Source organism: Aquarana catesbeiana, linkage group LG12 (assembly GCF_042186555.1).
Source record: "Aquarana catesbeiana isolate 2022-GZ linkage group LG12, ASM4218655v1, whole genome shotgun sequence".
In the NCBI taxonomy this organism is placed as follows: Eukaryota; Metazoa; Chordata; class Amphibia; order Anura; family Ranidae; genus Aquarana; species Aquarana catesbeiana.
The window spans coordinates 26,776,180-26,848,225 of NC_133335.1; the positions used below are offsets into that span (position 1 = coordinate 26,776,180).

At 44.3% G+C, this 72,046-nt stretch overlaps 1 protein-coding gene across 1 annotated transcript; it reads right to left on the reverse strand.

Annotated features, from left to right (window-relative positions):
• Positions 1-23,847: 23,847 nt before the first annotated feature.
• On the reverse strand, positions 23,848-60,472 carry SLC17A9 (solute carrier family 17 member 9). The gene is made up of 13 exons (XM_073607472.1): positions 60,157-60,472; positions 48,406-48,603; positions 45,558-45,697; positions 43,468-43,567; positions 41,078-41,199; positions 39,741-39,834; positions 34,507-34,603; positions 33,756-33,843; positions 31,094-31,128; positions 30,893-31,008; positions 28,753-28,808; positions 28,258-28,287; positions 23,848-27,762 (listed from the first exon to the last, which is right to left on the reverse strand). The coding sequence occupies exons 1-13, from the start codon at positions 60,285-60,287 to the stop codon at positions 27,593-27,595; spliced, it is 1,377 nt and encodes a 458-aa protein (XP_073463573.1). The 5' UTR covers positions 60,288-60,472; the 3' UTR covers positions 23,848-27,592.
• Positions 60,473-72,046: the final 11,574 nt, after the last annotated feature.

A 72,046-nucleotide genomic window follows, 5' to 3' on the forward strand; every position in this document is an offset into this window, starting at 1 on the left:
TCGGGTCATTAGAGCCATTCATTAACGCGTTCGGAATGCAAACTAGCAGATAGCGAAAAATGACCAGCGGGGGAAACGATTTAAAGGAAACGCCGTGCCTTAAAAAGGTAGGAAATTCACGCCATGCGGACGCATTCTTATACACCTGTAGGCGAAGCGTCACTCTGTTATCTGCAAAACCCACGGATCAATACTGCCCAACGGCCGCACATGAAGCCTTATGCCGATTCCGGGGCTTTGGTATGTAAGTCAGAGGTAGTCACTTTTCAGAGGGAGATGCATGTAGGATCTAAGCTGTAGTTAACCACTTCCATACCGGGTCAATTCTGGTATTCTTTTCCTACATGTAAAAATCATCATTTTTTTGCTAGAAAATTACTCAGAACCCCAAACATTATCTATATATATATATATATATATATATATATATAGTCAGGTCCATAAATATTGGGACATCGACACAATTCTATTCTTTTTGGCTCTATACATCACCACAATGGATTTGAAATGAAACGAACAAGATGTGCTTTAACTGCAGACTTTCAGCTTTAATTTGAGGGTATTTACATCCAAATCAGGTGAACGGTGTAGGAATTACAACAGTTTGTATATGTGCCTCCCACTTTTTAAGGGACCAAAAGTAATGGGACAGTTGGCTGCTCAGCTGTTCCATGGCCAGGTGTGTGGTATTCCTTCATTATCCCATTTACAAGGAGCAGGTAAAAGGTCCAGAGTTCATTTCAAGTGTGCTATTTGCATTTGGAATCTGTTGCTGTCAACTCTCAATATGAGATCCAAAGAGCTGTCACTATCAGTGAAGCAAGCCATCATTAGGCTGAAAAAACAAAACAAACCCATCAGAGAGATAGCAAAAACATTAGGTGTGGCCAAATCAACTGTTTGGAACATCCTAAAAAGAAAGAAAGCACCGGTGAGCTCAGCAAAACACCAAAAGATCCGGAAGACCACGGAAAACAACTGTGGTGGATGACCAAAGAATTCTTTCCCTGGTGAAGAAAACACCCTTCACAACAGTTGGCCAGATCAAGAACACTCTCCAGGATCAAGAGAAGACTTCACCAGACTGAATACAGAGGGTTCACCACAAGATGTAAACCATTGGTGAGCCTCAAAAACAGGAAGGCCAGATTAGAGTTTGCCAAACAACATCTAAAAAAGCCTTCACAGTTCTGGAACAACATCCTGTGGACAGATGAGACCAAGATCAACTTGTACCAGAGTGATGGGAAGAGAAGAGTATGGAGAAGGAAAGGAACTGCTCATGATCCAAAGCATACCACCTCATCAGTGAAGCATGGTGGTGGTAGTGTCATGGCGTGGGCATGTATGGCTGCCAATGGAACTGGTTCTCTTGTATTTATTGATGATGTGACTGCTGACAAAAGCAGCAGAATGGATTCTGAAGTGTTTCGGACAATATTATCTGCTCATATTCAGCAAAATGCTTCAGAACTCATTGGACGGCGCTTCACAGTGCAGATGGACAATGACCCGAAGCATACTGCGAAAGGAACCAAAGAGTTTTTTAAGGGAAAGAAGTGGAATGTTATGCAATGGCCATGTCAATCACCTGACCCTTAACCTGATTGAGCATGCATTTCACTTGCTGAAGACAAAACTGAAGGGAAAATGCCCCAAGAACAAGCAGGAACTGAAGACAGTTGCAGTAGAGGCCTGGCAGAGCATCACCAGGGATGAAACCCAGCGTCTGGTGATGCCTATGCGTTCCAGACTTCAGGCTGTAATTGACTGGAAAGGATTTGCAACCAAGTATTAAAAAGTGAAAGTTTGATGGATGATTTTTAATCTGTCCCATTACTTTTGGTCCCTTAAAAAGTGGGAGGCACATATACAAACTGTTGTAATTCCTACACCATTCACCTGATTTAGATGTAAATACCCTCAAATTAAAGCTGAAAGTCTGCAGTTAAAGCACATCTTGTTTGTTTCATTTCAAATCCATTGTGGTGGTGTATAGAGCCAAAAAGATTAGAATTGTGTCGATGTCCCAATATTTATGGACTTGACTAGATAGATAGATAGATAGATAGTTTTGTTTTTAGCAGAGACCCTAGGGAATACAATGGCGGTTGTTTCAATTTTTTTATGCCACACAGTATTTGCGCAGCAATTTTTCAAACACAATTTTTTTTTGAAAAAAAAAAACACTTTCATGAATAAAAAAACATAAAACAAAAAAACACGATATTTACCACAATAATGTGAAAGATGATGTTACGCCAAGTAAATAGATACCTAACATGTCACACTTTAAAATTGCGCACGCTCGTGGAATGGTGCCAAACTCTGGTATTTAAAAATCTCCAACAGGCGACGCTTTAAATTTTTTTTACAGGTTACGTTTAGAGCTACAGAGGTCTAGTGCTAGAATTATTGCTCTTGCAGCGATACCTCACATGTGTGGTTTAAATGGTGTTAACATATGCGGGCACGACGTACGTATGCATTCAAGCACGAGGGGATGGGGGCGCTTTCAAAACATTTTTATTATTACTTTATTTTTACACTTTCCCTTTAATTTTTTGATCACTTTTATTATTATTATTAATGATGTAAACATCCCTTGTAATAGGAAAAGGGCATGACAGGTCCACTTTATGGAACGATCTGGGGTCTATAGGTCTCCACATCTCTCCTCTATGCTGGAAACCCTAAAAAAAAAATAGATCTCAGGCTTTCCAGCAAAAAAAAAAAAAAGGCACTGTTTACATCTATCCGCACCGGAAGTGACGTCATTTTCGGCCTTCGAGGGTCATAGAGATGGCTGGGGACCATGGGGATGGATGTATCCTCCCGCCGTCTGTTAACCACTTAAGGACCGAGCCTCTTTCTGAGATTTGGTGTTTGCAAGTTAAAAACATTTTTTTTGCTAGAAAATTACTTAGAACCCCCAAACATTATATATTTTTTTTTCTAACACCCTAGAAAATAAAATGGCGATCGTTGCAATACTTTCTGTCACATCACATTTGCGCAGCGGTCTTACAAGCGCACTTTTTTTGGAAAAAATACACTTTTTTTTTTTTAACTAAAAAAATAAGACAACAGTAAAGTTAGCCCAATTGTTTTATATTGTGAAAGATAATGTTACGCCGAGTAAATTGATACCCAACATGTCACGCTTCAAAACTGCGTCCGCTCTTGGAATAGCAACAAACTTTTACCCCTAAAAATCTCCATAGGCGACTTTTAAAAAATTTTACAGGTTACATGTTTTGAGTTACAGAGGAGGTCTAGGGCTAGAATTATTGCTCTCGCTCTACCGATCGCGGCGATACCTCACATGTGTGGTTTGAACACCGTTTTCATATGTGGGCGCTGCTCACGTGTGCGTTCGCTTCTGCACGTGAGCTCAGCGAGACAAGGGCGCGTTTATAAAATTTTATTTTTTTTTTAATTATTTATTTTACCTTTTATTTTTTATTTTTACACTGTTTTGAGAAAAAACAATTGTGCCACTTTTATTCCTATTACAAGGAATGTAAACATCCCTTGTAATAGAAAAAAAAGCATGACAGGATCTCTTAAATATGAGATCTGGGGTCAAAAAGACCTCAGATCTCATATTTATACTAAAATGCAATAAAAAAATTTTTAAAGATTAAATGTCATTTGAAAAAAAAAAAAAAAAAATGTCCCTTAAAGAGCTATGGGTGGAAGTGACGTTTTGACGTTGCTTCCGCCCTGCAATGGTATGTAAACGGGTGGGGGCCATCTTCCCCTCACTCGTCTCCATGCCTAACAGGGAGAAGAACCCGATCGCCTCCGCCGCTACTGGTGGCTCTGGTAAGCCGCGGAGGGCACCGAAGCGCGGTGGGGGGGGCCCTCTCCCGTCGCGATAAAAGTGATCTCGCAGCGAATCCGCCGCAGAGACCACTTTTATCAGAAAGCGGACCACCCACTGAAGAAAAGGAAACCTGGGTTATGGCAGCTATCTGCTGCCATAACAACGATATTCCTCTTCAAAGTACCGACGTATAACCAAGTGGTTAAAGCAATCAAGCGGCTAAACAGCCGCTATGAGGGCTTTCATGTTGCAGGGAATCACTAAAAACTGAACTGCTAAAAAAAAAAAAAAAAAAAAAAAAAAAAAAAAAAAAAAAGATTTCCATGCGTATACTGCCATGGATAGGCACCAGGAAAGGAAAATTACGGAAAGGTAAGTATTACATTTTCAGTTATCTGGATGTTGCGGCAGGCATCATCTCCACTTCAAGTCCCCGACATCGTATGACGTCAACCCGGGGGAAGTGGTTTAACCACTTGCTTACTGGGCACCTAAACCCCCCTCCTGTCCAGACCAATTTTCAGCTTTCAGCGCTGTTGCACTTTGAATGACATTTGCGCGGTCATACAACACGGTACCCAAATGAAATTTTTATCATTTTTTTCCCACAAATAGAGCTTTCTTTTGATGGTATTTGATCACCTCTACGGTTTTTATTTTTTGTTAAAAAAAATTGAAAAAGACAGAATTAAAAAAAAAAAATTATATTTTTTTTTATATTTTGTTATCAATTTTTGCAAACAGTTAATTTTTCTCCTTCGTTGATGTACGCTGATGAGGCGGCACTGATGGGCACCGATGGGTGGCAGTGATGGGCACTGATGGGTGGCAGTTATGGACACTGATGGGTGGCAGTGTTGGGCACTGATTGGGCACTGATTGATGGCAGCACTGCTAGGTGGCACTAATAGGTGGCACTTGTGGGCATTGATAGGTGGCACTTGTGGGCACTGGCAGATGGCACTTGGAGGCACAGATGAGGCATCTGTGCCTCCTTCCTCTTCGGGACCGATGTCCCTTTGACATAAGCCGGTGATCGGCTTTGACAGTGTGAGGAGAAAACGAAACCGATCACCGAGCTTTTGTTTACATCATGTGACCAGCTGTCATTGGCTGACAGCTGATCACATGGTAAGGGGCCGGGACCGGCCCCTTACTCGGATCTGTGATCATCCGAGTCTCCGTGACTCGGTGATCACAGCGCGCACACCGCGCGCCCTGCAGGGTGCGGGCGGTGCGCGTGCATAGGGGAGGACGTCATATGACGTCCTCCCGGAGATTGAGGTCCGCGCTGTAGCCGTCATTCGGCTATGGCCCGGACCTCAAGTGGTTAAGTAGATATAATCCCTGGTGATCCTGCCATGAAGATCCTTGTCACGGACCCCCGTCCTCAACAGGATTATGTCCGCCGTATACGCTTCCTTTGTCCGGTACCAGCACGATCCAAGATCCCTTAGCCCACCCAGTCACTTGTCGAAGCATCAGTGTAGGGAGAAAACATAAGACTCTTTATTCAAACACAGGTACAAAGAGCTATACACTAAGGAGACAATCCCCCCTTCCTTGCATAATGACACAGGGTGGGGTAAACTTTACCTCCTCCAGTAATATGGCACACAGGTATTCAAACATTTCAACAGTAGATGTCTTTGGGTGGAGCTGCTGGAGAAACCCCCCCCCCCCTCTCCCAGCTAATCCACATATACATCCCATAATAGGTTGTTCCCAAGGCAGACAGAAACAATAGAACAATGGGATACAGCCACACCTCAAACAATCTAGCAGTCTGAAAGGTGTAATTATTTATCTTCATATTTTCTTGAGGGAAATTGTTCATGAATATTACTGTCCCAGGTGAAAGAGCCCCTTCATTCTTTCAGCACAAACCACACACATAGAATCCAGGACAACAGGGGTAAAAGGAAATGCTGAGTCTGGTGTGGTTGTGCGGTGAGTCGGGTTCGGGTAGACCCAACTGGGGTTCTCGGTCACCTTGTGCCCCTATACATGTTTGCTAGTAGGTGTCCCTCATTCCCATCTCAAAATGTTGGGAGGTATGCACAAGCCCCCCCCACCCAAAGTGACTCCCGTCACAATCCTTGTCCAGGAACTTCCTGTACTAGGGGTGACAACACTTTGTCTCCGTCCCCCAGTTGTCTTCCTGTGTTGTCACCCCATCAGATGGGCTTCACAAAGTGAAGACAAGTGACCACTTCTACACACATCATCCATGGTTGTCACCATCAGGAAGCTTGCCTGGAAAAAATGCCATGCAGCCATCCCTGGAGTGTATCTAGACAGGAAGTGGCTGTGAAGAGGCTGCTGGGGATCCACAACATGAAGCAGAAGCTTTCATACGGGTAGTTGATGCTTGGAATAAACTTCCAGCAGAGGTAGTGAGACAGTCAACAGAAAATTGGCTTCAAGCATGCTTGGGACAAACATCTATAGTCAGACAAAAAGGGAGATTGTATAGCGTTTGGTCAGCTTGAGAACAATTGCACAGGAGATCTATCAACATGCACAGTCGGCTCCACCAAGCGCACATGTCTATGCTAAGAAGAGACGGGAGGGTGGAGCTACTGGGCACTGCCCCCTCCAGCCTATCAAAGAAGAAAAAGCAGAGGTTGCTCTAATGGGAACCAAAGATCGATCGGCCAACCATGTGTGGCTGTGCTCACCAAATCAGATCACAAAGCAGATGGAGAAACCAACCATTATCTCATGTGTATGGAGACCTCCCTAGCACAGACCAGATCCTAACCCGTCTCATGTACTGACCGTCCAATCACAGTGAGGCTCATCCACGTCTTCTTATCGCATCTGTACACATTTCCACCGAAACCCCCATCCTGCACCTGACACAGCCCAGGTCACATGACCTCTGCCATTGGCTCACCTGTCTGGCAGCTGACAAAACCTGGAGCGGAGGAAAAGGTGGATCATCCAACCTGATTCCTCCGTCCGACATAAACCACATCATGGATCGGATCACAGATGAACAATTTTAAAAACAAGGAAAAAAAAGTCAAAAAAGTCAAAAGTCAAAAGTAAACAAATCAAATGAAATAAGAGTAATAATAATAAAAGTAGTTGTAGTAGTAATAATAATAAAAATTATTATTATTAATATTATTGTTGTAATAATAATAATAGTAGTAATAATTTAGTAATAATAAAAGTAGTAGTAGTAGTAGTAATAATAATAATAAAAATGATTATTAATATTATTGTTGTAATAATAATAGTAGTAATAATATAGTAATAAAAAAGTAGTAGTAATAATAATAATAATAATTAAAAATATATAAATATTATTGCTGTAATGATAATAGTAATATTTATAGTAATAATAACAGTAATAATAATAATAGGTACATAGTCAGGTTAAAAAAAAAAACACAAATCCAACCAAAAAAAAAAAATCATACAATCCCATATACGCAATACTATACCCACAGTTATCCAGAGGAAGGTGAAAAACCCCAGCAACCCATGATCCAATTTGCTACAGCAGGGGAAAAAATTCCTTCCTGATCCCCGAGAGGCAATCAGATATTCCCTGGATCAAATAGTAATAGTAACATTTATAGTAATAATCATAGTAATAGCAATAATAATAATAATAATTATAGTAATAATAACAGTAATAATAATGTAGTACTACCCCCGTAGGCGTTGCAGATGTCAGGGTTCCCCACTGCTGCACAGCCAGTCACACAGCATTTCCTTATTCCATCAGACACAGAAATCAGTCTTTTGGCTTGGTTTGGTTGTTTTATTAGGGGATGATAACTTGGATGGGGTAGGGGGATTATGGGATGCCCAACTTGACAAAAATAACAGAACCAGGGACAACTTCCTCCATATATACAGCTCCCCTTGATCCTCCTGCACAAATCTTGCTTGTTCCTCTGTACGGCTCTGCTGGGTTCTCTTCATAGGAACTAACAGTAGTTTATTAGCTCAGCAACAGCCCCTTACAGGCTAGGAACTCTCAGTACCTGGAAAAAGCAGCACATGTGGAGTGGACCACTTCCTAAAACACTTTCAGCTCCCTTGTAGACACCAATCCCAGCTCTACTTCTTGCAGGAAATGCTAGCCCACCTGCCTGCAATTCTACCAGCCCACCTGGCTGCTTCTTCTTCCCAGTCTACCCAACTGACACACAGGAGACTTCAAAGGGCAAAGTTGGATGAAGACTTGGCACACCACTGTCTTCAAGAGAGACCTTCTACAGCTGGCAGTCTCTCCCCTTGTCAGTCCCTGCACCGTGCTGATCTACTCAATCTGTCTCTCTCCCTGTTGCCTCTCCAGAAAGACACCAGATTCAGCCCACTGTAAAACCCCTTTCCCGGCAGGGGTCCCTCGAAGGGCCACCGACAGATTCCCCTCAGCACTGCTTCTCCCTCTTGCACACAATTTCCCGGGCTGGCATGGTTCATTTCTATTTAAGGGCTCCTTAGTTCCCTGCCAGGCCCACTTCCTGGGATTGGCTAAGGGCCCCTAAATACAGTATGCAAGACAACCTGCCTAGCTTCCGCCCACTAACTATTAGAATGTTCTCCAATTTTCTAGAACCAGGAGGAGGCAACAGAGAGCTGCCTGGATGAGTCATCCAACCCTGGCCTCTAACGAACCCTGACCCAGATTCCATAGCTCAGGCTCAGCCCTGGGCCAGACTATGTTTTACCTATACTACCACAAGTAGAACACTAGAGGGTGCTACAATAACAATAATGGTAATATTTATCCCCTTCCCGCCGACCGTACGCAGATATGCGTACTCGGCTTTCCGGGGTTATACGGGGATGATGCCCGCAGCTGCAGGCATCATCCCGGTACCGTTATTTACAGCGGGCGATCGGCTACCCGTGTATAACAACCGATGCGGCTAAAAGCCGCTCGGCTGTTATACCGGAGGAGCGGGAGGGGACATCCCCCCCCTCCCGCCGCCTCCCGCCGCTGTTACCGGGCCTCCCGATCGAGGCCCGGTGTCCGTTCGGCTGCCTTCGGCGGCTGGGGGCGGGCTGGAACGAAGCTGCGAGCGGCTTAGTTCCAGCCTTCTTGTTGTAAACGCGGAAGCGACGTCATGACGTCACTTCCCGTTTACTCGGCTGCCAATGGCGCCGAATTTAAAAAAGTACACAGTATTCAGAATCGCCGTTTTCGGCGATCTGAATACTTTGAAGTGTAAAGGAGGGATGGGGGGTCTTTTAGACCCCCCATCCCTCCATAAAGAGTACCTGTCACCACATATTACTGTCACAAGGGATGTTTACATTGCTTGTGACAGCAATAAAAGTAAAAAAAAAAAAAATTTTAAACACAATTTATAAAGCACAAAAATAAATAAAATAAATAAAATTAAAAAAAAAAATTTAAAGTGCCCCTGTCCCCGCGAGCTCGCGCAGCGAAGAAAACGCATACGGAAGTCGCGCCCGCATATGTAAACGGTGTTCAAACTACACATGTGAGGTATCGCCGCGATCGTCAGAGCGAGAGCAATAATTCTAGCCCCAGACCTCCTCTGTAGCTCAAACCTGGTAACCGTAAAAAAATTTTAAAGCGTAGCCTATGGAAATTCAAAGGTACCGTAGTTCGTCGCCATTCCGCCATTCCACGAGTGCGTGCAATTATAAAGGGTGACATGTTTGGTATCTATTTACTCGGCGTAACATCATCTTTCACATTATACAAAAAAATTGGGGTAACTTTACTGTTTGGATTTTTTAAAATTCATGAAAGTGTCACTTTTCCAAAAATTTGCGTTTAAAACACCGCTGCACAAATACCGTGTGATAAAAAATATTGCAACAATCGCCATTTTATTCTCTAGATTCTCTGCTAAAAAAATATATATAATGTTTGGGGGTTCTAAGTAATTTTCTAGCAAAAAATATGGATTTTAACTTGTAAACACCAAATTTCAAAAATAGGCTTAGTCATGAAAGGGTTAAAGTAATAATAACAGTAATAATAGTTATATTTATAGTAATAATAACTGTAATAATAATAGTAATATTTATAGTAACAACAGTAATAATAATAGTAATAATAACCGTAATAATTATAGTAATATTTATCGTAATAATAACAGTAATAATAATAATAATAATAGTAATATTTATAGTACTAATAACAGTAATAATAATAGTAATAATAATAGTAATAATAATAGTAATATTTATAGTAATAATAACAGTGATAATAATAGTAATATTTATAGTAATAATAACCGTAATAATAATAGCAATATTTATAGTAATAACCATATTAATAATAGTAATAATTATAGTACTAATAACAGTAATAATAATAATAATAACAACCGTAATAATAATAATAGCAATATTTATAATAATAATAACAGTAAAAATAATAGTAATATTTATAGTAATAATAACCGTAATAATAATAGTAATAGTTATAGTAATAATAACAACCGTAATAATAATAGTAATATTTATAGTAACAATAACCATAATAATAGTAATATTTCTAGTAATAATAATAATTATAATAATAATAGCAACAATAAAAGTAAGAAGAAAACTTTATTGTTATTGTACAAAAACATACAACAAAATTTCCATTTGCATTCCCTGAATGGCACATTAACTCCTTCCTTCCTGTTGGACTTCCTGATCACTTGACCTCTGTGATTGGCCATCATAGTGATCACATGACCAGGAGCCTGTCCCACCAACTCCAGATCCTAACTAGATATGGTCGGTCAATTACTGAGTATGCCTCTTGTAATCCTTGCCTATGTTCCAGTTCAAGCTGGTTCTATGACCGCTATCCCAGCTTTCCTGTGTCAGGGTGGCTCCTTCCTCTTGCGGCGTCCTATGGAGTCACCCTCCCATTGCAGGGACTAGAGTTCTGCCTTCCTACACCGTGTGCATCAATAGAAACACACATCCCCAAACCCTAGGATAGAAAGGCACTCCCCTGCTCCTCTTCCCTTCCTTCTCCGTCCTAACAGACTGGTTGTGGACTGCACTGCCCATTGTTAACGCTTTCTTGATCAGACCAGAAGTTCAGGGAAGCAGCACTGAGAGCACTGAGAGAGCAGGAGCCAAGAGCATTGAAAGTTGTTGGAGTAAAAATGTTAACAAACAGTTTACTGTTGAAGGATTATTTTATGGTGCTGAAAGGCATTGAGGGTTCAATACTAAATAGTAGAGCCTGTCCCAAGGGTAGGTATTATGGCCCAGTGTTTCGGAATCTGTTGGCCTGGCTGCTGAGTGGAATTGGCGGAAACGTGAATTCATCATTCGATCTGACGCTGGGTCTGGTGGGAGGCGTCTAGTTCTGCGGCAGCATCGACTTTTCAAAAGTCAGTATTTGCATAGGAAGTCTTGTGGGCTCCAATGGTGGCTGAGTTATTCCCCGACGTGATTGACATCATGAAAACATTTTGTTTTAGCACTGGATAGAGTATGGGATGGTGAAAAGCCTGGTCAGGGTTCTTGGGATGTCTGTTGGGGAGATTTCCCTACACTTCCTGTCCCGGAGACACAACAGGAAGTGAGGGGAAATCCCCTTTTAGACAGTTGTCATCAACACAGGTTTTGTGGAGATCATCCTGAAATGAGAGTGTGGTGACCTTCTCTTCATCCATAGGCTTCTCACACAGGTGTGATATTACATGGCTGGTCCCTTTAAGGGTCCATGTATGTTCACTTTCTGTCCTTGGATGGTAAGGAATAGAAGTCACATGACCAAAGATCTTAACAGAGACACCCCCCCCCCCCCCCCCCCCCCCCATGTCCCGGGACCCCTTGGGGCCCCTCCAACAAAACCCCAATCATACGAGTTCCCCTGTAGAGAAAAAAACAGTCACATCCCTTTCAAATGCTAATGTGTTTGGATCAAAATAAAATACAAAAATATTAACCTGATTTTATCCTCGCCGTGTTCTTTTTATCTCGCGATTTAAATAATTCAGAGACGCTTCTGTTTTTCCCTCAACCCGGGGCGCACATCGCTGGGGAGTCCGCAGGAATGGGGTGAAGGAGTTCATACAGGGAGGGGGGAGGGGGGGCGATCGACGCTTTATATTATGCAAAAATGTTGGTCGGTGGATTATTGTGCTTACTGATCGCCTACACCGGCTCTGTACACCTAATAACACATTACCGGTGATTGTATGACATGTGATGTATGACCTGTGATTGTATGACTAGTTATTGTATGACCTGTGATCACATGACCGGTGATTGGATGACCTGTAATCACATGACCAGTGATTGTATGACCTGTGATCACATGACCGGTGATTGTATGACCTGTGATCACATGACCGGTGATTGTATGACCTGTGATCGCATGACCAGTGATTGTATGACCAGTGATTGTATGACCTGTGATCGCATGACCGGTGATTGTATGACCTGTGATCGCATGACCAGTGATTGTATGACCTGTGATCACATGACCAGTGATTGTATGACCTGTAATCACATGACCAGTGATTGTATGACCTGTGATCGCATGACCAGTGATTGTATGACCTGTGATCACATGACCGGTGACTGTATGACCTGTAATCACATGACCAGTGATTGTATGACCTGTAATCACATGACCAGTGATTGTATGACCTGTAATCACATGACCAGTGATTGTATGACCTGTAATCACATGACCAGTGATTGCATGACCTGTGATCGCATTACCAGTGATTGTATGACCTGTGATCACATGACCAGTGATTGTATGACCTGTGATCGCATGACTAGTGATTGTATGACCTGTGATCGCATTACCAGTGAGTGATTGTATGACCTGTGATCACATGACCAGTGATTGTATGACCTGTGATCACATGACCAGTGACTGTACAACCTGTGATCGCGACTGTATGAATGGTGATGGTATGACATCTGTTCTAGTTAGTTCTGGGGGTCCTGACAAAGAGTGGGTTAAGTGTACCATAGAGTCTCTGCACCCCAACATCAGGGGGCCTTGTGTGAATGTAACTTCAGATCTAACCAATCATCTGGCCTAGAGGTACAAAGCAGTTGCTACTTTATCTACACCCTACAATACATGTATATGTACAACTGTGCCCCTAACTATACCTTGCCATAAATTATACCCAACCATGCCTCTATATATACCCTGCCATCATAGGCATGCACAGGGGGTGTGCTAGGTGTGCTTGGGGACACCCTAATCACTCTGTGCGTTGCCTGTTATTGCCTGGGCACTTGTCCAAATCATTTGGTGGAGGGGGGATTATGGTGTGGGGTTGATTTTCAGGGGTTGAGCTTGGCCCCTTAGTTCCAGTGAAGGGAGCTCTTAAGACATCAGCATACCAAGACATTTTGGACAAATTTATGCTCCCAACCTTGTGGGAACAGTTTGGGGATGGCCCCTTCCTGTTCCAACATGACTGCACACCAGTGCACAAAGCAAGGTCCATAAAGACATGGATGAGGGAGTTTGGGGTGGAGGAACTTGACTGGCCTGCACAGAGTCCTGACCTCAAACCGATAAAACACCATTGGGATGAATTAGAGTGGAGACTGCAAGCCAGGCCTTCTTGTCCAACATCAGTGCCTGACCTCACAAATGCGCTTCTGGAAGAATGGTCAAACATTCCCATAGACATACTTCTAATCCTTGTGGACAGCCTTCCCATAAGAGTTGAAGCTGTTATAGCTACAAAGGGTGGGCCAACTCAATATTGAACCCTACGGACTAAGACTGGGATGCCATTAAAAGGCAGGTGTCCCAATACTTTTGGAAATATAATGTATGTATATCCCCAATCCTGCCTCTGTGTTAACCCCGCCATACTTATATATATATCCCTAATGTCTCTATCTACACCCCACCACTTATATATCCCCAACGAAGCCTCTGTCTAATCACCGCCATACCTCCCCAAGCATACTTCTATTTATACCCCGACATAAATATATATTAGTCTATCTATCTGATCTCAATGACTGAACTGAGAGCTGGTCCCAGGGCACTTTTTGACCTAAAGTGGTTGTAAACCCCAGACATGAAATATGAACAAAGCATATCCTTCTATAGCAGGGATCTTCAAACTACGCCCCCCCCCCAGCTGTTGCAGAACTACACGTCCCATCATGCATTATAAAACTCTGACATTCAGAGACATGACTAGGCATGATGGGGATTGTAGTTCCTGAACAACCGGAGGGCCCTAGTTTGAAGACCCCTGCTCTATAGGTACTTTTCTCAGACCAGAGCACTAAGTGTCATTTCTGTCTGCTGCTTTTGTACCCCGGCTATCAGCATGAGTCACTTCTGACCAGTTTTCCTGACACCAAGAGAAAAAAGGTGACAGAGGAGGGATCTCCAGCTGATTGACAGCCTCAGCCCTGTTCCTGTGTGCTGTGTGAAGGGGGGGGGGGGTGTCCCTTTCCTCCAATCAGCTCTGCTACTGAGCTCTGCAGAGCGTAACTTCAGCTCTCCGCCCCCTTTTTTCTGAACTGTACAAATTCAGGATGTAGAGAAGTGAAAGCTGCAGATAAACAGGTACAACTTATGCAGGAGGATTTGTTTCATCTCTGTGCCTTACAAGCCGAATGCATCTCTTACAAACATGGTTCACTTGCCCCAAATGGCAACACTAATCTCTGAAATGTCTTCTCCTTTCTGGAATCCGGTGAGCCCCCCGTCCGTTTCACCTCCCCCCCCCCCCCCCCATCCCATCATCAGAACGGCAGAGCTTTGCACCAAACTTCTCCAGGCTCCTTGGAAAGGCCACGGGCCAAAGTTGGCTTTTAATTAAAATGCATTTTCTTTAATTAAAGGCAGCGTAACACATGAAGGGCGCTCACTGAAATACGATATGTGACATAGTCATTACCCCGCTGTTAATTACTAATTAATGAAGCTATTTCAATTAATGGCCTTCCTGCTGTCATTGCGGGTCTGACAGGCCTCCTAGCTGTGAGTCAGAAAAGAATTTGCGGGATGTCAGGGCATCGCTGGAATGCCACACAATGGGCCCGCATTGAATATTCATGCTCCCAGTCTGCAGTTCTTTTCAATTAAACATAATAGAGACCATCCTTTTGTCAAACGTACAAATCAAACGCACGTCAGGAAGGGGTCCTTTGTAATGACAAGAAGAATGTAGCCCCAGGCTTTCTCTTCCAAAACTGCAAAAAGGGGGGGGGGGGGAGAAAATGAGAGGGCGAGGTGGTGCAGACTGCAAGCTCTTTGGTCAAGACAACTTTTAATTCTCCCGGGGAGGCAATGGGAAGTATTAAAGCGGAACTCTAGATTACGAGATCAAACCAGGCGCTGCTATCACCAGGCAGGACCCCCCTGATGGAGCTAAACTCATCTTTAAAGTCGTTTTTCGATATACTTGGCATCATTTCTTGTTTTTATACAATTTTCCTAATATTAAAGTTTCGTTTTGGCAGTTTTTACAGCTTGGACCAATGGAAGTATGTATGGGCCATACCTGATAAGCAGTATATTGACCAATGGAAGAAGGGCACATGTAGGGTTGCCACCTTTTCCTCAAGTCAAACCCAAACACTTTAGCCACGCACAGCAATTTTTTTTATACATATATTTTGCTAATAAATAACATTTCTAATCATATAAAGGTAAGTCCCCCTTTACATCGGGATCCACAGAGTCCCCCTTTACATCAGAGTCCACAGAGACCCCTTTTACATCTAAACCGGCAGAGTTCCCTTACACTGGAGAACTCTGGGGACTCTGACATAAGGTATGCTCTGGGAACCCTGATTTAAGGGAGAACACTGAGAACTCTGATGTATAGAGAAGACTCTGATGTAAGGGAGAACTCTGGGGACTCTGACATAAGGGATGCTGCAGGAACCCTGATTTAAGGGGGAATACTGAGAACTCTGATGTATGGAGAGGACTCTGATGTAAGGAGGAACACTGCGGCCTCTGGTGTAAAAGAGAACTCTGATGTAAGGGGTGCTCTGAGAACCCTGATTTACCTTAGTGCACTCACTCAGAGGCAGGAGAGAGAAGGGGGAGACTTCAGTCACAGACAGGGATGGATGGATGGTGAGCTCACTCACCTCATAGCAGTCAGCACCTCTCATCCAGATGTATCTGAGGCCGCTGGACTTCAAATTTCCAGCCCGCACTCTCCTTTTCTGAGGCACAGCACCAAGGATTGGAGTGTGGGCAGACACAGAGGGGTAGGGGTGGGAGAAAGAGAAGCAGATCGAGCCCTCTCTCCTCTCCCGTCTGTGTGTTTGGGGGGGGGGGGGGGGGGGTTGTTAGTGTTTGCTTTGGGCAGCATGAAAGAGAGTGTAACAGACACTCTCAGCTTAGACAACTGCAGCCAGCAACCCTGCTGGGAAGCCATAGTCCAGTCTGAATAATGTGTCCGGGGTTCAGGCAGTCTGAAACCCGGATGCATTTATCAAAATCCGAACTGTCCAGGTGAATCCTGGACAGGTGGCAACCCTAGGCACATGGCAGGCTGACAACGCTGCTGCAAATTGAAAGCTGTGGCTTAGTGTTGTCATCCTGCAACAGGAAGTGCTGTTACTGGTAGGATCTCCAGCTTGGACCAATGTAAGTATGTATGTGCCATACCTGACATGCAGTCCAGTGACCAATGGAAGAAGGACACATGGCAGGCTGACAACGCTACTGCCAATAGGAAGCTGTGGCTTAGCGTTGTCATCCTGCAACAGGAAGTGCTGTGACTGGTAGGAACACCAGCTTGGACCAATGTAAGTATATTTGTGCCATACCTGGCTTAGCGTTGTCATCCTGTGACAGATACTAGGACCAATGTAAGTACGTTCCATACCTATGGGATCCCTGTGAAAGCTGCAAATCACTGTGGTAGGCACCATTACTACATGCTTTCGGGGTCCCATGCCATTGTGAACACAAGAGGTCGCCCGTTCGGCACGGGCCCCAATCAGGGAACACTTTGCATTTTTTCAGTAAATACAAGGTGGTAAGTTTGGGGGGCTGACATCGCGATCTCCACCTTGTCCAACCAGAGAGCACTTAGTAATTATTGAGAGAATGCTAAATGTTTCCTGAATAGCACCCATGCCAAGCTGATGACTTCCTAGATTCACAATGCACTAGGGCAGCCTGCTTGGTACAGAACCCGCAAGCCAGCAGCAATGACGGTAGTAGCGGTGCCTACTATCATTTCCAGCTTTCGTGGGGATCCCACAGGACATTCATACTTTTATTGGTCCAATCTGAAGATCCTGCCACTTCCTGTTGCAGGCTGACAACGCTAAGACACCGCCTCCCAATTTGTAGCAGTGTTGTCAGCCAGCCATGTGCATTCCTACTGATGGCCATTGGACTGCTCATCAGGTACATCAGACTCCTCGGTAGCCTTTTATCGGGGAACATGAGGCTGATATTGCCGTTCCCGCTTTCTAAAAATGCTAGGCATCTGGCTGCCATGCTGATCCTCTGACTAGTTATTCAAGACTAGCTTTAGGCAAATTTAGTTTTGGATTGAGTAGGTAAGGTTTTTTTTTTGTGCCTTTTACACGTCAAAAGATTTAGGCAATTAATTCACTCTTGTGACTACAAGCCCGCCTCTGCAGGGGTAAAAGTCTATAAAGCATGAGAGAAAGGAGGGGACACAATGGCAAATCTACTCTACTCTATCTCTTCCTCCTTTCAGCTTGTTTGGACTTCTTGTCCTAATACAAGCAGTGCAAGTACCTGAATGTGACCTGCTATCAGCCTCTCGTAAGGCTAGAATGTGAGAGGAAAAAATCAGCACAAGAAGCCAATCAGTTCATGTGCTGACAAGAAGCATGCTGATAGGAGGAGAGAGAAGAGCGATAGAGAGAGGACCTTATCACTGTGATGTTTCTCATTTCAGTGTTGGGGGCTCGTCCGGGATGTCCCCAGCTGAATGATGCTAGCCATCAGACTGAGGACATCTAGTGGCAGAAAAAAATGACTGCAGGAGAAATCTAGGAATTGAAGGTGAATATTGCAGCAAAAGTTTATTTTATTTTATTTTTTTATCTTATAATGGACTATTCTTCATTTTCAGCTTATTATTTTTGGTTTGGGTTTTGCTTTAAAGTTGACGTGACACTCAAAACTCTCCTGGTCTGTTTCCGACGAAAAGTATTCTCATTTGAAAGCGGTCTCTACAGGATTTTATTTTTTGCAACGTGGTACAATAAATTAGAAATCTTTCCTCCCCTTTCACAGCTTTTTAATTGCTGTCTGCGTCCCTGTTGCAGATTTTCCTTTACTTCCTGTCTGGTATCACCAAGGCAGGAAGTGAGAAGAAATTATTCTAACAGAGCCCCGGCTGGAGAAAAAAAAATGTTAACAGCATTTGGATGCAAAACCACCTAAATATGTTACATGTAAATATATATATGTGATGGTTTGGGTAAACTTTGCTCCTGCCTCATTTATAGAAAACAAATTTCAAATCCGGAGAACGGCACGTGCGTAGACGCCCGAAGCTGAAAGAGACGGGAGCAGATGATGGCAGCTTCAAGGTCACTCGGCAGAATTTCCCCTGCAGAAGAGTAGCAGGAGTCAGGCTGAGCCCATGAATTGCACCACGTTGCAGGTGGAGGGTAAACAGCGGCCGCGATCCCCTGTAGAAACACAAGGCTTTCAGAGCCAGGCGGCTGCCGCTCAACATCTGTTCAACGCGCCATTCCTCCTCACTCACTCCGCAAACCACCGTCCGCATTCATTGCCCAACCACCAGCCGGTCTTCTCTTCCCGGTCAGTGCCAAGCCGTATACGGGACGGAGGAGAGGACCCTACAGACGGTTCAGGGTCCAAGTGACAGGACAAGAGGGAGAGTGAAATACTTAACACCATCTGTCCACTTGGCACAGACCAGAGGCCTTTGGGAGGGAGCCATAGGCTTACTTTAGCTCATCCTCTGAGCCACTGTCTCTTCCATACGGCAGGCAAGAGCCCAGCCATATGGAGTCAGATCTTAGTGGTGACTGGAGGGCAGAGATGCACCTCCGTCTGTAATCTGCAAGTAGCGGGGTATAGAGAAGCACAAAACATAAATCTGTGTCACATCATAGACCTCCCCTGGAGGAGAAGATACAGGAATAGGATGACCGCAGTCTAGAGTCTTACTAGGAGCCAGCCCGTATACCCCAGTCCATAGAGTTTTACGAAGAGCCCGTATACCCCAGTCTATAGAGTCTTACTAAGAGCCCATATACCCCAGTCCATAGAGTCTTACTAAGAGCCCGTATACCCCAGTCTATAGAGTCTTACTAAGAGCCCGTATACCCCAGTCCATAGAGTCTTACTAAGAGCCCGTATACCACAGTCCATAGAGTCTTACTAAGAGTCCGTATACCCCAGTCCATAGAGTCTTACTAAGAGCCCGTATACCACAGTCCATAGAGTCTTACTAAGAGTCCATATACCACAGTCCATAGAGTCTTACTAAGAGCCCGTATACCCCAGTCCATAGAGTCTTACTAAGAGCCCGTATACCCCAGTCCATAGAGTCTTACTAAGAGCCCGTATACCCCAGTCCATAGAGTCTTACTAAGAGCCCGTATACCACAGTCCATAGAGTCTTACTAAGAGCCCGTATACCCCAGTCCATAGAGTCTTACTAAGAGCCCGTATACCACAGTCCATAGAGTCTTATTAAGAGCCCGTATACCACAGTTTATAGAGTCTTACTAAGAGCCGTATACCACAGTCCATAGAGTCTTACTAAGAGCCCGTATACCCCAGTCCATAGAGTCTTACTAAGAGCCGTATACCACAGCACAGAGTCTTACTAAGAACCATATACCTCAGTCCATAGAATCTTGCTAAGAGCCCGTATACCTCAGTACCTAGGGTCTCATTAGGAGCTTGTACACCTCAGTCCATAGGGTAATATTAGAAGCCCATATACCTCAGTCCGTAGAGTCTTAATAGGAGCTTGTGTACCAGAGTACTTAGGGTCATACCAAGAGCCCGTATACCTCAGTCCATAGAGTCTTTCTAAGAGCCCGTATACCTCAGTACCTAGGGGCAGTGATGGCGAACCTTGGCACCCCAGATGTTCTGGAACTACATTTCCCATGATGCTCATGCACTCTACAGTGTAGTTGAGCATCATGGGAAATGTAGTTCCAAAACATCTGGGGTGCCAAGGTTCTCCATCACTGACCTAGGGTCTTATTGGGAGCTTGTACACCTCAGTCCATAGGGTAATATTAGAAGCCTGTATACCTCAGTCCGTAGAGCCTTAATAGGAGCTTGTGTACCAGAGTACTTAGGGTCTTACCAAGAGCCCCTATACCTCAGCCCATAGAGTCTTACTAGGACCCTGTATTCATCAGGCCTTGCAATCTTACTAAGAGCCCATATACCTCACCCCCAAATGCCCAGGTTCACACTGATGCGGGTTTTGAAATCCTGCGAGTTCAGTTGAACTCGCAGGATTTCAAACCGGCAATGCAGTCCGACCTCGGGTGCGATTTGACAGACATCTGTGCAGGTTCCTACACAGATGTCTATTCAAATCGCCCCCAAAGTCGTTAATGGTAGTACAGGAATTACTTTTGGAAATCGGTGCGGCGCCGCAAAGTTTGCGTCGCACTAATTCAGACGGTGCCATTGCCGGCAATAGCCGCCAATTTGGCATGTGATTTGACATGTCAAATCGCATGCCAAATCAGCCCAATGTGAACGTGGGCTAGATCTCAGTCCATAGTCTTACCATAAAGCCTGTATACTTCAGTCCTTAGGGTCTTGCCATTAGCCCATATACTTAAATCCATAAAAGCCTTACTAAGAGCCCATAAACCTCAGTTCTTAAGACCCTGTATATTTCAGTTCATAGAGTCTTATAATAAAGCCTGAATACCTCAGTCAAAGTCTTATGAAGAGCCCATATACCTCAGTCCATAGAGTCTTATTAGGAGCTTGTATAAACAAAGTACCTAGGGCCGTGATGGCGAACCTTGGCACGCCAGATGTTTTGGAACTAAATTTCCCATGATGCTCATGCACTCTGCAGTGTAGTAGAGCATCATGGGAAATGTAGTTCCAAAACATCTGGGGTGCCAAGGTTCGCCACCACTGACCTAGGGTCTTACTAAGAGTCTGTATATACCTTAGTCCATAGAATCTTAGTAGGAGACTAAATACCTGGATCCATACAGTCTTATTAAGAGCCCACATACCTCAGTCCTTAAGACCCTGTAAATCTTACTAAAACTGGACAGAGCAAAATCTGGTGTAGCTCTGGAAAGAAACCAATCAGCTTCCAGGTTTTGTTTGTCAAAGCTTAACTGAACAAGCTGAAGTTAGGAACTGATTGGCTACCATGCATCCATATTTTGCACTCTCCAGTTTTTAGCTTTGACAAAAAAAACAAAAAACCTGAAAGCCGTTTCTATGCAGAGCTGCAACAGATTTTGCACTTTCTAGTTTTAGTAAATTTAACCCCATAGAGTCTTACTAAAAGCCTGTATACCTCAGTCCATAGAGTCTTAATAAGAGGCCCTATACCTCAGTCTGTAGAGTCTCACTAAGTGTATGCATACCTCAGTCCATAAAGTCTTACAAAGAGCCTGTATACCTCAGTCTTACTAGGACCTCAGTCCATAGATTTTTTACCAAGAGCCCATATACCTTACTAAGTGCCCCAATACCTTAGTCCATAGAGTCTCACTAAATATCTGTATATCCTAGTCCATAGAATCTTACTAAGAGCCCGTATACTTAGGTTGATAAAATCTTCCAAAGAGCCTGTATACCTCAGTCCATAGAATCTTATGAAGAGGCTGGACGGGCTTCCACCACACTCGGCATATGGGAGACAAGAAGAGCCCAGGTGGGTGGTGGCTGTGCACTGCTGTGCCGGGGCCGGGCTGGCTGGAGACAAGCAGGCTCATCAGTGAATGGGATATTGAATCCTACGGGGCGAGAAACATGTGTTCCCACACTCTTACTTTAGTGACTGGTCGCTGGTTCTCCTCCTATTCCTACAGTTCTGCAGACTGCTTATTTACTAGATTCCTGAGTCCATGGACTAGATTCCTGAGTTGATGGACTAGATTCCTGAGTCCATAGACTAGATTCCTGAGTCCATAGACTAGATTCCTGAGTCCATAGACTAGATTCCTGAGTCCATAGACTAGATTCCTGAGTCCATAGACTAGATTCCTGAGTCCATGAACTAGATTCCTGAGTCCATGAACTAGATTCCTGAGGTCATGGACTAGATTCCTGAGGTCATGGACTAGATTCCTGAGGTCATGGACTAGATTCCTGAGGTCATGGACTAGATTCCTGAGGTCATGGACTAGATTCCTGAGGTCATGGACTAGATTCCTGAGTCCATGGACTAGATTCCTGAGTCCATGGACTAGATTCCTGAGTCCATGGACTAGATTCCTGAGTCCATGGACTAGATTCCTGAGTCCATGGACTAGATTCCTGAGTCCATGGACTAGATTCCTGAGTCCATGGACTAGATTCCTGAGTCCATGGACTAGATTCCTGAGGTCATGGACTAGATTCCTGAGGTCATGGACTAGATTCCTGAGGTCATGGACTAGATTCCTGAGGTCATGGACTAGATTCCTGAGGTCATGGACTAGATTCCTGAGGTCATGGACTAGATTCCTGAGGTCATGGACTAGATTCCTGAGGTCATGGACTCAGGAATCTAGCAACAAGCAGTATGCAGAACTGTATCAGCTTTCCATGTCATGATGTCAGGGCTGTTGACAAAAGGACAAACACAATGCATTCATGCCCATCCCTTAGTTTATTTTTGAAGAAGGAATAGGACGCCCAGCGACCAGCCACAGAAATTGGGGTCTTCTGAGGTGTGAAGGTGCAGGAATTGGGATGATCTGAGGTGTGAAGGTGCAGGAACTGGGGTGATCTGAGGTGTGAAGGTGCAGGAACTGGGGTGATCTGAGGTGTGAAGGTGCAGGAATTGGGGCGATCTGAGTTGTGAAGAAGGTGCAGGAATTGGGGCGATCTGAGGTGTGAAGAAGGTGCAGGAATTGGGGCGATCTGAGGTGTGAAGAAGGTGTAAGAGTTAGGGCTGATCTGAGGTCTTATGGTGAAGAAATTTGGACTGATCTGAGGTGGGAAAGTGCAGGATTTGGTGTGATGTGTGCAAGGCCCAGGGGACTTCAACTTGGTGAGTCTTTCACTTCTCCTTCCACCATCTTCCTGCACCTCCTGGGGAACACACAATCCCTCAGGGCTGACATTGTAGGTAGGTACTATGTGTAATACTCTCAATAAAGTAAAATATTTTTTTTTAAATAAACTTCAGTAAACTGTTTTAGTTATACTGTACATACACCACGTTCTACAATGAGATCATATCCACAGACCTGAAGTGTATGTATAGCCAAAAATAATTTTTTTCTTGAGTTTTGAATGGAGTGGCAGGGAGTGGAACCGATGTGGGATTTTTACAATTGTTGGGAACAAGCTAATGAAGTATACCTCAGTTATATAGCGCCATCTAGTGACCATAATGCGGTATTCTCCTAGTTCGCTCTATGAAGAACATTCAACCTTCAGAATAAGGATGGCCCATACATTATACAATTTTCTTATTCAATTTGCTTTAGATTTATCTCCAACTATGTAAATTCAAGGGCCTACCCCACTGCATACAAATTGAAAGTGTTTAGGTTTGACCTCCTATTATATAGTTTTAGTAAATCTAAAAGGAAAATTGTACGAGAAAATTGAATGATGTATGGCCAGCCTATATAGCCTAATAACTCTTGATTTGGCCCCTGTTCGCACAGAACGAAGATCTCTGCACAGTTTTTATAAATACACCCTTAATGCAAAAACTGATGGAAAACTGGCCATTTGTCAGTTTACATACATTTTTTGTCCGAACCGAGTTACTGTCATTTTTTTTTTACCTGAAAGTAATCATTTATAAGTGACCTTGACATTATGTCTGCTTCTGTGCAGCACAAATTATAAAAAGAAATAGGGGGTTTAAAAAATTAGCATGCAATGATAATATAACTTATATTAAATTTATTAACTTTCAATTTTCATGTAATATATATATATATATATATAAAAAAAAACCAAAAAACTAAAAACATTTTAAAAAGTAATTTGTTCCGATTTAAAAACAATGACATAACTTAAAAATGTATTCGGGTTTTAATACATTTGCAATAAAATTGGCAGTTGCACAAGTCTGTGCTTATATCTGGCACAAAAGACCTTTATAGTGTTAAATAACTTAGAATATATAAAAAAAAAAAAAAAATGGCTCATATTTAGCTTCTGCCTTTAAACTCCAATATTTTTGGAACATTCGAAACATCTTCACATGGAAACTTTACTGCAGGTATGGGCATTACTTAATGCCTTACAAAGCGGTCATTGTTGTGGAATCTTCAACAGGTTGGATCTTGTACTGTTATAGAATGGTGATAAAGTTTTCAGTTTTAATTTAGCCCCTGGGGTAGCAATAGAGCAATGGTGAGGTATCTCCAAAGGCTTTAAACTCTAGACTGGTTGTGTCATGAGGGACCTCCTCCGAGGTACAATTCATCTTCAGTTACCAACCAGAATTCCTCTAAGGCAGCCTTTCTACCCTACAGCAGGGATCTTCAAACTATGGCCCTCCGGCTGTTGCAGAACTACATGTCCCATGAGGCATTGTAAAACTCTGACATCCAGACATGACTAGGGATGATGGGAATTGAAGTTGAACAAATGGAGGGTCGTAGTTTGAAGACCCCTGGCCTACAGGAACCCCTAAAATATTTTCAGGTCTCAGGTACCTCCTGCTAAGATTAGTCCAAATGGGGAAATCATCGGGAAAACTCCCCTTGCATTGGTGGGAACTGGGAAGAATGCCCCACTTATGGTGGTGGTCAGAACGTCACTCTTGTTTGCTCTGCCAAGTGTTTTTGACCTGGAACTACAACCCCAATTCCAAAAAGATGGGACGCTTTTTAAAATCTACATGAAAACAGAATGCAACGATTGGATTTGAATCTCATGAACCCATATCTTATTCACAATAGAAAATAGAACCCATCAAAGGTTTAAACTAAGAAAAATGTTCCATTTTAACCACTAGCCCACCAGCGCACGACTATTTACGTCGGCACAATGGTACGGCTGGGCAAATGGGCATACAGGTACGTCCTCTTTAGGATGCGGCATTGTGGGCGCGCGTATGCGCCCACCGCGTGCTCCGTGACCGCAGGTCCCGCGGACTCAGTGTCCGCCGGGGGGCCCGTGATCGTGTCACGGAGCCAGGGCCGGACTTTCCATTGGGCTTGACTGGGCTCAAGCCCATGGGCCCCGGCCAATAGGGGGCCCAGCCCGTTTTGAAAGACGCCGAGATACACAGGACATCCGGCTCTGTATCTCGGCGGCGCCATTTTTAAATTGAAAGGCTGCAATGACAAGGCAGCAATGACACTGGAGCAAGGCTACACTGACACTGACAAGGCTGCAGATGGACACCGATAAGGCTGCATTGATGGGCATTTAAATGTAAGTTTTTTTCCTTAAAATTCCCTCCTAAACTTGGGGGCGTGTGTTATATGCCGATAAATACGGTAATTATCATTTTATCCATTTTTATTGCTTTTATTAATCGTGGACCCAGAACGAATACCAGTACAGTATCCCCCACTTATACGCTTATATATACGCTTATATATTATCTACTTTTGTGGGTATCCATTTGGCTGTTTTGTCTTGTCCAATTAAACAGAAGTTCTTTAATACTGCACTGAGTCTGGCGCACCTTGTCATTTTCTATTTCTGTTTTATAGAGCTATGCATATGTATAGAAGGGTAGGGCCTGAAAGTGACTCAAGCCCAGGAGCCCCCACCACCCTAAGTCCTGCCCTGCACAGAGCAGAAGAACAGGGAGATGCCTTTGTAAACAAGGCATTTCCCCATTCTGCCTAGTGACATGACAGGAATCTACTGCTCCCTGTCATGTCAGTGGAAGCCCATCCCCCTACAGTTAAAACACCTCCCTAGGACACACTTAACCCCTTGATCGCCCCCTAGTGTTTAACCCCTTTCCTGCCAGTGTCATTTACACAGTAATCAACATTTTTATAGTACTGTTCGCTGTATAAATGACAATGGTCCCAAAAGTGTCCGATCTGTCCGCCAAAATTACTTAGAACCCCCAAACATTATATTTAAGAGAACGAGAGAGAGAGACATTTCAAAGCCCTGACAATCACAGGTATGACTCCTAGAGGCAGAGGCTTGAGGCCAAGGTTGCCTACCCCTGCCCTAGGGAAAAAAACGGTGGGTGTTTAAATTTTTTATGTCACACGGTATTTGCGCAGCAGTTTTTCTTAACGCAATTTTTTTGAAAAATAAAACACTTTTTTTTTTTTTTTAATTCATAAAAGAACAAAACACTATAGTTAGCCCAATTTTTTTGTATAATGAGAAAGATGATGTTACGCCAAGTAAATAGATACCCAACATGTCACGCTTTAAAAATTGCAGACCCCCCTTCCACCACCCGCAAAAAGTGATCTAATTGATCACTCGGATCACTTCTGCCTTAAAGAGAATCGCCGGCTGAAAAATTCAATACCAGGATGGTGCCTGTAGCTGTAGACATCATCCCGGTATAACCACTGAAACCCATGGACATCCTACGGGCGGCAAGTGGTTAACCACTTGACCTCTGGAAGAGCTACCCGCTTTATGACCAGGCCATTTTTGGTGCTATTTGATCACGACTGCGGTTTTTATTTTTTGCGCTATAGACAAAAAATATGTTTTACTTTCTGCTAGAAAACATATCCAATTAAAAAAAAAAAAAAATCAAATCTCTTCAGAAATTTAGGCCAAAATGTATTCTACATATTTTTGGTAAAAAAAAATCCCAATTAGCGTATTTTGATTGTTTTGCACGAAAGTTATAGCGTCTACAGACTATGGTATGAATCAGCTCTCAGGTGCTGGTACCACCATCTTGGCGAAGGGAAACAGCCAGTGAAGCCTTGCGGCTTCACAGCTGGTTTCCTACTGTGCATGCACAAATTGTGCTGCACTTTGTGAATGGGCAGGCTGCGGGGGGGTGGGTGGGTAAAGGAGGAGGACCAAACTTCTGGCTCACTGCGGCCTTCCTCTGGTTATGACAAAGTACCCCCTTCTCCCCCAAAAGGTGCCAAATGTGGCAGTAGAGGGGGTGTTTGGCAGACAAATCGGAGCTTCCCCTTTTGGGTGGGGCTCCGCTTAAAAAAAAAAAAAAAAAAGGTAATTCATGTTGTGAATAAAATATGGGTTTTTGAGAGATGCAAATCATTGGCATTTGGTTTTAATGTCGATTTTACACAGCGTCCCAACTTTTTTGGAATTGGGGTTGTATGAAGGGACCTTCAGATGGGAGCTCAGTTGGGCAAAACTCAAGGAACTTCTAACCACCTCTGGAGGAACTAGACGATCCACGAAACCCTTATTTAGAATGGCTGCTCTAAGGTATTACCCTGTTGCAAGGTTCAAATTTGAGACCTTCTCTGAGGCATCATTCATCTCCAAATCTTGTCCAATGTCTTTTTTGGAAGCATTGACCATCTTCAATCTAACGATCTGAGATCCCCTAAGACGCATTTACATTAGTTGGGTCCGGCTCAGGTCTTTGGCAAAGTGTAATCCCTCTTTGAACCTCAAAAGCATCAACTATCTTTAGGTGGCATCAGAAGACCTTGGATGGTCACACCCTGAAATTTCCCCCTCAAAGTACTGGCCATGTTCGGGTTAATCAGACGGTTCCTCTGCTTCTAGATCTTGAGGAGAGGAGTAACGTTCTCGACGTCCATCCTCTCAGCTTTGGCAAACGCCAAATAAATGAGTAGACCAAACACATTCACAGCAACCAGTAGGTGAAACATGGAATCCCAAGATCCGGTGATGTCGAGGAGGTAGCCAGAGAGGTAGACCCAAAGGATTCCTAGGACAGAGACACAACAAGAGTCAAGGAAAGTATTACAAAAATCAGATCTTAAAGGAAATAAAAAAAAATTGAGCTTGGCCTGTTGGCAGTTAAACTGCACTAGAAAATATTAGCCGGAATGTGTGCGCTAAGAGCACCCCCCTCCAGGGTGTTCTGTTGACCACAAACATCCAATCCTAGGGTGACAAAGCTGTTCCTCAGACAGTTGGATAAATGAGCGTTGTCACCCTAGGACAGGAAGCTAATTACAGGAAGGATCACTTGGTGAAAACAAAGGAAAAAAGGCTGGAAAAAAGAAAATAAACACAGCCACCAAATCTGAGAAAATGGTAAGCTGCGATATATTACATTGTTCTTGGGTTTAGATCTATTTTGCGTTTCTCTAACAGAACATGATCACTTGTCATGTCACAGTGACCTCTTGTGGTAGACATTGATTATACATGCAATTATTATACTGGCAAAAACTATAATGCACTTTATATAACTTACCAAACACAGAACCGCCAGTGTTAGCCACTCCTAAAAACAAAAAAACAAAAAAAAAGGGGGTTTATTTTTTTGGACTTCTTTATAAAAAGTACAAACATTACACAGACACGTGCCCATTGGTCCTGACATGGAGAAGCTAACAGTCTAATGTCCTAAACATGTTTTTTTTTTTTTTGTGGAGGGATGGGAAGAAGCCCATGCAAAACACCAGAGAAAAACACTTCACATAGAGCTAAAATTATCACAAAATTGCAACTCAATGAGCAAAAATGCTAAGAATTGGCCACTGGTGGTGTCACAATCCTGACATTAATATAATTTCCATGTCTTCTATTTTCCACCAGCAATAGTTCCTATGTTGTGCCTTTCTTCTGGTTGGTCAATTTTTTTTCAGGTTTTCCAGAGATCACATTGGGTTCAAGCTGATCCAGTCAAATGCATGTTCTAAGGCTCCGATTGGTCTACGGCTGGTCAAATCCAAATTCATGTACTCACCAAAAAGGAATCCAGAACAGGATGGAGCAAGTTCCTGAATGTTAATGGTTAGGCCACTAGGAAACAGAGGGAACACGGCAGTCAATTATTGTCAATCTGATAATCCCAAAAACTCAGAATACAAAAAAAAGAAAAAAAAAAAAAAAAGAAAAATTGGTGTCTCCAATGGTACTGGGGTAAAATAAGCAGTATGCATTATAATTGAAGTGTTTTAGTTGATTTTGGCTCTGTGGCTATTAGTGATGGTTATGGAGAGTTAATTTCCACTGTTGTAGGCACGCCCCCAGAACTACGTCTCCCATGAGCCCTGTCGTACGTGAAGTGTGTGAGCAGGCTCTGAGGAGTCAAGGTGGCAGCATTGTCTTGCTGGGAAAGAAATGAATATATACACGTGGAGGGGGGCAGAGAGGGGTTGGGATAGGCAGAGTTCTGTAGTTCAGCAGGAAGGGCCAGCAATTCAGGTTGGATTTCAGTGCACTACAGCAGCGTTTTAGCAACCTATAACTATGCAAAATCTCAAGGCTCCCCAGTCTACAAAACCTGAGTCTGGGATAATGTACATAATCACCTGAAATTAACTTCACACCAGAGGTCCCCCCATCATATCAGAGGTCCTCCCTTCCCATCAGAGTCCTCCCCGGATCACACCAGAGGTCCTCCATCAAGTCAGAGGTCCTCCCTGCATCACACCAGACGTCCTCCATCATGTCAGAGGTCCTCCCTACATCACACTAGACGTCCTCCCTACATCACACCAGACGTCCTCCCTACATCACACCAGACGTCCTCCCTACATCACACCAGACGTCCTCCCTACATCACACCAGACGTCCTCCGTCATGTCAGAGGTCCTCCCCATCACACCAGAGGTCCTCCATCATGTCAGGGGGTCCTACCTGCATTACACCGGAGGTCCTCCCTTCACATCAGGACCTCCCTGCATCACACCAGAGGTCCTCCATCATGTCAGGAGGTCCTCCCTACATCACACCAGAGGTCCTCCATTCACATCAGAGGTCCTCCCTTCACATCAGGACCTCCCTGAATCACACCAGAGGTCCTCCATCATGTCAGAGGTTTTGCTTTCACATCAGAGGTCCTCCCCCCATCACACCAGAGGTCCTCCTTTCAAATCAGAGGTCCACCCTACAACACACCAGAGGTCTTCCATCATGTCAGAGGCCCTACCTTCACATCAGAGGTCCCCCTTTCCTCGCCCTATTTCACCAGAACTCCTCCATCATGTCAGAGGCCCTACCTTCACACCAGAGGTCACCCCCCCCAAATCATGTCAGAGGTCCCCAATCATGTCAGAGTGCCCCCCATCACAAGTTTCCCCTCTCCCATTACATTAGAGTCCCCCATCATATCAGAGTCCCCATAACATCACCCCTATACCTCAGAAGCCCGCTAAATATGAGTCCCCTCATCACATCAGCGCCCTCCTCCCACCACCACATCAGAGGCCCCTCATCACATCAGACCACCCTCACCATAGACCTCCCAATCACACTGTCCCATCACAGAGCTCCCCAAGCCCACAGTCCCTTCTTCACATCAGAGTCCTACCTTTTGGCTCCAGAAGTGTGGCAAAGGGAAGGAGGTGGAGAAGATCTGGAGGAGGCAGACTAACATCTTATCCTCAATGTTGGGCACAGCCCTGCATGCCACCTACCTTGGATCAAAATCATGCACTGCCATGGTGCAGGCGAGCTGGTAACCATAGTAACAAAAAGACGCCGTGTGTCCTGGCCCTAGAGGGTCATTAGTTGTTATGGTGCTGGCCTGTCTACACCATGACAACTCAAGATGCTGATTCAGGGTAAACTGGGTCCTGTGCTCGCAACACTCTGGAGAAATCCAGACGGTGCCCTGCTTGAGAAACACTCACAGCTCACTGCAGGAAGTTAGGATCTTACTGGATTTCTGGCAGATCAACAGGTATTTAATTGTACATTTTTAAAGGGACAAACCGTGGGGAAATGTGCATGAATTGCAGAGCTATACTGATGGGGCCAGCATTACCCTGCATGGGTAGAAGCACACGTTCCTTTTACCATTTTTACTTTCTGAGGTCACATTGTGAAAATTCAGGGAATCACGAGACCTTGCACAGTCCACTCACAGAAGCTGTCCTTACCTGTGGTTAAAGGTTTGCAGGGCCACTGCCACCGAGATGAAGATCAGGGCTTGGCAGAAGCTTTCAGACTGCCCTAGGAGGAGGATGAAGATACTGGAGAGCCCCATTCCTATGACCTGCAGAGACAAAGGGGCACCATTAGAGGAGGGGAGAAAATTCAGAGGCTTCGGTCATTATACAGAAAAAACAGCATACTGGTACCTGCATGAGCTTCCGTACGAAGACGGGTTTATATCCTGAAGGAGAGAAGAGAGAAGAGTCACTTAGACATCTCTGAAGACCAATGTCATCTTTTATACACTGTAGCTTAGTGGTTAGCTTCCTTGTAGCACAGGCGTCCTGGATTCGTATCCACCAGGGACACCATCTGCTTGGGGTCTATATTGTCCCTCCTGTGTCGGTGCGGGTTTATCCCCATGTGTTTCGAGTTCCTATCACAGTCCAGTAACTGGATTCAGCCCAGAATGACTCAATGCACAAATAATGGATTGTAAGTGTCTTTATGGCAGGGGTTGATGTGAATGGATATGTGCAATTTCTTAACCTAACCCTGTCAGGTTTTAAAATAATTTGGGCAAAAGTTCCTGCAAGAGAAAACCTGTACTCACCTCTGGAGTTGACCCGCGTCTCCTACCACCCATCCGATCCAGTGCTGCAGCCTCCATAAGATTCTTCTGCATTAAGCACATCAGGGAGAGGAACACAAGGGGGCGCCAGCTAACTGCAGCATCAATGGGTTTTGGTTGATAGTTGATGCTGCACTTAGCTGGCGACCCCTTGGTGTCCCTCTTTTGTAATTTCAGAAATTTGTTCCTGTCTCAGGTGGCGTTGCCTACTGAAGTACATCACCCCATGGGATTTTTATGAATTCCTTATGTACATTTTTATGAGCTACCCATTCTACACAAGCATATCTTTATATTTATCTAGGAGGGGGTAGAGGCCAACTCATGTGGATGGTGCATTAGCCATGGTACATTCCTCTGATCCCTACGTTACTACAGAACTCAGCAGTGATGTAGAGGGTTGGAGGATAGAACCACAGCAGGAGGAAGGGGGACACAAGTCTGATGGAGGCTGCAATGCTGGAATGGAGGGGTGGTAGGAGAAACAGGTCAGGGGGGAGAGAGAGGGTAGAATACTTTTTTATTGCAGGGAAACTTCATCAATGACCAGGCCAAAAAAAAACAAAAAAAGGAGCAACAATTTTGAAAAAAAAAAAAAACAAAAAAAAAAAAACAACAATATTTCTCAATATCAATATCTTTTTGCTATAATAAATATCCAAAAAAATAAAAATAAAAAATTCTTCATCAGTTTAGGCCGATATGTATTCTTCTACATATTTTTGTTAAAAAAAAAAAAAAAATCTTGAGACTGGGGTGGAGGTTCACCTTCCAGTAGGACAATGACCCTAAACATACAGCCAGAGGTACAATGGAATGGTTTAGATCAAAACATATTCACGTGTTTGAATGGCCCAGTCAAAGTCCAGACCTAAATCCAATTGAAAATCTGTGGCAAGACTTGAAAATTGCTGTTCACAGACGCTCTCCATCCAATCTGACAGAGCTGATATTTTCCAAAGAAGAATGGGCAAAAATGTCCCTCTCTAGATGTACAAAGCTGGTAGAGACATCTCCAAAAAGACTTGCAGCTGTAATTGCAGTGAAAGGAGGTTCTACAAAGTATTGACTCCGGGGGGCGCAATACAAATGTACCCCACACTTTTCACTTTTATATTTGTGAAAAATGTAGAACCCCATTTATCATTGTCCTTCCACTTCACAATTATGTGCCACTTTGTGTTGGTCTATCACATAAAATCCCAATAAAATACATTTACGTTTTTAGTTGTAACAAAATGTGGAAAATTTCAAGGGGTGTGAATACTTTTTCAAGACACTGTATTGCGAAAGATTGATTTCCATATGGCTAATGACCAGTCACTTTATTAAAGCATCTTTCCATCTATTAAATCTTCTGCCCTTGTTGTTTTAACTTTGGGTAGTAAAACTTTTTTTTTTTTCTGCCAGTAAATACCTTATACAGCCCACTTCCCGTTTGGTCATTAGCCTAGGCCAGTGATGGTGAACCTTGGCACCCCAGATGTTTTGGAACTACATTTCCCAAGATGCTGATGCACTCTGCAGTGTAGTTGAGCATCATGGGAAATGTAGTTCCAAAACATCTGGGGTGCCAAGGCTCGCCATCACTGGCCTAGGCTTATGACATCATACACAGCTCTCTCTCTCCTGGGAGTTTGTCAGGAAGGGAGGGGGGGGGGGGGGGGGGATGAGTCATAAGAGGGCCAATGAGAGCTGCAGAGCTGGAGGTGTGCCTCTGTGTAAATTCAGGAAGTGAACAGGCAGAAGCTTCAGCTGCCCACAGTTAAAATGGCTGCAGCCAGACTCAGTGGAGGGAGATTTCTGCAGCATATTTGGCAAGTACAGAATCACAGTATATATAAAATAATATGCAAAGTGGTTGGAGGGAAGCTTCAGAATGGCAAAGAGGTTTTTATTACAAATTATGTGAGCAGACTGCGGTTCCTCTTTAAATGTATAGCCGCTGACCCTTTGACCCCGTTCATGCCTTTGCATAGTAATAACGCATGTCATTTTAATGCATGTGTTGATGTGCGTTTTGCTGCAATGCAACAAAAAACCAGAATTAATAAACACAAGCCTTGCAGTATGGTTACTGCATACAGGAGGAGATTACAAAGAAGTAGGTCTAAAAGATCTATAGTTGATGGCTCGGGTCTAGTAGGTCTTCACCCAATACCGGACTGCAACCAATCCGTCAATCACCTAACACCTCGATGGCCGAGAGGTCGTCTTTAAACCAGCGGAGATCTTACCTGTCTTAATGAGGTGGTCCGATAGGTGGCCGCTCATTATAGCGGCTGGAATGGCGGTAAACCAAGGCACTACATTGAATACCAAGCCCTGGAAGAGAAGAGGACAGGTTGGGAGGAGGGTCATCCATGGTCTTTTCTGGAAACAGTTAATTTTTCTAAATTTTTTGATTTAGTAAACTGCAACAGGTGTGATGTTATCGGCATCATCACTTTAGAATTTTTAAAATGTTACTCCATCACAAATTATTTGCACCCTGTTGGTTTGAACAGACCTGTAGTTCACCTGTGAGGCAGGTGGGGGCAGCACACCTCCCACTGTCAACCAATTATCCCAAAGCAGAGTTGCACAGACAACAGTCTAGTCCAGGGATGGTGAACCTTGGCACCCCAGATGTTTTGGAACTACATTTCCCATGATGCTCATCCACTCTGCAGTGTAGTTGAGCATCATGGGAAATGTAGTTCCAACACATCTGGGGTGCCAAGGCTCGCCATCACTGCTCTATTCTATCTTCCAGATTTTGGAGACCCAATATGCAGATGGTGAGCTCTAAAAAGTGTAAAACGGTTTGAGGTTATAGTTGGAGAGTCAAGCAGCTTTTCAACTATAAACTGAAAAGCCTAAACCGGAGTTCTCCTTAAAATGATTGGCGCCTTTCTATTATCAGGCCAGTAGATGGCGCATGATGATCACAGAATGTAACTTTTTAAAGGGATATTCCATTAGTTCTGCCTAGCGGGAGATGCTCACCTTGGAATCGGGGAAGCGGTTCTTGAAGAAGATTGGCACCCAGGAGAAGAGGGTGAAGGAGCTGCTGGCTACGCTGACCTGTCCGATGATCACAGCCCTAAAGATACAACAGGTGAGAGTTTATAAATACAAATCAGCGACTGGCTGGGATTACAATAGAGCTGCACGATTAATCGCAGAGAATCGTTATCGCGATTCTCCGCCCGCCGCCATCGCAACTCCAGATTTCTGACCATTAAGCAATTTGAATGTTTTGAGTTGAAAAGCGCATGCCGCACACCGATCAATGTTGCCCCCGGGATGTTTCCCTGTTTCGGAGCGGAGGGGAAGACGTTGGAGCCAGTGTGCTGACGTCACTCAGAGAAAGAAGAATGTGATTGTTCAGGTAAGTAAGGTTTCTTCTTCACAGAGGTCCCGGGGACAAGCGTGGCTGCAGACTGAGGAAATGTCAGCTGCTTTACTTCTTTTTTTTTTTTTTTAGAATCATCAAATGCTTAATCTTTCTTTCTCTGCAATCAAGTCTCAATTAATCAATCTCTCCGAATGAATCTCTCTCTCAATCACTCCGAGAGAGAGAGAGAGAGAGAGAGAGAGAGAGAGAGAGAGAGAGAGAGAGAGAGAGAGAGAGAGAGAGAGAGATGGAGAGAGAGATGGAGAGAGAGAGAGAGAGAGAGAGAGAGATGGAGAGAGAGATGGAGAGAGAGAGAGATTAATTGAGAGAGATTAATTGAGAGAGAGCAATTGATTTGAGAGAGAGAGCGCGATTGATTGAGAAAGATTGATTGAGACTCTCAATCAATCAGTCTCTCTCTCTCTCAATCACTCACTCCCAAATAGAGAGAGAGAGAGAGAGAGAGAGAGAGCGATTGATTTGATAGAGAGAGAGAGATTGATTGAGAGAGATTGATTGAGAGAAAGAGATTGATTGAGAGTCTCAATCTCTCTTTCTCAATCAATCTCTCTCTCTCTCTCAATCACTCACTCCCAAATAGAGAGAGAGAGAGAGAGAGAGAGAGAGAGAGAGAGAGAGAGAGATTGATTGAGAGAAAGAGATTGATTGAGAGTCTCAATCAATCGCTCTCTCTCTCAAATCAATCGCTCTCTCTCAATCAATCGCGCTCTCTCAATCAATCGCGCTCTCTCAATCAATCGCGCTCTCTCAATCAATCGCGCTCTCTCAATCAATCGCGCTCTCTCAATCAATCGCTCTCTCTCTCTCAATCGCGCTCTCTCTCTCAATCGCGCTCTCTCTCTCAATCGCGCTCTCTCTCTCAATCGCGCTCTCTCTCTCAATCGCGCTCTCTCTCTCAATCGCGCTCTCTCTCTCAATCGCGCTCTCTCTCTCAATCGCGCTCTCTCTCTCTCTCTATTTGGGAGTGAGTGATTGAGAGAGAGAGAGAGATTGATTGATTGAGAGAAAGAGATTGATTGAGAGTCTCAATCAATCGCTCTCTCAATCAATCGCTCTCTCTCTCTCAATCAATCGCTCTCAATCAATCGCTCTCAATCTCTCAATCAATCGCTCTCAATCAATCGCTCTCAATCTCTCAATCAATCGCTCTCTCTCTCTCAATCAATCGCTCTCAATCAATCGCTCTCAATCTCTCAATCAATCGCTCTCTCTCAATCAATCGCTCTCTCTCTCTCAATCGCTCTCAATCAATCGCGCTCTCTCAATCAATCGCTCCCAAATAGAGAGAGAGAGAGAGCGATTGATTGAGAGAGAGCGATTGATTGAGAGAGAGCGATTGATTGATTGAGAGAAAGAGATTGATTGAGAGTCTCAATCAATCGCTCTCTCTCAAATCAATCGCTCTCTCTCTCAAATCAATCGCTCTCTCTCTCAATCGCTCTCTCTCTCAATCAATCGCGCTCTCTCAATCAATCGCGCTCTCTCAATCAATCGCGCTCTCTCTCTCTCTCTATTTGGGAGTGAGTGATTGAGAGAGAGAGAGAGAGAGAGAGAGCGCGCGATTGATTGAGAGAGAGCGATTGATTTGATAGAGAGAGAGAGATTGATTGATTGAGAGAAAGAGATTGATTGAGAGTCTCAATCAATCACTCTCTCTCTCAATCAATCGCTCTCTCTCTCTCAATCAATCGCTCTCTCTCAATCAATCGCTCTCAATCTCTCAATCGCTCTCTCTCAATCGCTCTCAATCTCTCAATCAATCGCGCTCTCTCTCTCAATCAATCGCGCTCTCTCAATCAATCACTCTCTCTCTCCTAAAAAAAATTACATTGCGAGAATCGTGAAAGAATTGTGATCTTTTTATTCCAAGTAAAAAAATTGTGATTCTCACTTTGGCCAGAATCGTGCAGCTCTAGATTACACAATGACATTTTCATTAACAGCTAAATACGACCTCCGGCCTCCCCTTCAGTCTTGCACAGTTGTACCGGCTTCCTCTCCTGGACTAAAATGATTTACTCTGATTTCACCGCACACTGTGAGCTTCTCACAATGTGCATTAGAAGCTGCAGCAAGTCCTATAGAGCCTGCTTCATTTGATGGCTGGAGAACAACCGGTATCATCTAGCCCTTTCCTACTGGATTTCAGTTCTTTTAACCATGGAGGCTTAGCATCACGTGTGTGCGGTCTGCACGCAAATACAGCCTGCCCAGGAACACCCACTTTTCCAGACCGACGCCCACTCATCAAGGAATTTTGATATTTGCTTAAAGTGTTACTAAACCCACAACAATAAAATCAGTCTGTACATGCAGTAAAGCATGCTTGTTTTACTCACCGTGGAACCTAAGGGATTAATGCATTGTGTAAAAATGCTGTGTGATCCTGTCTTCTCTGATCCTCCCTTTTCCACTGTCCCCAATCCATCTGCTGATAGAACAGAGCCTCGGGGGGCACTCTGCACATGCTCAGTTTGGTGTGTATTGCTAGAGAGTTTTTCTTTGGAGGGTGCATGTGATCAGCACAGGGCCAATCAGCACTGTCCAGAAAGAGGGTCAGGGGTCCTGCAGCCTCATAGGACAGTCAGAGGAGAATGAAAACTCCTCCTACAAGCTCTAACCAGACACTGATAGAAGCCACAAGACTGCTCTAACTTCTGATGAGAAAAGGTATTTAGCCGTTTATATTTACTAAAATAATTGCATTTCCATGTTCTGTGTACTGTGGGAGACCTGATATAGTGAATGCAGGGTCCTGGGTTTAGTAACACCAACTTCTCCCAAGAACCAGCCCACTGCTTACATCAGGACTGAGGGTTCTTGAGAGGAGTACTGAGGCAGGGAGCTGTGATGTTTTCAGGAAGCAGCACCCTGCCGGCCCCTCCCACCAGCCCCAATCTGCCTGCATTGCATAGAGAAGCACAGAGATCCAGTGATGAGGTCACTGGGCCTAAAAATGCATGCATCATTTTAGCGTAATGCAAGGCAATGCAGCATAGAGGCATGAACACCACCCAACTGCTGACATTGCTGTTATGTCCCTTGACGTTGCATTATGGTTGTGCTGGACAATGCTGCCCAATGCATCCCAATAGCTTTGGTGTGAACCGGCCCTTACTCCACCGGACCCCCATGAGCTAGGCTCTCTCATAGGAATAAATGCACAGAGAGAAGAGGACCCAGCAGGGACATTTTCATTGCAATGGCTGTGCTATGCTGGCCAGGTCTGCACTTCCAAGATCATTGCAATGGGTTTGGAGGGTAAGTGTTTTTACCAGGCAGCACTAAGAGGGGTAGGTCATTGCTTAGTAGACAAATGTACGAAGGTAACGTTGTCCTCCAATTTATCAATGCAAATCTCAACAAGCTCTGTCAACATGCCTTATAGCTCTCTATTGGTCGATGAGCCTGCCCCTATGGTGGACTTTAAAGGCACACCAAGTTAAAATTGGAGTATGGAGAGTATTATAGCACAAAAATTATTTATTCATAGTTAAACATAGTAGCTAAAATATGCACATAAATATAGAATGTGTAAACAGTTCACAACATTGTCACCATATTCTGAAAAGACACATATGAGACCCTCTTGCACCCAATGCGTTTCGGAGTACAGTTTTCTCCTTCTTCAGGAGGTGAAGAGGAAACTATATGGTTTTTTGGTGACAGGGTAGATTTTAACATAAAATAGAATCTCTCCTTCCTCCTTGGTTGAGTGTCATCAGCAATGCTCAGGACTATATATATATATATATATATATATATATATATAGATAGATAGATAGATAGATAGATAGAGAGAGAGTTTTCTCTTCAATATACACCCCTGACGAAGGAGAAAACTGTACTCCGAAACGTGTTGGGTGCAAGAGGATCTCTTTTCAGAATGTGTCTTTTCAGAATATGGTGACAATGTTATGAACTGTTTACACATTCTATATTCATGTGCATATTTTACCTACTATGTTTAACTATGAATAATTTTTGTAATATAATACTCTCCAATTTTAACTTAGCGTGCCTTTAAAGTCCACCATAGGGGATTTTCTTTTGCTTCTAATACTGGATGTGGCACCATAATTGCATAGCATTACCGTTCTATTCTCTTCTTCTGTTTTTTTTTTTTTTTTTTCAGTAAGGGATACATTTCGGAGGGCCAGCCTGGTTTGTCCTTTGTGTGGGACTCTGCCCATGTTTCCCCTCGTGCCACCATTGGACCCATCTATTTGCGCTGGTGCATTTACTCACCCCTTTGGGCCCCACAGGCTGACAGCTGCAACATTTAAACTGCTTTTAAACGTCAAATTCTGGACAGAAAATCCACTCTAGTACTACACAGTTCATACGGTCAGTGTCTAAACACACTAAAACACAAAGTACGATGTGATCACACATGTACCAATTAGCTTGTGTTTAATCAATATTATGTATCTAATATGTGTGTATTTTGTTTAAATTGCAGACGGTTGTAGGTTCTGCGATTGACATCGTATACACCCCTGATGAAGCATTTTCGAAACGCGTTGGGTCTTTTTTGTTGTGCTCACCTCCAACATAACAGATCTTTGCGATTTACTAGCTGTCTTTTTTTTTTGTAATGCTATTATATGATTAGTCCTGTCCAGTATTCATTCATATTTTGTGATATGTATAGTGTATATATGTGCTCATTATTTTAAACCTATGTTTCTTAATAAAAATGTATATACTTTTTACACTACTCTCATACCTCATTGCGCTATTTATCCCTTTCCAAATATCCCACCTAGAGGAAATTTTATTTTTTGAATGTCTTCTTCTATACACACACACACACACGTACCAGACGGGAGCTTTCTTTAAGAGGAGTCTCCAGGGCATGTTGGTCTTGGCCGATGTAGCAAAGCCTCTTCCTAGGTCAGAAAACATTCTCTGTTCTGTGGAAAGAAAAAAAAAAACACGTTTAATTATATGGGAGTAGCAGACTCATAATGCACCTGTTCACCTTCATCTTTTTACTTTTTGGTGTATTCATAAAAACATTTGCAGAGCCGATCATCCTGTATGTTCTTATTCATAAGAATAGAGTGAGTCGGGCACATTCTGCATTATGGCCACTAGATGGAGCTGATGAACATATGAAAAAAGTACTAACTACTGGAGGGTTTCTCAGCCAGGGTTCCATGGAGCCCTAGGTTTCCTCCAGAGGTTGCTAGAGGTTCCTTGAGCAATGAACAAGTTCTGCCTCTCAGATAAGTTCCCACTGACCCCAATGATCTTTTTAGCTATCTATAAGGGAGTAACTCTTCCCAATGACCACAAGTGTAAGGAGCATTCTTCCCACTGACCATCATACTAATGTATCATGAGTTGAAGATACAGGAATTTTTAGCAAGGGTTCTCTGAGACCGGAAAGTTATTTCAAAGGGTTCCTCTGTTTTAAAAAGGTTGAAGGAGGCTGAACTACTGTATGTCTATAAGCTCCATCTATTGGCTATACGGTGGTATTTTCCTGATCCACGCTATTCTTAGGAATGAAAAGCAACCGAGCTGGAGAAAAAAAAAAAAAAATAGATTAATATTTTTTTTTTTGGAGGCATTCACACAGAATTAATCTACATGCAGGATTATTAGCTCTGCAAATTTATTATGAATAAGTCCGTTTGTGTTTCACAAACATAAATCCAAGTTTCAGTGGTGCCAACGCTATTCACAATACAGAAGTGGCATTTTTAGGGTCCTCATGCCATCCATTTACAAGGCAACGTCTAAAATCTTTTACATCTAGCAGCTGCCTTCAAGGTACAGACCCAGCCCTGTACAGCTTCCACACCATCCAGCATCTTATTATTCCTGATTTAATCATTCCTGATTCCTGCAGTTTCAAAGACTGGCCAGCAGCCACTATCGATATGAACACCATTGAACATCGCTGATCAGTCTGAAGCTGTCCCAGGGTTAAATCCGGGCATGACCAGAATAACTCAGAAAAAGGTTGTGGCCAGAGATATGGTTACATGGCCTTATTAATGACCATCCAGACTCCAGGTTTCTTTTGATCATGCCAAGCCAAAAAGGAAAGATTACCCTTGATTGGCTGAAATTTGCAGCAGATTTTCCCTCTGCTTTAGTCGTACCCCCTCCTCTAGGGTATCTCAGATGTACAGAAGGGAGACTTACTTTGCATGTAGGTGCCTAGGCAGTAGCTCCAGACTAGGGCAAGGAATCCAGCAAAATAAAAGACGTAATCCCAGCCGTACCAATCCTGAAGAAGAGAACCAGCTCCTCCAATCAGCAGTGTCCTGCAACATTGAGACAGAGTGTGAATGCAGCAATACACGCACCAATCACGGCTTATTTTTGCCTTCCCTGGTTGGCTTCCCCCATTTTAGTTGTAGTGCAACCTCATTTTGTGCCTCTCTATGCAATGCAGCCAGATCATGGCTGGTGGGAGGGGCCAGCAAAGTGCTGTGCATAACTTCCTGAAAACATTGCAGCACCCAGCCTCAGTACTCCTCTTAAAGGATAAGTTCATCTTTGGGAACATGTTACATGTTCCACCCGTTTTAACATGTTCCCAATGCTGCAGCCGCTGTGAGATCCCCGCCCCCCCCCAATGACAGCAACATGGGGAGAAGTTCCCCATACTAGCTGTCACTTTTTGAAATCAACGTGGCCTGCGCAGGGTTCTGCCCACACAGGCACATCATTCATACACAGAGCTCTACAAGCAACTACAAGTCCCAACAGCCTTTGCAGATGTCGGCTTGTAGTTCTCAATGAACTACCATGGAGCGGTGAGCACTGTGATAGTTCATCGATTCTTCCTGTTAGATTGTATCTGCCTGCCTGTATGGTATTTACAGGCACACAGATACCCCGACAGATCTGGAGGAGACCTGCATGGCACCAAAAATAAACAAACACACTTTTTTTTTTACCTGCAAATGTACATTTATTTTTTTCTAAAAAAGTTCATTTATACTTTAATAGCCCTCAGCCCTGAAGCAAGCAGTGGGCGGGCTCTTGGGAGGAGTTCCTTAATAGGTGGATGTCGGTGGAGTGGGTGCACCTAATGCTAGGCAGACTGCATTTGCACCAGAGGATCAGAAGAGAAAGGCCAGCACCAGAGGATCAGAAGAGAAAGGCCAGCACCAGAGGATCAGAAGAGAAAGGCCAGCACCAGAGGATCAGAAGAGAAAGGCCAGCACCAGAGGATCAGAAGAGAAAGGCCAGCACCAGAGGATCAGAAGAGAAAGGCCAGCACCAGAGGATCAGAAGAGAAAGGCCAGCACCAGAGGATCAGAAGAGAAAGGCCAGCACCAGAGGATCAGAAGAGAAAGGCCAGCACCAGAGGATCAGAAGAGAAAGGCCAGCACCAGAGGATCAGAAGAGAAAGGCCAGCATTAGAGGATCAGAAGAGAAAGGCCAGCATTAGAGGATCAAAAGAGAAAGGCCAGCATTAGAGGATCAGAAGAGAAAGGCCAGCATTAGAGGGTCAAAAGAGAAAGGCCAGCACCAGAGGATCAGAAGAGAAAGGCCAGCACCAGAGGATCAGAAGAGAAAGGCCAGCACCAGAGGATCAGAAGAGAAAGGCCAGCACCAGAGGATCAGAAGAGAAAGGCCAGCACCAGAGGATCAGAAGAGAAAGGCCAGCACCAGAGGATCAGAAGAGAAAGGCCAGCACCAGAGGATCAGAAGAGAAAGGCCAGCACCAGAGGATCAGAAGAGAAAGGCCAGCACCAGAGGATCAGAAGAGAAAGGCCAGCACTAGAGGATCAGAAGAGAAAGGCCAGCACTAGAGGATCAGAAGAGAAAGGCCAGCACTAGAGGATCAGAAGAGAAAGGCCAGCACTAGAGGATCAGAAGAGAAAGGCCAGCACTAGAGGTTCAGAAGAGCAAGGCCAGCACTAGGATCAGAAGAGAAAGGCCAGCACTAGGATCAGAAGAGAAAGGCCAGCACTAGGATCAGAAGAGAACGGCCAGCACTAGGATCAGAAGAGAACGGCCAGCACTAGGATCAGAAGAGAAAGGCCAGCACTAGGATCAGAAGAGAAAGGCCAGCACTAGGATCAGAAGAGAAAGGCCAGCACTAGGATCAGAAGAGAAAGGCCAGCACTAGGATCAGAAGAGAAAAACCAGCACTAGATATTAGATGAGAAAGACCAGCACTAGATATAGATGAGAAAGACCAGCACTAGATATAGATGAGAAAGACCAGCACTAGATATAGATGAGAAAGACCAGCACTAGATATAGATGAGAAAGACCAGCACTAGATATAGATGAGAAAGACCAGCACTAGATATAGATGAGAAAGACCAGCACTAGATATAGATGAGAAAGACCAGCACTAGATATAGATGAGAAAGACCAGCACTAGATATAGATGAGAAAGACCAGCACTGGATTTAGAAGAGAAAGACCAGCATTAGATTTTCGATGAGAAAAAACAGCACTAGTCCTCTAAAAAACCACGAGTAAAAGAATGAGCCATGGAGGGAAACCCCAGAGGGAATCGTAGATGAGATGTAACATTTGAGAAGACAGATTTCAAAAGTCCAGTTTACCCGCACTGGGAGCCACAGCCAACAAAGCTACAGAAGAATCCACGTTCTTTGTCACGGACTCGCACAGCGAACACGCTGCTTAAAGACGGAAAGTGAACTCCTAGAAGATAAATACAAAGAATTATTGTTACATAGTATTTAGGTCAATATTATACAAAGGAGCGCAGTGCAATATCAGGGCTCAATAAAACATTTCAAACGTAACAAAAAAGTCCATATAAATCCAAAATTGAAGCTAAAACACAGAAGGTGGACTAACAGTCCCAGTAAGCAAAGAATCCCTGTGAGAAATGTTCTTTGCTTACTGGGACTGTTGGTCCACCTTCTGTGTTTTAGCTTAATTTTTGGATTTATAAGGACTTTTTTATTACGTTTGAAATGTTTTTTAGAGCCCCGATATTGTGCTGCATTCCTTTGTATAATATTGACTTTTGGATTATGTGAAAAATCTTTTAGTGTCCAGCTGCATTTTATTTCTGTCCATTTTCTCTTTGCGCTGAATGTATTTTATTTAATACATAAAGAGAGGTGATACAGATCCTTCAAGTTCAATCACTATGTGTGTACTTTTTATAGGTCTCAAAAACAATTAGTGTAAGGGGATAAAGAAAGGCAGTCGGTGGTCGGAGAGATCCCTATAGACTTATATAGGGCTACCGACTAATTCAGCTATAAAAGGGGTCACTCTACTTTGCACAGTCGGCTGTCTGTAATCACATGGACATGGATGAAACATGGGATGTTGTGTAAGGCTTGGTCAAACTTGTATAAGCTTCGGGCGGCTTGTGATCTGTCCCCCCCCCCCCCAAGGACTACATGAGTGCAGTGCATTAGTGAACTAGCCAATCCCCAGACAACGTCCGATAGTGACGAAACGTGTAGGGTGGAGCCTGCGACGGTGACATCATCATGTTTTTTTCTCTCAAGAGTTTGATGGGCAAATGGAATAGGAAGTGAATGGAAGCCCGAGGAGACGCCGCGGACCTCATTAAGGAGACACACTGCTGTATTGCCTCTGAACATCTTATATCCTGTAAGTGCAACCCACTTATTATATTAAATTCAATTTTATGAAGTACTCTACAATGGAAGAACTTTCTTTTATATTTTCTGAGTGGCATCGTCCTAACCGTGGTTCCAGACATCTTTAAGGGTCTTGGGGAGACAGATTTCCCTGTGCTGGGTGAGACTACTTTTTAGTAGTCAGGGATAGCTGGTAAGCAGGCTACTTACTCACTTGGGTGTGGAGTTGGATGCACATTCTTTGGAGGACGTTTCACGATTTTAATCTTTTGCAATTGCCACTGACATCTCATATGGATGGATATTAGTTTTATTTTTTGTTTTACTGGGACTCTGCTTTAGTTTTTCCTTTTACATATTTTTTCACTTGAAAATTTGTCATGATGTTATTTTTATTAGCGCTGCACTCACCTTGTTTATACATTAGTGAAATCAGTCTGTAAAAACAATTTGTCACTCTGCGAATTAGGGGGAGGAAAACTAAACGCATTTTTTAATGGTGGGGGGGGGCCTGTCACTTTGTCTTCAGTGGGATTCTATTTAGGGCTCCTAGCACTTGAGACATTGATTGAAACAGGATTGTGGAACAGATGCCTACCTAAGTCCTGGTCTGCAGCCCTATTACTTCTTTGCACTGTGCAGACAGACTGAACGTAAACAAAGCAATGTTTACACTAAACCAGACTTGTGATGACAAATCAGAGGGGCAGAAAAGAAAGGAGTAAGTGATGAGGAAAGTGGTAAGGAGATGCATGGCATTAGCGTCTACTGGTGATAAATGGGCACCTGGAGATGGCTCATTCACACCAGAAAGTCAAATTTGATTCAAGATGCAGGTCAGTGCCCTAAAGAGGCCGAGAGTGCCACCCCCAACACATCACACAGGTCTACCAAATACAATGGAATTTCCTTGGTCCATGCATTTTGCTACCTCTAGACATGACAAGGCATCTGGTGGGATCATGACTGATGGGGGTTACTACAATGTAACAAAAGATGGGGAGCAGATGGAAGGACCCCCTTTACCATCATCCCTGCCCCAAAAATCCTGTGTGCCAATGTCTCACCTTGTAACAGTCCCATTAGGAAGCGCAGAAAACTGACCAGGTAGAGGGACGCTGTAGTGGCACGAGCGGCCAGAGGGGTAACAACGGTGATGAGCCCCCATAGCAGAGCGGACACCAGGAGGACTCTTTCCCCGCCGACTCTAGAGATGGGAGACAGAATGTTATCAGCAGGAAGAGGACCGGCTACACAATCCCCCCACAACTAAGAACTGGGTGAAGAAGAAAACCCCTATTGGGGGATGTATGGGACTTTATGGGTGCTACTCATATACTCATCAACAACAATTGTAATTAAAAAAGTTATTTTATTTTTACACATCACAAAGAAGAAAAAAAAAGTATAACAGTGATACATTTCTTCCATACAACAATTCCACACTTTATGTTCTACATGTTTCGCCTTACGGCTTCCTCAGGAGCATGCGTGGATATTCTTCTTATCTAGTAGATAAATATACACAGATTATAGATACATAATATGTATCTATAATCTGTATATATTTAACTACTAGATAAGAATATCCACGCATGTTCCTGAGGAAGCCACAAGGCGAAACATGTAGAACATTAAGTGTAAAATTTTTGTATGGAAGAAAAGTATCACTGTATACTTTTTTTCTTTGTGAATGTGTAAAAATAAAATAACTTTTTTAATTACAATTGTTGTTGAGTATATGAGTAGCACCCAGAAAGTCCCATACATCCCCCAATAGGGTTTTTCTCCTTCTTTCTATTACAAGGGGAGGTTGGTGCTGATTAACCAAATTTGGAAATTGATCACTTTAAACTCTCTATTTTAAGAACTGGGTGAAGGTTACCCAGCAACCATCCATCCTCTCCCTTTCATGTGTCTAGGGTAGAAAATTCGAACTGGTTACAAAGTTAAACACACAATTTGCCATGCAGATGTCGTAGGCTTTCACACAGGTGCATGAATTATCCCTGTATCGTTTGTAACATGGTTATCTCTTATGATCAGCAGCGCCATCTACTGGTCATAATACAGCATTTTTACAAAATACCCGACAATACCACATTATGGCCACTAGATGGAGGAAATACCGTATATACTCGAGTATAAGTTGAGTTTTTCAGCACATTTTTTTGTGTTGAAAGTGCCCCCCTCGACTTATACTCGAGTCAAGCACTTTTCTGCAGCAAAAAAATTCATTTTCCGAACCGACTTTGGGGCCCCGTATCTCAGGGCCACTTTGTGTTAGAAACCCCAAATTTGGTGTGCAAACTCAGTGGTACCACAACATATCCAAAGCTGGGGTCCCTAGCACTAAGTGGCCCCGAGATACCGGGCCCCAAAATCAGTTCGGAAAATGTCATTCTCTGCTGCAGAAAAGTGCTTGATATTTTCTGAACCGAATTTCGGGCCACGTATCTCAAGGTAACTAGGTGCTAGGAACCCCAAATTTGGTGTGCAAACCCAGTGGAACTGGTACCATAACTTATCCAAAGCTGGGGTTCCTAGGACCAAGTGGCCCCGAGATACGTGGCCCCAAAGCCGGTTCGGAAAATGTCATTCTCTGCTGCAGAAAAGTGCTTGACATTTTCTGAACCGATATTTGGGGCCCTGTATCTTGGAGACACTTGGTGCTAGAAACCCCAGCTTTGGATATTTTATGGTGCTAGTTCCGCTGAGTTGCACACCAAATTTGGGGTTCTTAGCACTAAGTGGTCCCAAGATACGGGGCCCCAAATTCAGTCAACAGTGTCCATCTGCAGCAATGTCATTTCGGGACCATTTGGGTTCAGAGACCCCAAATTTTGGCTGCAGCTAGGGGGCATCTAGGAACCCTTAACTACCAGGTTTGAAGTTCGGGGGACCTATGGCTGCAAATGGGCACAGTGAGGCTGCAAATGGGCATTGCTGACCCTCTTTTCCACTTACAGTAGCTGTGCATTTCTCACCCTCGTCTTATACTCGGGTCAATAAGTTTTTCCCATTTTTTTGTGGTAAATTAGGGCCTCGACTTATACTCGGAACGACTTATATTCGAGTATATACGGTAATCATATTACAAACAATACAGCGATCATTCGTTGTCCCAGTACAGATCTTTAAGACGTTTATTATACATATACCCCATACAGCTCCCTTCCAGACATTTTCACATATGACATATTTAAATTTGGCACCACATTAAAAAAAATTTTTTAAGAAAATAAAAAATATTATATGTATTTTCCCCCATCTATCACATGCAGCCAATGTATACAGTGCATGCAGTAGTGATCTGAAAAGGTAAGAAAAGCAGCTTTCTATAGCAGGGAGATCAGATTATACACACTGCAGACTGATTTGTATAGTAGAGACACGGCACTTTTTAACATTCTAGCGGGTTGGTGCCTTCATCGGTATAGGCAGTGAAAAAAAATCTCAGCATGCTTTACAAATATGTGTTTTTAGATTGTAAGCTCTCATGTGCAGGGCCATTCCAAATCCTCCTGTATTGAATTGTATTGTAAGTGTCCTTACTCCTTTTATATTGTAAAGTGTTGTGCATACTATTGGCACTCTATATGTATAATAATAATACCAATATATTAATAATAGAAGAAGAAATTATGAATAATAGTACTAAATAATAATAATAATAATAATAATAATAAATATAATGTGTGTGTCATCATAAATCTAATCCATACTTATTTGTACAATAATTTTTTTTAAACAAATAATAAAAGATTTAAGATATCAGTTCATAAATGAGGGAAAGCATTTTCCCAATCATGGTGTGATAATTCTGCAAGCTTTAGTAATGAAAACTAAACCTGGCCACAAGGGCGCCCCCTACAGTGCTAAGTTTGTTTCAGGGTTCCACCCCCAGCTACTCACTTGTCGCTCAGGTGACCTCCGGCGATCTGAGTCAGGCAGTAGCCCCAGAAGAAGCTGCTCAGAGCCACTCCGGTCTGCTTCTTGTTCCATCCAAACTGCTCGCTCATCGACACCGCGCAGATGGGCAAACTGGAGCGAGCGCAGTACAGGAAGCACGTCCCCGCCAGGAGGGTGAACATCCAGATCCGAGCCTCCCACCTGCCAACATAGAACCAACCATTTCTTTCAATATCCCAAATGACACATCACATCCAAATTTACAATGTATAAAATATAGCTCACAGAACACCGATCGATTTTTGTACAATCCATCGTTTCCACGTTGTCTTTATGGTCTGCCATAGTGGCCACTCAGATTTTTTTTTTTCTTTTCCCCTTTTGTGTGCGGCCATTTCTCAGCAAGACATAGCTGAGCAGGTCTGAAACACAGGGCTGCTGATAAGGCAGTACAGCCAGCCCTCCTGTACTGGGCCCAGGCCCCATCAGTTCAAAAGGGGGGCCTGGGCACCTGCTGAGCAGAAGCGATGACTGCACTGCCCTTCCTTTATTGCCAACTTTTGTGGCCCCCCCCCTGCGGCTCTGCCGCCTTCTCCCCTTTCTCCCCTTGGTATCTGCGTCCCCACTCCCCTGCTGTCCAAGCCCCCCTGTGTGCCCCCCTCCTCCCCAGCAGGGCTGCTGGCTTCCCTACTCTCCTCTGCCACCAGCAGCTGTTGAGGGCACACAGGGGGATGTTTCTGGATGGAGGGGGGGGGGGGGGCGGCATAAAATATAGGTCTTGTTGATCAGCCTCTTCTTTCCCTGAATGAACACAGTGAGCGATTGGTACAGATCACTCACTGTGTTCATTCATCACTGATGCATAGTAAATTGTGTTTACTATGCTTCCGTTTGTCAATGAACAGGAAGCCTCGGAGCACTTCCCATTCATTTACTGTTCAGTGCAGCTGAGGCTGCAGAGAAAGGGACTGGGGAATCTCTGTCCTCAGTCCCTTTCTCTGCCTCAAATGTGTGCCATCAGGGGTCTGTTTAGATACCTGATATTTTGAGAGAAAAAAAAAAGAAGGAAGGAAGAAAGAAGAAAGTAAGAAAGAAGAATTAAAGAAGAAAAGAAAAAAGAAGAAGAAAAGAAGAAGAAAAGAAGAAAAGAAGAAGAAAAGAAGAAAGAAGAAGAAAAGAAAAAAGAGGAAGAAGGGGGGCTCCCGTCAGGTACGGGTCAGGAGGGGGCGCAGGCACGTGCGCCTGAAAACCTGAAATCAGCCAGCGACATACATGTACGCTGCTGTGCCTGCAGCTGCCACCTGCTCACAATAAATGTGCTGTGAGCGGGTGGCAAATGGTCAAACTGGGCTATTTATTCCTGGGTGGGGGGATAATGGGAAGGTGTGCCTAATTATGTGGCTACTGTGATTGGCTGTCACAGTGGTTCCATGATAGGAATCCAGTCTACCCACCTCCATATTATTAAAAGAGACTGGGAGCTGTCCTGGACAGCTCAGTCACTATGCTGGGAGCACAGAAACCTTTGTTGCTCATAGACACACGTGTGGCATGTGGGTGGTAAATTGGGCGGACATTACATGGGCAACACCCAGTCAAATCTTTTTTATCTTAGTTTTTGATGGAGTGGAAAAGATTAGAACCACTGTCAGGTATTTCCTGCTTTCCGGGGCTCCCTAAGAGAGATTTACCCTCACTTCCTGTCCTGGTGACAACGGTGAGAAAATCTGCAACGGCACCCCATCGCAGCCAAAACCAGCATAGGTACATGACGATAGATCAGGGAAGTGCCTATCGTATTATGGAATGGGGGACCTGGTGAACATTGGTAGGTAGTCACTGTTTTATATTTGAGGAAGTCTTATAATTAGAACAGAAAATGCAACATATTAGAATGACTATTCAGCAGTTTTTTAAGCATGACCGCTTTCATTTCCTTTTTCCATTTTTTTTTTTGGAGGGCTTAAAGCAGGGGTGTCAAGCTCAATTTCATTGCGGGCCATATCAGCATTATGGTTGTCCTCAAAGGGCGGGTTTTACAGTATAGGACTTTCTCAGAGAATAGTTGCAGAAACTCAACCAGCATAACAACACCCCCCCCCGAACCTCATCGAAAGATGGGTGTGGCCAAACTGCACTAACAGTGGGAGGATCTTAAAGGGGCAATAAATAACAGGAGTGCATGTGTAAAGTTCAGGGGTGCACTACGCACAAGGTGAAGAGTTCAGGGGTGCGCTATGTGCAGAGTTCAGGGGTGCGCTATGTGCAGAGTTCAGGGGTGCGCTATGTGCAGAGTTCAGGGGTGCGCTATGTGCAGAGTTCAGGGGTGCGCTATGTGCAGAGTTCAGGGGTGCGCTATGTGCAGAGTTCAGGGGTGCGCTATGTGCAGAGTTCAGGGGTGCGCTATGTGCAGAGTTCAGGGGTGCGCTATGTGCAGAGTTCAGGGGTGCGCTATGTGCAGAGTTCAGGGGTGCGCTTTGTGCAGAGTTCAGGGGTGCGCTTTGTGCAGAGTTCAGGGGTGCGCTGCGCACAGAGTTCAGGGGTGCGCTGCGCACAGAGTTCAGGATTTAGGGGTGCGCTGTGCACAGTGTGCAACTCCAATTGGAGTGCTGCCATCTTCCAGCTGCAAAACTGGGTGCGAGGGCCACATGACTAGGCCTGGTCGGCCGGATTCGGCCTGTGGGCCTTTTGTTTGACATATGTGCTCTAAGGACTCATTTACACTTGCTGTTGGAAGGCAAGGTGGTCTACCGAAGGGGTCCCTCGGACAACCCTGAGGACAGGCGGCAGCTGTTCCAACCAGAAAAACACACAAACACCATATTAACAGCTTTATATGAGGAGCATGGCCACCTAGGCCCAGAGAGGACTTTCAAATTAGTCAGAGACCACTTCTATTGACCTTGTAGTTAAAAGGCTACTGTCATTCTTGCTGAAGAAGGTGTATTCAGCGAACGACTCTACCAACCAAAACTGCACTCATGGGCCTGTTTAAAAAAGTCAAGAACCAATGAAATTGGAGTGCATTGTTTTCCTGCGTCTGCAGCCTGACTCGCGTGGGCAAGGAGATGTCATAGTAGTAACTGACCACTTTACCTGGTGCGCCCAGGCATTGCAAACCAAGGACCAACAAGCCTCACCTGTGGAACTCAAGTTCTATGTCCACTGTGGCCTGCCTCAAGCCATCGTATCCATTCCAATCAAGGAAGAGACTTCATGAGTAAGCTCATCAAAAAAGATTGTTAGATTTGCTAAGGTATTCAGAAATGCAGAAGAACCAGCTATCATCCTCTAGGGGACACCCAGCAGGAACGATTCAACCACACCTTTCTAGAGATGCTTGGGACTTTCTCAGCCAAAAAGAAAAGAGCATTAGAACAGGCACATTGCAGCTGTAGTCCACGCTTAGAATTGCACTGAAAATGACGTTACAGGCCATTTACTCTACCAGCTGATGTTCGGGAGGGAAGACTGACTACCTGTCAATCTGGCCTTTGGCACTTCTTTAGATCAGATGTCAATAACGTCACTGAGGACCTGTAAATTACTTAAAGAATTGTTTTTTTTTAAAAAGCGTATGGAAAAGCTCTGGGGGCCTCCAATGCCCGAGGTCAACAGAATAAAATGAAATATGACCTCAAAGTAGGAATAGAAGATTTGCAGCCTGGGGCCAAAGTATTGCTAAAAAATCTGAGTGCCCCAAGGAAATACAGGAGCTCACAACACTTTAAAGTTTGCAAACAGCTGCCCGGACTGCCTGCCTCAGATCCACCTAGAATGGAAAATGGACCCATTAAAGATATATCACTGGAATAATCTCTTGCCCATAGCGGAAGCAGTTTGGATATCCTCACAGACAGATGCTAGACCTACTATGACAATTGCTTGCAGACTTCGTCCATTACCCTTGGTCTCAAGACACGGTTCAAAGCACAGATGAAGAGGACAGTGAGGAAAAAGATTAGCATCAACTAGCTGTGACCTTTTTCACCTAAAGAAACTAGTACATCTACTTTAGTCAAAGAATTCGACCCGGTGATCCCCAGATCTGAGACGCCAGAACTCACTCTTCAAAGTCCGTCAATAGAAGCCCGAGAAGACCTTGTAGTGTCATCCACAGCAGAAGATGTCGGGACTGATTGGTATCACATGGAGATTGCAATGGAAATAGATGAGGCCGAACCTACTGCATCGCAGGAACCACAAACCAAGCAAGCCAATCGACCCCCATAGAGACTGATATAGGGAGTAAGTTCAGAAGTCAACTACAGGACACAGCAGATTTCCCAGGTGGGCCATTTCTGCAATAATGGCCAATAAACAAGATAACCTAACACCCCCTGACAACTGGTAGGAGGTTCCCTAGTTGATCTCAGGTGTCAATGAGAACTATCTAGCCCTGTGTACATTTTAACTGATGTTTCTTAAGTTATTTACTCCAGTTAAAGCGGTTGTATACCACTGGACTTTTTTTTTTTTTTTTTTTTTATTCCTGCAAGGTAAAGTCATAATGTGCTAGTATACATCGGCTACAACAACAGATGCTGGGCTACAACAGCATGGAGAAGGAGACATTGCTCTTCATTTGCCTCTCTCCCTCTATTGCGATATTAAAAAGGAGAAGTCCAGCCTGAGCTTGTTTAGCTGGGCTTCTCCTATGGGTCACAGAAGTGAAATTCGTTTTGCACTCCTGTGACCCGTTTTTAGCAGAGAGCCGTCTGAAGTCCGCTCTCCACCGAAGTCCCCAAGATCAGTCCAGGCACGGCGCCTTCCCGACTTAGGAAGTCTGGATCTGCCAGCTGCCTGAACTGATGGCAGTCTCAGCCTCTCAGTGAGCCGCTGAGAGGCTGAGACAGTCGCTCCCCGCCCCTCCACAGCTCATCGCTCCAATGAGCGAGGAGGGAGAAGAGCAGGAGAGCTGCTGACCGTCAGGCAGCAGCTCTCCGCTCGGGGAGCAGTGAGAACCGAGCCATTGGCGGTGTTCGGTGGCTCAGTTTTCAGTGAAGAGTCGGCAGGGGGACAGATGCAGCATCCACCTAGGGAAGTATGGATCTTAAAAAAGAAAAAAAAAAAAAAAAAAACCACAACACACATACTTCTCTTTTAATGTAATGCTGCACCATCCCACTGACATCTGGAGCTCCAAGAACACTGAGAGTTGTAATTTGAGACAGTAGCCATATAATGGCTACACTACAATGATTATACTACAGGTCTCAATATGCATTGTGTAGTAGGAGTGGAGAGAGAATTTTTATTAAACTGCCTGGGTAAGTTCTTCCTCTCAGCATGGAGGGAGTTAGAGGAAGAGCACCTCTGTCTCGATATTCGCCTGGCAGCTGGAGACCATACCAGTGGAGACCTGAGACTGGGAGTGATGACACCCAGGGCCAGCGAAAGACTGGAACGTCCACTCACCCTTTTCTTCCCACCGCTTATCAGCAGAGGCTTTCATGGAGAGACCAAGACTCAGCATCCTGGGCACTAATGAGGAGGTTATTCACCCATTGCGGATGCTGCTAGTGGGGACTGAGCCACTGAGTGCAGGATACCGCGTGTACGAGACTGTACCTACACTGAATTATACCGAACCTTTACTGCTTGTGAACCACATCTACCTTGCACCTGTGCCGAGACTATACTGTACCTATACTGTGCCCATATCACATGCAGGTTAACTTAAGTGCAAAGACGCTCTTAAAAGGGCACCAACAATAGCCGGCCATCTAAAAGAACTGCTCCTCTCATAAGAATTATTCTGCAAGACCCCTTTGTTCCCCTGCCCACTCTACCACCATTGTCCTTTTCTTTTGAATACGGCTAACCCAGTCGGTGTAGGACCAGCATAGCCGCCATAAATACACTCTGGCAGTATATAGAGCTGCACGATTAATCGTCAAGAATCGTTATCGCAATTCTTTCCCCGTTGCGAACTTGATAAAAGTGTTTCACAATTCTAGCCTCTTGCTATGCAAAGAATTGTCTCTGCTCTTCTGAAGCCACAGCCTTCAAAAGAAAGGAAGAAAAAAATCTGGGCAGTCTGCCAAGAAGCACAACATTCTTTATTAGTTGAACTATGTCTAAACATTGTAACAATTTGTCAGAGGAATAGACTTCCTGTGTAAGTGAGGAAAGTTTAACCACTTAAACACTAAACCTTAGAACCCCCCAACATTATATATATATATATATATATATATATATATATATATATATATATATATATATATATATATATATATATATATATTTTTTTTTTAGTAGAGACCCTAGAGAATAACGTAATAACATAATAAAATTACTTTAATTAAAAAAAAAAAAAAACACACAACAACTAACCAGTAAAATTAGCCCAATTTTTTTTTTGGATAATGTGAAAGAGTTTACGTCACGAGAATCGTGATCTTTTTATTCTAAACAAACAAAAAAAAAAAAATCGCGATTCTCATTTTGGCCAGAATCGTGCAGCTCTAGCAGTATAGTACCATAATTTTCTAGATTAAACTTTAAACTTTACAACTGCTCACTGCTGCACTTGAAGTGGCCTTGCTACAGTTTATGCTGATCTGGACGGCAAATGTCTTCTTATGCCTACTCCCTACTGTTAAAGCCCTTTGTATGCTAAATGTAATTGTTAATGAAATTGTTACATAGTTAGCCGGTTAAAAAAAAGACAAGTCCATACAGTTCAACAGACAAATCCGCAATCCGTTTTATCCTTGCCTAGTCACCAACCATATTGGGTGACAATATATTAAGTTTGTCTTTACTACCTGGTTTGATGCCCATTTTCTTTGATATAGCACTACCATTGGGTACTAAGTATTACTTTCAGTGATTTCCTGTGATATTGTATGCATGTATGATCAACCTGGTGTGTCAGAGGGGCTAAGGTTCTTGAGAACAGAGGACCCATCCTATCCAGTGGCTCCTACGGGGGATTTTACATGAACATCCAACGGGCGGCACAGTGGTGTAGTGGGTAGCACTCTCACCTAGCAGTAAGAAGGGTCGCTGGTTCGAATCCCAACCATGACACTATCTGCCTGGAGTTTGCATGTTCTCCTGTGCCTGCGTGGGTTTCCTCCGGGTACTTCGGTTTCCTCCCACACTACAAAGACATGCTGGTAAGTTAACTGGATCCTGTCTAAATTGTCCCTAGTATGTATGAAATGTGAGTTAGGGACCTTAGAATGTAAGCTCCTTAAAGGGTAGGGACTGATGTGAATGTACAATATATATGTAAAGCGCTGCATAAATTGACGGCGCTAAATAAGTACCTGAAATAAATAAAATAATAAATAAAATAAAACATAAATAAGACTACAGATCCCCTTCTATGAGCCCTCCTGCAGGTTTGTAGAGGTTAGCTGTCACAGCCATTCACTTTAACAACCCCCATTTTATGTAATTCGTCTTCTTTATGGCAACACGTAAAGTAGTGCTGTTGTAACACAAATCTGGGTAAAATATGTAAGACATTTACTAAACAATTCATAAAAACACAAGTAAATATTTAGGGCAAATCCAGTTTGGTTTCCAAATAAAGTGGATCTACAAATCTAGCAGGTGATTAATGTTATGTTGGTGCTTGTGGTTTCACACTGGGACTTCCACCCAAGCAACACAGTTCTTAGCACACCCTGATAAAAATGCTTAGACTTGTAAAATCTACTTCTCTTGAGCCAGTCAGTGTTGACAGGGCCACCCATGGAATTAATTTGGACTGAATTTGGGCTGATTCAGGGGGGGGCCTTGGACAACCCCAACGACAGATGGCAGAAAAACACAGAGACCTTATTAACAGCTGTACATTATAAGCATGGCCACCTAGGCCCGGGACTTTCAAGCTTGTCAGAGACCACTTCTATTGACCTCATAGTGAAGGCCTACAGTCACTCTTGCCTAAAGGTGTGATCAGTGAAAGACTTTACCAATCAAAGCTTCACCCATGAGCCTTCTCCAAAGTCAAGGCCAATGGAATTGGTGTGCATCGTTTTCCTGTGTCTGGAGCCTGACTCAAGCGGCCAAAGAAATGCCCTTGTAGTAACTGACTACTTTACCCGGTAAGCCCAGGCATTTCCTACCAAAGACTAACAATCCTCAACTGTAGCCAAATTTCTTGTGGGAAAAGTTCTATGTCCATTCCGGCCTGCCTCAAGCCATTGCATGAATTATGATCAAGGAAAAGCCTTTGAGAGTAAGCTCATCAAAAGACCGTTAGATCTGATAGGTATTCAGAACACAAGAAAAAACACCTATCATCCTCAAGGGGACACCCAGCTGGAACAATTCAACCGCAGCCTTCAGACATCGTTGGGACTCTCGAACAAAAAGAAACAGCATTAGTACGGGCACATTGCAGCTGTAGTACATGCTTAGAATCGTACTGAAAAGACCTCGTCCATTAACCCAGTCTTAAGACACTGTTCCAAGCACAGATGGAGAACAGTGAGGAAGAAGAGATTAGGATCAACTGGCTGTGGCCTTTTTTACCAAAAAAAAAAAAAAATGGTGTCTGGTTTAACCAAAGAAACTGACCCGGTAAAACCCAGATCTGAGATGCCAGACCGCTCTCTTCAAAGTCCGCCACTAGAGGCCCCAAAGGACCAAAGGTGTCATCCACAGCAGAAGATGTCAAGACGGATCAGTATCACATGCAGATAGCAATGGAAATGGATGAGGCCAAACCTACTGCATCGCAGGAACCAATAATGAAGCAAGCCATTCGGCCCCCCACACAGACTGATATATCATACCTTGGGAGAAAGCTCAGAAGAAGTTATCTGCATGATGCAGCGGATTAATGATAAGCCAGCCCTCCTTACCACAAATTTGGTAGAGGGCAACCTGTACCCACATATTGACACACCCAGGTGGGCAGCTTCTGCATTAATGGACGATAAACAAGATAACCTTGCACCCCCTGGCAACTAGTGGGAGGTTCCCTAGTTGATCTCAGGTAACAATGAGAATTATCGAGGCCTGTGTAAATTTCTTTTAAAGCGGAGTTCTGCCTGGGGAAAAAAAATAATTAAAAGTCAGCAGCTACAAATACTGCAGCTGCCGACTTTTAATATAAGGACACTTATCTGTCCCTCGGCTCCGGGTGCAGGTACCGACATCCTTACTAAGAGAAACAGGAAGTGGGGGGAGGGGGCGGACATTGCGTAGTTGATCTATGCCTGGAAGTGGGAGCAGATACCTTGATTTGACAGGTATCTTCTCCCCCCTGAAAGGTGCCAAATGTGGAGGGGGGGCAATCCAATCAGCGGAAGTTCTATTTCTGGGTGGAACTCGGTTTTAAAGCGGAGTTCCACACAAAAATGGAACTTCCGCTTTTTGGAACCCTCCCCCCCTCCGGTGTCACATTTGGCACCTTTCAGGGGGGAGGGTGGTGCAGATACCTGTCTAAGACAGGTATTTGCACCCACTTCCGGCATAGACTCCCATGGGAGTCTATGCCTCTTCCCGTCCCGACCGCGCTGTCTGCTGGGAACACACAGCTCCCAGGAGAGAGCGGGGACCACTAGGAATGCGCAGCGCGACTCGCGCATGCGCAGTAGGGAACCGGGAAGTGAAGCGGCAACGCTTCACTTCCTGATTCCCTCACCTAGGATGGCGGCGGCAGCTGCCGAGAACCGAGCGGGTTCTCGGCGTCCCCTGCCGACATCGCTGGACCCTGGGACAGGTAAGTGGCCATGTATTAAAAGTCAGCAGCTGCAGTATTTGTAGCTGCTGGCTTTTAATATTTTTTTTTTTTGGTGGTGTGGGTGAACCCCCGCTTTAAGTTATTTACTCCAGTTAAGCTAATGTTATAGACACTATGTGCTTAAAGTGGAAGTTTAGCCAAAAACTAACTCTAAACCTACTGTACACTGTGCCACATTCTAAGCCTAATCTATCTAGTCCTGTAAAGAAAAAAAAATAATAATTTGCTATTCTTACCAGTCCGCAGCCTCTAACCACCTCCTGGTACCATGCTCGCAGCCTCTAACCACCTCCTGGTACCATGTCTCTGATGTAAAGGGCAACGCTGCAGACCCTGATGTAAGTGGGAACTCTGATTTAAAGGGGAATGCAGTGGACTCGGATATAAAGTGGTCTCTGGTCACCAGAGCCCCACTTACATCATGGTCTGCAGCATTCCCCTTTACATCATAGTTCCCCTTTCACTGTAAGGGGGAATCCTGCAGACTCTAATGTAAGGGGGAACTCTGTCCCCTCTGCTACCATTCTCCTCTTTATTGGACAGTGCATACCCAGTCGGTCTAGGACTAGCATTGCTGCTATAAATGCACTCTGGCAGTATAGTTCCAGAGCTCAATAGATTAAACTTTACTACTTTTCACTGCTGCATTTGAGGTGGCCCTACTACTGTTTATGCTGATCTGGATGGCAAATGTCATCTTAAGCTTAGTCCCTACTGTTACGCACTTTGTATGCTAAATTGTATTGTTACTATTGTTAATTACATAATTAGTCAGTTGGAAAAAAAAAAAAAGACAAGTTCATCCAGTTCAACGGAAAAATCCACAATCCATTTTATGCTTGCCTAGTTATCAACCATATTATTAGGTGACAACATATTAAGTTTGCCTTTACTACCAGGTTTGGTGTTGTTTGATATAGCACTACTATTGGGTACCAAGTATTACTACCAGTAATTTCCTGTGATATTGTATGTTCGTACACTTAGCCTGCTGTGTCAGAGGGGCTGAGGTTCTTGGGAAGGTTGAGGTAAAGAACAGAGGACCCATCCTATCCAGCGGCTCCTAGAGGGATAGCGCTACACACTTTTACATGACCATCCAATAAAACAAGGAGAAGACTACAGATCACCTTTTATGAGCCCTCCTGCAAGTTTGTAGATGTGAGCTGTCACAGCTATTCACTTTACCAATCCTCTTTTATGTAAACAGGTAAATCTGGTTATAAATGTTTTAAAACATTTACTAAAATGAATAAAAACACAAGTAAATATTTGGGGCAAATCCAGTTTGGCCTCTAAATAAAGTGGATCTGCAAATCTAACAGGTAATAAATGTTACATTTGTGCTTGTGGTTTCACACTTGGACTCCAGCAACACAAGTCTCAGCACACCCTGAGAAACATGCTGAGATTAGTAGTTCCATCCCAGCAACACAAGTCCCAGCAAACCCTGAAAAAACAAGCTGAGACTTGTAGTTCCACTCCAGCAATACAAGTCTCGGCAGACCTTGAGCAACATGATGAGACTTTTTCTTCTACCCCAGCAACACAAGCCTCAGCACACCCTGAGATACATGCTGGGACTTGAAGTTCCACCCCACCAACACAAGTCTCAGAAGACCCTGAGATACATGGTGGGACTTTCAGTTCCACCCCACACATCTCAGCAAACATGCTAGGGCTTGTAGTTCCCCCCCAGCAACACAAGTCTCAGCAGACCCTGAGATACATGCTAGGACTTGTAGTTCCACCCCATCAACACAAGTCTCAGCAAACCCTGAGATACATGCTGGGACTTGTAGTTCCACCCCATCAACACAAGTCTCAGCAAACCCTGAGATACATGCTGGGACTTGCAGTTCCACCCCACCAACACAAGTCTCAGCAAACCCTGAGAAGCATGCTGGCACTTGTGGTTCCACCCCACCAATACAAGTCTCAGCAGACCCTGAGAAGCATACTGGCACTTGTGGTTCCACCCTCGATTAGCAGAAGTCCCACGCACCCCATGCCCATGTCTAGCCTGCATCAGATCCACTTACTCTGACCAGTGCTGGTCCCCACTGTGCTTCTTGGCTCGATCTCCATGCTGGGGGCTCTGCAACTCATCCTTCTGTATCAGGAGGTCCACGTCACTCTTATTGTAAACATGTTTGCCCCCTTTGGTGGCCATCCAGAAGGACAAGGAGGGGTTTACCCCACACTAGCCCAGAGAAGCATTTTCATAGCAACCCCCCCACAGATGATCACTGAGTCCACCAACTTCAAGTTCTTCTGCTTGACTGAAGCTGCAACTCTGAGAGTTTCCTCTAACCCCCAAGCAAGGTGGGGGGAGGGGTTGGCTTTTTACATCACAGATAAACTTTTTTTTTTATTTCCACGTGTCAGCTGTAGAAGGGTTTCCTGTTCCTGGTGTACAGGCTATGCAGGAAGAAGCTGGAGGGACTTAACTGGGTTGAAATGCCAACAGTTCCTCAGGCAGCAGTCATCTAATAGGTGACACCCTTTCCTATTGCACAGACCTAATTAAAATGTATTTATATACTCAATAGTCACTGTATTCAATCTATGGTCCATTTTCTGCATGCATACTAAGACAGCATGATCTAAGTAACCTACAAATGTATCTTTGGAATGTGGAAAGACACATACACTAGTTCATGCAAACTCCAAGCAGATAGTGTCCTGAATGGGATTCAGACCAATAAACCATAGGCCGTAAGGCAGGAGCCTTACAAATGTTCTGCCTGTAAACCCAAACCATTATTGACCCAAATCTTTCCGCCCTTATTATGGACCAAAGTCTTTCTGTTCTTCTTATGGACCAAGGTATTTCTCTCCTACCTTTAGATCCAAGTCTTTCTGTTCTTCTTATGGACCAAAGTATTTCTCTCCTACCTTTAAATCCAAGTCTTTCTGTTCTTCTTCCGATCCCAAGTATTTCTCTTCTACTTTGGACCCAAGTCTTTCTGGTCTTCCTTTGGACCCAAGTATTTCTATCCTATATATGGACCCAGGTATTTCTGTCATTTTTTTGGACCCAAGACATTCTGTCCTTCCTATGGACCCAAGTCAGGGTTGTCACCTCATCCCTTAAACCCAAACACATATGAATTACACAGGTTCTGAGGCTAATTTAATGCAGATAAAGCACCAAGGGAGTTTTAATTCCCACCTTAATCAGCCACATAACCTGTGTAATTAATATGTGTTCAGTTTTAAAGGGATAAGGTGGCAACCCTAACCCAAGTCCTTCTGTCCTACCTTTGGATCAAAGTCTTTCTATCTCCTTTGGACCCAAGTCATTCTTTGGACCCAGGTTATTCTGTCCATCTTATGGTCTTTCTATCCTTCCTTTGGATCCAAGTTTTTCTGTCCTACCTTTGGATCTAAGGCTGGGTTCACACTATTGCGAATGGGATGCGTATTTCCCTGTATCCAATTCACATGGCAGGAGAGTGTGCCCGTCTCTCAATGGAGCTGGTTCACACATCTCCAGGGCGGCCACGAAGCGCACAGCAGAAGGGTCCTGTGCGTCTTTGTCTCAGTTTCAGTTCCGAATTCAGGCAACAATTCGGCCCTGATTTGCACCTCAAATGGAGAACAGGGACGCACTGGACCCCCTGCTGCGAGCCACTCCGCACCTAGTGTGAACCCAGCATAAGTCTTTCTATCCCACATATGGACCCAAGTATTTCTGTCATTGTTTTGGGCCCAAGTCATTCTGTGCTTCTTATGGACTCAAGTCTTTCTGTCCTACATTTGGATCCAAGTCTTTCCTGACTCAAGAATGACAGCATACACGTATGGGTACAGGCTCTGCCCCTCACCCAGTCAGGACCAGTTATACTATATAAATTAGTCACCTCCCCCAAGGCAGCATTCTCTTTTTGTTCCTCAAATGCTCAGCCGGTTATAGCTGCGAAGCGAAGAAAACTTTTAATTTTTGACCTCACCTTGCCGAAATTCATCTGGCCAGCCGCACAGGTTCAGCCTCTCCTGTAGCGAAGCTCCCTTCGTATGGTTGTAAATCTCCCATAAAAGGGAAGCCTCCCCCACGTCCAGGTATTGGGTTGTAGGATTCTGGTCTTTGAATGCAGGTAAAACATTTCTGCCTTGTTGTTTATTGGGACTGATCCAGTCTCTTCTCTCTGGTGAGTTGTGGCCCCACACACTATTTGGTTAATCTAGGTCAGAGGTCTCATACTGGCGGTCCTCCAGCTGTTGCAAAACTACAAGTCCTATCATGCCTCTGCCTGTGGAAGTCATGCTTGTAATTGTCAGCCTTGCAATGTCTCATGGGAATTTTAATTTCGCAAAAAAGCTGGAGGGCCGCTAGCTTGAGACCCCTGGTCTAGGTGCTCTGTGTCTGTTTTGTTTCCCTTGCAAACACGCTGGCATTGTTGTTAGGGCAGCTGCCCCCTTCCAAGATGAATCCATCAATCTAATGCAGAGCACACTTTACCAGACGGATTGCACACTCATGGGCAGAATTCAAAGGTCCAGAATTATTTTAAAGGATACCAAACAGGTTCATATTCTACAAACCAATTCTAGCTTATTATAAAGTTAATCAAGTAACATTGGAAGCAGGGGAGTTGACTTCAGTTCTAAATTAATCTAATGATATGTTGATTAAAACACTTCAGCAAGGCCCTCCCTTGTGGTTTTTTGTTGGTGTGCTACATCCTATACGTGTATGCTGTGATGCTTGTGTCAGGAAAACAGAAAATTGTATAATTACCTGACAGTAATTTTCCTTTCCTGATGCATAAGTATGACTGCATACAGGTCCCTTCCTTTGGGGCTTCACATTTGAGTATACTTACTAGAATGCCGCCTTGGGGGAGGCAACTCATTTATATAGTATAACTGGTCCTGATTGGGCGAGGGGCGGAGCCTGTACCCATACGCGTATGCTGTCATGCTTATGCACCAGGAAAGGAAAATTACCGCCAGGTAAGTATACAATTTTCTGTTTTCTGTCCTTATGGACCCAAGACTTTTTGACTTTCTTATGGGCCCAAGTCTTTCTGTTCTTCTTGTGGACCCAAGTCTTTCTGTGCTTCCTTTGTACCCAAGTTAGGGTTGCCACCTCATCGATTTAATCCCGAACACATATGAATTACACAGGTTCTGAGGCTAATTTAATGCAGATAAGGCACCAAGGGAGTTTAATTCCCACCTTAATCAGCCACATAACCTGTCTAATTAATATGTGTTCAGTTTTAAAGGGATGAGGTGGCAACCCTAACCCAAGTCCTTCTGTCCTACTTTTAGATCAAAGTCTTTCTACCCCCTTTGGATCCAAGTCATTCTTTGGACCCAGGTCATTCTGTCCATCTTATGGACTCAAGTCTTTCTGTCCTTCCTTTGGATCCAAGTTTTTCTGTCCTACCTTTGGATCTAAGGATGGGTTCACACTATTGCGAATTGGATGCTGCTTTCCCCGCATCCAATTCACATGGCAGGAGAGTGTGCCCGTTTCTCAATGGAGCTGGTTCACACATCTCCAGGCGACGGCCACGGAGTGCACAGCAGAAGAGTCCTATGCGTCTTTGGCTCAGTTTCAGGTCCAAATTCAGTCAACAATTCGGCACTGATTTGCACCTCAAATGGAGAACAGGGACACACTGGACCCCCTTCTGCGAGCCACTCCGCACCTAGTGTGAACCCAGCCTAAGACTTTCTATCCTACCTTTGGACCCAAGTATTTCTGTCATTGTTATGGGCCCAAGTCATTCTGTACTTCTTATGGACCCAAGTCTTTCTATTCTACATTTGGATCCAAGTCTTCCCTGACACAAGAATGACAGCATACACGTATGGGTAAAGGCTATGCCCCTCACCCAGTCAGGATCGGTTATACTATATAAATGAGTCGTCTCTCCCAAGGCGGCATTCTCTTTCTGTTCCTCAAATGCTCAGCCGGTTATAGCTGCGAAGCGAAGTAAACTTTTTATTTTTGCCCTCACCTTGCTGGATTCATCTGGCCAGCCACACAGGTTCAGCCTCTCCTGTAGCGAAGCTCCCTTTAATTGGTTGTAAATCTCCCATAAGAGGGAAGCCTCCCCCATGTCCAGGTACTGGGGTTGTAGGATGCTGGTCTCTGAATGCAGGTAAAACAGTTCTGCCTTGTTGTTTATTGGGACTGATCCAGTCTCTCCTCTCTGGTGAGTTGTGGCCCCACACATATTTGGTTAGTCTAGGTCAGAGGTCTCAAACTGGCGGCCCTCCAGCTGTTGCAAAACTACAAGTCCCATCATGCCTCTGTCTGTGGGAGTCATGCTTGTAATTGTCAGCCTTGCAACATCTCATGGGAATTGTAGTTTCGCAAAAAGGCTGGAGGGCCGCTAGTTTGAGACCCCTGGTCTAGGTGCTCTGTGTATGTTTTCCTTCCCTTGCAAAAACGCTGGCATTGTTGTTAGGGCGGCTGCCCCCTCAAGCAACATTGGAAGCAGGGGAGTTGTATTCAGTTCTAAATTAATCTAATGATATGTTGATTAAAACACTTCCGCATGGCCCTCCCTTGTGGTTTTTTGTTGGCGTGCCACATCCTATATGTCTATGCTGTGATGCTTGTGTCAGGAAAATAGAAAATTGTATAATTACCTGGCAGTAATTTTCCTGTTCTGATGCATAAATATGACAGCATACAGGTCAATCCTTTGGGGCTTCACATTTGAGTATACTTACCAGAATGCCGCCTTGGGGAGGCGACTCATTTATATAGTATAACTGGTCCTGATTGGGCGAGGGGCAGATCCTGTACCCATAAGTACTGTCATGCTTATGCGCCAGGAAAGGAAAATTACTGCCAGGTAAGTATACAATTTTCTGTTTTCTGTCCTTATGGACCCAAGTCTTTCTGTTTTTCTTATGAACCCCAAGTCTTTTTGACCTTCTTATGGGCCCAAGTCTTTCTGTTCTTCTTGTGGACCCAAGTCTTTCTGTTCTTACAGACCCAAGTATTTCTCTTCTACCTTTGGGCCAAAGTATTTCTGTCCTACCTTTGGACCCAAGTCTTTCTGTCCTTCCTTTGTACCCAAGTCATTCTGTCCTACCTTTGGATCCAAGTCATTCTGTCCCTCTTTGGAGCCAAGTCATTCTATCCTTCCTTTGGACTCAAGTCTTTCTGTCCTACATTTGGTTCTAAGTCTTTCTATCCTACTTATGAACCCCAGTATTTCTGTCATTGTTTTGGGCCCAAATCATTCTGTCCTTTTTTTTGACCCAAGTCTTTCTGTCCTTCCATTGTTCCCAAGTCCTTCTATCCTACCTTTGGATCCAAGTAATTCTGTCCTTCTTTTGGACCCAAGTCTTTCTGTCCTTCCATTGTACCCAAGTCCTTCTGTCCTACCTTTGGATCTAAGTCTTTCTGTCCCACTATGAACCCAAGTCTTTCTGTTCTTCTTTTGGACCCAAGTCTTTCTGTCCTTCCTTATGGACTCAAGTCATTATATCCTTTTTATGGATCCAAGTCTTTCTGTCCTTTTTTCACAATTCCTCTGTGCCTTTTTTATTGACCCAAACTAGTCTGTCCATTTCTCCACAACTGCTCATGTTTTGTGTCCAAATTCCTGTCCTACCTCAGAAAAGTTTTTTCCATCACAACTGGCACTCTTTGGATCCCAACCCCGAAGCCTTCCATAGATGGATCAAAATTTGTCCAGTTCAGCAGATGCCAGCCAAATTTTCGATCCATCTGTGGACAGGCTGGTTATACTGAAGTCAATCCATCCATTGACTTCAGTACAATCAGCCTGTCATTTTACTTTTTTTTCACCTGTCAAGACTGTGTTGATGGGGGAATCAAACTATTTTCTTTCCTGCAACCGTGTTTGAGGGAAAGAAAATTGCATAGTCTATGGCCTGCCTAAGGTCCATCTTTCCTCAATAACTGTGTTTTATTGTCAAGCTGGTTTGTCCTTTACCTCCATACGTGTCCCCTGTTTTGTATGCAGATTCCTGTACTTTTTACATCCCAAACTGTCCCTCGTATCTTCACAACTGGTCTGCTTTTGGATCTAAACCAGGCATGCTCAACTGGTGGCGGAGCCATCTGATGTTGACTGCAACCTCAAACCTATGGCAACCCGCACAGCCTCCTTCGGGTGCATGCCACTCTACTGAATGATTGCAGGAAAGCTGTCATACACAAGCCACTATAGAGGCCGGCTCCCTGCTCGTCTCTTTCTTTCCTAACACAGATATCTGGAGAGGAGCCTTTAGCCAACAGGTTTACATCCATACCGGGGTTCTGAAGGTGGATTCTCACAGTTGTGTGATAAGCTTGATGTCATTTCGGGAGCATGTGTGTGCATTGTGTGAATTGGCCCTAAACAGGTTCTCACACTTTCCTTTGTAAGGGCTCTTGCACACCGGCAGCTGATCCTGTTCAATGTAAATGCTGGTGTCTTTATCCCGCCTGAAAAGCCAAGGTGCAGCATACAGCCTCCCATAGAAATGAATGGCTATGTGCTCCTGTACACTGGTGCTGAACACTGTGGCATTTACGCTGAACGAGCTCAAAGACCTGTTTGCAAGAGGTTGGACTTAAAGCCTTATGTTCCTCTGTCCTTCAGCTGCTGCCTTTGTTTCTTAAGGAAGGCAAAGCGCATGTTTTAAAGGTCTCCCCACCACAAGTCTAAAAAAGCCCCAAAAACCTCCATACAGCTTAAATGCTGTTCAAGATGTGGGAAGCATAGACCTTTAGGCTCGGTTCACACTGCCCACTGCACTGGGGTCCCACTTGTGAGATCCCAAGTCGCATGACATGTGAAATCCAATGTTAGTCAATAAGCTGCTCTGAAAAGGTTCCTGTACTACTTCAAGGCGACTTCCAGGGCCGGTGCTACCACTAGGCAAACTAGGCAGCCGCCTAGGGTGCACTGCTGCCTAGGGGCACCCGGCCACTGATTTCCCTCTGCGTCTGAATGCTTTGCAGGCTGCAGCATGTAACTAACTCAGTCTCAGGCTCCGTCTGTCCGATAGTATAATTAGAGGCGCAGCGCAGCACAGCAGTTGAGCCAGAGCTAGAGGAAGCAGAGCTGATACTTCCTGTATAGCACCACCTCCTGCCACATGGGCAGGGCAAAGGGGGTGGAGTCAGGGGTGGAGCCAATGGGGGTGGCAAAATGAGGTTTCGCCTAGGGTGACAAAAATCCTTGCACCAGCCCTGGCGACTTCTATCCGACTTGTGCCCATAGACTTTAATGGTAGTCACCTCCAAGTCTGATCCTCATCTATATTGATGTGATTTGGATCCGACATTACAGGAAGATTACCCAGGCATTCCCGAAAGTCGCTTCTAAAGTCTCATCAGGTCACCGGCAAATCACCAGGAAGTCTTCTGGCAAAGTCACACTGTAAGTTGCGCAGCTTTCATGTTGCGGCAGTCTGAACCGAGCCTAAAATGAATATTTTTTTGTAGCGTTTTAAATATGTTACAATGTATCTGTTGCATTAAATATTTATACTCTTATCTGGTGATCTAGCCAGTAACACACCTCCTGTTTTAGTGAGACACAACTCTGGAGGAATGAGAACAGGAGGCACAGCAGACTGCAGCCTTGTCAGCATGGTTCACACCTCCACTCAGTAGCGGGACAGGGTTGTCCAGCGCCCAGGGCAAGGATCCAGGATTGCACCCCTCAACCCACTATTAATACATGCTGTAGAATGGGTGTACCAACCTGTGTCCATTTTTTTGCCCCTTTGCATCACTGCGCCCAGGGAAACTACCCCTCCGGCCCACCCTTTGTCCATGCCCTGCCTCCCCTACAAGTCACCTGAAGCTCAAAAAAAGTTCTGAAGCTATTTTTTGTAGCACGAATCAGGCATATTGGTGCGTTTTGTAAGCATTTTTTGTTCCACGGAAATGCATGGAAACGCTTGATTTGAGAGTTTTTGAGCATTTTGGAGCGTTTTTTTTTTTCTGCGCAAATGCAATAAATAAATAATTAAAATAATCAAATAAAATAAACACATAATACATTAAAAAAAAAAGTACATATATACTTATATATACAGTGTTAAGTGGTTTGCTTCATCCATGTAAACTTATACATTCTGCTGGAGAGTTTGTTCTGTTGGAAAACAACAGACTTGTTGGCCAGATCACCAGATGAAAATAGAAGGAAGAAAGCCTAAAATAGAAAACAAACAAACAAAACAAAGCCAGATTCACATCTAAGCATTGGTAAGCTGCAATATGGCTTTTGGGTTTAATACTGATTTCAAAGGACTTTGATTCTCATTGATCTTTCTGATTAACCAGCAATAATAATGTCAAATTAAAGAGACACACCGATATCTGACGGTGTTTCTTTGCAAATGTAGTTTTTGCTATCCATATTCTATTTACATTGCAAACATTGCTTGTTGACTTAGTCCGATTATTGCCTTCCTTTGCTGCTGCTCATGTTTGTACAAGAACCCTTATAGTGGAGACGCCTCGGTATATACAGCAGGTTGTGTATAGGGAAAAGGCCTTGGGATGAATTTTGCTCCTGTAGCTGCTTTAAGATAAAGTCGCAGAACGTGCCAACCTCTTCCCACCCATGGAAAGCATATGTGCGGCAGCAAGGAGGGCAGAATTTAAAGCGGTTGTAAACCTCAAACATGGAATATGAACAAAGTATATCCCTCTATAGTGTGTACTTGTCTCAACCACATGCCAACTGTGCTATAGCCAAATGACAGCTACGGCGCGGCCGGTTACTTCTGGGAGAGCGCCAAATGACGGCCTCCCATGGTTGCACCCAATGCGCGCCCGCTGCACGCTCTGTGATCACAGTGTCCAGAGGTCATTGCTGATTACAGATTAAGGTAAAGAGCCAATCAAAGGCTCTTTACCATGTGATCAGCTGTGTCCATTCACAGCTGATCACGGATGTATATAGAAGCCGGCTATCGGCACTCCTTTTCTCATGCTATCAGCCTAAGGAGAGAAGAAGAGAGCCGATAACCAGCTTCCTTAAACGGGACATCTACACTGATAATCAGGGCACTGATTATGTGTCCTGATTATCAGTACAGTCCCAACAGTGCCCTCCAGTGCTGCCAATCAGTGCCTTCTCATCAATGTCACCTATTAGTGCCACCTATCAGTGCTCATCAGTGCTGCCTTATTAGTGCAGCCTATCAGTGTCTATCAATACCCAATCAGTGCAGCCTATCAGTGCCCATCAATGCCGCCTCATCAGTGAAGCCAATCAGTGTCCATGCATGCTGCCTCATCAGTGCAGCCTATCAATGCCATCTCATCAGTGCAGCCTATCAGTGCCCGTTAATGCCACCTCATCAGTGCAGCCTATCAGTGCCCATTAATGCTGCCTCATCAGTGCAGCCAATCAGTGCCCATCCATGCTGCCTCATCAGTGCAGCCTATCAGTGCCCATCAATGCAGCCAATCAGTGCTCATCCATGCTGCCTCATCAGTGCAGCCCATCAGTGCCCATCAATGCTACCTCCTCAGTGCAGCCTATCAGTGCCCATCCATGCCGCCTCATCAGTGCAGCCTATCAGTGCCCATCAATGCCACCTCATCAGTTCAGCCTATCAGTGCAGCCTATCAGTGCCCATCCATGCCGCCTCACCATGAAGCAGTGAAAGCTTCAGCCAATCAGGGCACAGAGCACTGTCAGAGTCATGATTGGACACTGTCATCATGACTTTATCCAATCATGGCTCAATCCCGCCCCACAGTATAAAATTATTCTTTCAATGGCAGCCATTTTCAGTGCGATTTCGGCATGGAGAGAGATAGAACAGGGCTCTGTTCAGTGCTATTAGTTAGTGTGCTATTTAACTTCAATTGTCAGTGTAGAATATTAGTTTAGTGTCAGTCTAGGGATAGTGTGAGTGTAGTGAGGAGGACCATCATTCAGCTTTGCATAGTGTGCAGTTAGAGTAGGGACAGCTTAGATAGTTTCAGTGTAGTGATGGTTGAACACCGTTTATTTGATTGCGTTACTGCCAATTTAACGCCATTTACGTCTGTGTGCGTTACTGCCAGTTTAGAGCCATATAGTTTTGTGCATTACTGCCAGTTTAACGCCATATAGTTTTGTGCGTTACTGCAAGTTTAACGCCATTTACTTCTGTGTGCGTTACTGCCAGTTTAATGCCATTTACTTCTGTGTGCGTTACTGCAAGTTTAACGCCATATCATTTTGTGCGTTATGGACAGTTTAATGCCATATAGTTCTGTGTGCGTTACTGTCAGTTTAACGCTATATAGTTTTTTGTGTGTTACTGCCAGTTTAACCACTTAAGGACCAGCCTCGTTTTGGATTTTATGTGTTTACATGTTTAAAACAGGTTTTTTTGCTAGAAAATTACTTAGAACCTCCAAACATTATATACGGTTTTTCTTCTAACACCCTAGAGAATAAAATGGCGGTTGTTGCAATACTTTTTTTTTTGCACCGTATTTGCGCAGCGGTCTTAAAAGCGCACTTTTTTTGGAAAAAATTCACTTTTTTGAATAAAAAAATAAGACAACAGTAAAGTTAGCCCAATTTTTTTTTTATATTGTGAAATATAATGTTACGCCAAGTAAATTGATACCCAACATGTCATGGTTGAAAATTGCGCCCGCTCGTGGAATGGCGTCAAACTTTTACCCTCAAAAATCTCCATAGGCGACGTTTAAAAAATTCTACAGGTTGCATATTTTGCGGTACAGAAGAGGTCTAGGGCTAGAATTATTGCTCTCGCTCTAGCGATCGCGGCAACACCTCACATGTGTGGTTTGACCACCGTTTTCATATGCTTTAAAAAAATGACATTTGAAAAAATGTGCCTTTAAGAGGCGTGGACGGAAGTGACGTTTTGACGTCGCTTCCGCCCAGCAGTGTCATGGAGACGAGTGGGCGCCATCTTAGCCTCACTCGTCTCCAGACACAGGACGGAGACGGATGTGATCGCCTCCGCCGCTACCGACGGCTCCGGTAAGCGGCGGAGGGCACCGGCAGCTAGCTGCTGCCATAACAACGATAACAACAATATCCGCCGCCAAAGTTTGGACGTACATCATCGTGCCGCGGTCGGTAAGTGGTTAACACCATATAGTTTTGTGCATTACTGCCAATTTAACGCCATATAGTGCTATCCAGCCACAGCATGCAGAGGAGGTGGTGGACTGGATTACTAGACCTTTCTCATCCTCCTCATTCTCTGTCACGCAAGCAGAGATAAGTGTGCAGTCCCCTGCAGTTGCCAGAGTGGATAAACCTGCCTCCTTGTCCATATCTATTCCTGCCATAGCCCCAACATCAGCCATGGAGGAGTCAGCTGAGTTATTTGAACACAGCGTGAGCCTAGAGAGGGGAGAACACTGGTAGACAAATTGGCATTCATGTTCCCCTAGCCGCAGCGTATTGCCAAGTTGTCTCTAGTGGTAATGATGATGATGGAGGAGATGGAGATGATGATGTCACTGATTCGACTTGGGTGCCAGATAGAGCAGAGGAGGAAACTGAAGGCGAGTCGGCACAACCCCAAGAAGCCCGACATCAAGAAAGAGTAGAGAACAGCCACCCTATTCCATCACATTCTGCAGCTGTTATCGCCTGGCCCACTCCCTAAAGCTCAGATATCTGGGTCTTTTTCAGCACATCTGCAGCAGATTGCACTGTTGCTATCTGCAAACGGTGTCTCAGGCACATCAAACATGTCAAAAACACCAGCCATTTGGGTACCACATGCTTAACAAGGCATTTAATGTCCAACTACTCAGCCCGTTGGCAAGAGCACCTGAAAGCCACACAAAAGGGTCACAAATCTGTCCCTCCTCCTCCTTACCCACTTCAGTCTGACCCTGCTATACCGAGTCATTACCTTTCAGCAGCCTCCACTGACAGGGATGATGGAATAGCACAGGGTGCCCCAGGTCCCAGCAGCACACCACCAGCTGTAGACTGTAGC

What these genes read in the sequence shown, in the direction of transcription:
- SLC17A9 (XM_073607472.1), bottom strand. Translation starts at nt 60,287, where the DNA reads ATGGCCACCAAAGGGGGCAAACATGTTTACAATAAGAGTGACGTGGAC. An exon ending in GGCTGTGGCTCCCAGTGCGG is followed by an intron (nt 41,200 to 43,467) that starts GTAAACTGGACT and finishes TCAATGTTGCAG; the next exon opens with GACACTGCTGATTGGAGGAG. An exon ending in CTGCAAACCTTTAACCACAG is followed by an intron (nt 28,809 to 30,892) that starts GTAAGGACAGCT and finishes TCTGTTTCCTAG; the next exon opens with TGGCCTAACCATTAACATTC.